The 72,089-nt window shown below is 56.2% G+C and overlaps 1 long non-coding RNA gene across 1 annotated transcript; it reads left to right on the top strand.

Annotated features, from left to right (window-relative positions):
• The first annotated feature begins 26,038 nt into the window (after positions 1-26,038).
• LOC147106540 (uncharacterized) lies at positions 26,039-59,394 on the top strand. Its single transcript, XR_015080947.1, has 3 exons — positions 26,039-26,282; positions 59,022-59,074; positions 59,291-59,394. It is a non-coding gene; the product is annotated as an uncharacterized LOC147106540 (long non-coding RNA).
• Positions 59,395-72,089: the final 12,695 nt, after the last annotated feature.

Below are 72,089 nucleotides of genomic sequence, written 5' to 3'. Positions count from 1 at the left end.
CGAAAAAATGTTAGTTTTCCCCCAGAAATCCACCTTGGGCATATCTCTACCCGCGTGGCTGACGTCTCCGGGGACAGTACTATTGCGGAAGCACGTGAGAGGCCATAAAACGGACCCCCTTGTGGAAAAGGTACAGCTCCTCCATGCAAACCCTCAGTACGCCTATATCGAATACTCTGACGGGCGAGAGGACACTGTTTCCATAAAAGACCTCGCTCCCTCGGGGAGCGGAGAGAACGATGAGAGACTACCCGAGGAAGACCTACACCAAAAAGAGACAGGACGCCCAGAGGTATCAATACCCAACTTTAACCTGGAGGACACTGCAGATAACCTGGAAGACACTGCGGAGACCCGGACAGCGGAAGAACCAGAATCCACTCCCCTAGAGGCACCCCAACCGGCTTTGCGCCGATCACTGAGAAGCGCAAAACCTCCTGACAGACTCACTTATACCAACTTTTAAGAAACATCACCCCGATGGACTAAATCTAAAGAAGGGGTGAATGTAATGAAATCTGCTTGTCGTGCCTGTATTCGTTTTGCACTCATGTATATTACCCTCCCCCACACTGTGTATAGTTTCACTTCCTCTTTCCTGACTAACCTGGAAGGTTCCAGGTCTTGGCTCTTGGCTCCGCCCCTGACTTCTCTTACTTAAAGATCTCAGGATCTGTATGACTCATTCCTGTGAGCCAGTCGGTGTGTTGAGATGTTAGCTCTGATCTTAGTGATTAAAAGCCAACTTGTTAAAGTCTATAACTTCCAGTTTTGTGGTTATTGAAGGCACATCAGACCTTTACTCTGTATCTAACCCGTGCAGTACCTGCCTGGGAGTGTTTGATGGGACAGTTTAGAGGGAGCTTTACTCTGTATCTAATCAGTGCTGGACTGCCCTGGGAGTGTTTGATGGGACAGTGTAGAGGCAGCTTTACTCTGTATCTAACCCGTGCTGTACCTGCCCTGGGAGTGTTTGTGAGGACAGTGTAGAGGGAGCTTTACTCTATATCTAACCTGTGCTGTACCTGCCCTGGGAGTGTCTGATGGGACAGTGTAGAGGGAGCTTTACTCTGTATCTAAGCCGTGCTGTACCTGCCCTGGGAGTGTTTGTGGGGACAGTGTAGAGGGAGCTTTACTCTGTATCTAACCTGTGCTGTACCTGCCCTGGGAGTGTCTGATGGCACAGTGTAGAGGGAGCTTTACTCTGTATCTAAGCCGTGCTGCACCTGCCGTGGGAGTGTTTGTGGGGACAGTGTCGAGGGAGCTTTACTCTGTATCTAAGCCGTGCTGTACCTGCCCTGGGCGTGTTTGTGGGGACAGTGTCGAGGGAGCTTTACTCTGTATCTAACCCATGCTGTACCTGCCTGGGAGTGTTTGATGGGACAGTGTAGAGAGAGCTTTACTGTGTATCTAAGCCGTGCTGTACCTGCCCTGGGAGTGTTTGTGGGGACAGTGTAGAGGGAGCTTTACTCTGTATCTAACCTGTGCTGTACCTGCCCTGGGAGTGTCTGATGGCACAGTGTAGAGGGAGCTTTACTCTGTATCTAAGCCGTGCTGTACCTGCCCTGGGAGTGTTTGTGGGGACAGTGTTGAGGGAGCTTTACTCTGTATCTAACCCATGCTGTACCTGCTCTGGGAGTGTTTGATGGGACAGTGTAGAGGGAGCTTTACTCTGTATCTAACCCATGCTGTATCTGCCCAGGGAGTGTTTGATGGGACAGTATAGAGGGAGATTTACTCTGTATCTAACCCATGCTGTACCCGCCCTGGGAGTGTTTGATGGGACAGTGTAGAGGGAGCTTTACTATGTGACATGAATCTTGTCATTCAGGTGGAAATGACTTATGAAATGATACTGGGCAGCCTACTGGTGGCGCTGTCCAGGGAGAGTATAAATACTCGGGCATGGGCCCAGCTTGCTCAGGACATTCTTTAACAGGAACTAGTGAAGGACACAACTAGACCTCCATGTTGGAAAACAGTTGATTAAACTATTGTTTAATGCTTAGACCAAGTTCCTAGTAGTTTCCTTATGTCACACTGTATCTAACCCATGCTGTACCTGCATTGGGAGTGTTTGATGGGACAGTGTAGAGGGAGCTTTACTCTGTATCTAACCCGTGCTTTACCTGCCCTCGGAGTGTTTGATGGGAGAGTTTAGAGGGAGCTTTACTCTGTATCTAACCCGTGCTGTACCTGCCGTGGGAGTGTTTGATGGGACAGTGTAGAGGGAGCTTTACTCTGTATCTAACCTGTGCTTTACCTGCCCTGGGAGTGTTTGATGGGAGAGTTTAGAGGGAGCTTTACTCTGTATCTAACCCGTGCTGTACCTGTCCTGGGAGTGTTTGATGCGACAGTGTAGAGGGAGCTTTACTCTTTGTCTAACCCGTGCTTTACTTGCTCTGGGAGTGTTTGATGGGACAGTGTAGAGCAAGCTTTACTCTGTATCTAACCCGTGCTGTACCTGCCCTGGGAGTGTTTGATGGGACACTGTCGAGGAAGCTTTACTCTGTATCTAACCCGTGCTGTACCTGCCCTGGGAGTGTTTGATGGGATAGTGTAGAGGGAGCTTTACTCTGTATCTAACCCGTGCTGTACCAGCCCTGGGAATGTTTGATGGGACAGTGTAGAGGGAGCTTTACTCTGTATCTAACCCGTGCTGTACCTGCCCTGGGAGTGTTTGATGGGATAGTGTAGAGGGAGCTTTACTCTGTATCTAACCTGTGCTGTACCTGCTTGGAAGTGTTTGATGGGACAGTGTAGCGGAAGCTTTACTCTGTATCTAACCCTGTGCTGTACCTGCTCTGGGAGTGTTTGATGGGACAGTGTAGAGAGAGCTTTACTTTTTATCTAACGTGTGCTGTACCTGCCATGGGAGTGTTTGATGGGGCAGTGTAGAGGGATCTTTATTCTGTACGAAGCTGTGCTTTACCTGCCCTGAGAGTGTTTGATGGGATAGTGTCGAGGGAGCTTTACTCTGTATCTAAAATGTGCTGTAACTGCTCTGGGAGTGTTTTGATGGGACATTTTAGAGGGAGCTTTACTCTGTATCTAACCCGCGCTTTAACTGCCCTGAGAGTGTTTGATGGGACAGTGTAAAGCGAGCTTTACTCTGTGTCTATCCATGCTGTACCTGACCTGAGGGTGTTTGATGGGACAGTGTAGAGGGAGCTTTATTCTGTATCTAACCTGTGCTGTACCTGCCCTGGGAGTGTTTGATGGGGCAGTTTAGAGGGAGCTTTACTCTGTATCTAACCCGTGTTGTACCTGCCCTGGGATTGTTTGATTCTGACATTGCTAATCAGTGTTCCATTTGCCAGAGCTATCCTTGATGAACAAATATATATGCTATTAAAGGGTTTATCATACATCAGTTACAGAATATATTTGATGTTTTATTTAACAGGGCGTTACCCTCCAAACAAATGCCATCTGCTGGTGGATGTGACGAGCATTTTTGGAAGATGCCATAATTTAGTGGATCCTCTGCCATTTGAAAAGGTGACAACGTTCTTGCTTTTACCAGGACCCAGCACAGTTTTAGAACTCACTGTATTTGTTCATTTATTGATATATTTTTCAGTAATGATTTGAATTCATGGTGCACTTAGATTTTAAGGATAATTTTACAAATTTATAAAATCTGCCCAATAACATGCACCCATTGCCATGGTATTTGCTGTAGCCAATAATGTTTGAAACAAGGAATACAAATCTGTGAACTTCAGTCCATGCAGCTCACGTCTCCCAGCTCTGGCTGCAGATAGAATCTCACCCTGTTGTTCACTGTTCCCAACCTGAGAGCCATATCTCTCTATTTGTGAATGAAGAATTGATGCAGTTCTGAGACAATCCTTCGGGCAGATAATTTGTTAATCCCTCCACTTAGTTCTGCTTGGCACTTTCCTTCGTGTGCAGTGATTGGTCAGGGCTTTCCTTGGAGCTGCTCCCGCTCTGCTGCCATATCAGAGAGGAAATCCCGGATTGTCTTCCATTGTGTTTCTTGGGTGAGCTCTGAGCTAAATTGAATGCAACTGCACGTGCCTTTCAGCACGTGATGAATTGGCAATTTGATCTTGAAAGCAAAATGTAAATAAAACATGTGGTAGAACGGCAGAAATCAGCCTGTTGCTGTGGTTGCAGAGTATTGTGTTGAATGGTCTCACTGGTGCTGGGATGTGTTCATCACTCACTGAGTTCCTGATCCCAGCCTGTTGAAGGCCGGCACTTCCCCACCAGCAGTGGGTTCGGCAGGTCTCTGATGGTCTGTAACAGAGTGGCATTGGTAAAGGGTTGGCAGCACATTGCCAGCCTGCCTGCCCGCCTGCTTTCACATTCAGCCACCCGGCAGTGAATGGTGCAGGAAGGATGGTTGAAACAAAGCGCAGAAAGATTAGAATGAGCAGCTGCTCCGGGCTGCACCGACAGCCACTGAGTGAGACGACTCATTTACATAATAAGGGCTGATGCTCACACACTTTACTCTGAGTATTTGCATTGTGGGCCCATCCCACTCCCAAAAAAACTACCAAATGCCAGCCACCCTGAACGTCAGATCAAACGGACATCAAACAGACCCCAAAATCATAACCCATCTGAAATTCACAGTTCAGTTTCATCTCGCTCGTTCGGTTACTTCAGTTTGAAATCTTCCAGGTCCTCCTGTGTAGATTCAGTCCAGGATTGTGGTGACACCCGGACTGTTCTTCGCATGGTTCATTCACCTCTTGCACTAAACAGGTTCATAAGGCAGTGCTTAAAAATGATCTGTAATTAGAGTTTTCTAGAACTTACTTGAATTTAAATTTTGCTGTTTATATCCTTCTTCAGAAATGTCAGTTTGAGACGTGTAACTATAAATGGACACAGGACTTTCTGTGCCAAGCCCTGGGGTCATATGCTCGGGCATGTGCAGCAAAGGGACTGCTCCTGAATGGATGGAGGAATACTGTACAAGTCTGCAGTAAGTATACAGCAAGATAAACAGTACTTGCAGGTGGCCCGGGAGTGTGTCAGTAATCGTGGGGGGTCCCGGGAGTGTGTCAGTATTCACAGGGGTCGCGGGAGTGTTTCAGTATTCACAGGGGCCCCGGTGTGTGTCAGTAATCGCAGGGGTCCCGGGAGTGTGTCAGTATTCATGGGGGTCGCAGGAGTGTGTCGGTATTCATGGGGGTCCCAGGAGTTTGTCAGCAATTACAGGGCGTCCCGGGAGTGTGTCAGTATTCACAGGGGTGTCCCGGGAGTGTGTCAGTATTCACAGGGGTTGCGGGAGTGTTTCAGTATTCACAGGGGTCCCGGGAGTGTGTCAGTATCCACAGGGGCATCCCGGGAGTGTGTCAGTATTCACAGGGGTATCCCGGGAGTGTATCAGTATTCACAGGAGTCTTGGGAGTGTTTCAGTATTCACAGGGGTTCCCGGGAATATGTCAGTATTCACAGGGGTCCCAGGAGTGTGTCAGTATTCACAGGGGGTCCCGGGAGTGTGTCAGTATTTACAGGCGGTCCCGGGAGTGTGTCAGTATTCACAGGGGGTCCCGGTAGTGTGTCAGTATTCACAGGGAGTCGCGGGAGTGTGTCACTGTTCACAGGGCTCCCATGAGTGTGTCAGTATTCACAGGGGTCCCGGGAGTGTGTCAGTATTCACAGGGGTCTCAGGAGTGTGTCAGTATTCACAGGCGGTCCTGGGAGTGTGTCAGTATTCACAGTGTGTCCCGGGAGTGTGTCGTTATTCACAGGGTATCCCGGGAGTGTGTCACTATTCACAGGGGTCCCGGGTGTGTGTCAGTATTCACAGAGCTCCTGTGAGTGTGTCAGTATTCACAGGGGTCCCAGGAGTGTGTCAGTATTCACAGCGGTCCCAGGAGTGTGTCAGTATTCACAGGGGTCCCGGGAGCGTGTCAGTATTCAAAGTGCGTTCTGGGAGTGTGTCAGTATTCACAGGGGTCCCCTGGAGGGTGTCAGTATTTACAGGTGTTCCCGGGTGTATGTCAGTATTCACAGGGTGTCCTGGGAGTGTGTCAGTATTCACGGACTCCCAGGAGTGTGTCAGTATTCACAGGGAGTCCCAGGAATGTGTCAGTATTCACAGGGAGTCCCAGGAGTCTGTCAGTATTCACAGGGAGTCCCAGGAGTGTGTCAGTATTTAGAGGGAGTCCCAGGAATGTGTCAGTATTCACAGGGAGTCCCAGGAGTCTGTCAGTATTCACAGGGAGTCCCAGGAGTGTGTCAGTATTCACAGGGGGTCCCGGTATTGTGTCAGTATTCACAGGGGGTTTTGGGAGTGTATCAGTATTCACAGGTTTGCCGGATGTTTGTCAGTATTCTAAGGGGACCCGGGAGTGTGTCAGTATTCACAGGGCTCCCGGGAGTGCGTCAGTATTCTCCGGGTTTCCCGGGAGTGTGTCATTATTCACAGAGGGTCCTGGGAGTGCGTCAGTATTCTCCGGGTTTCCTGGGAGTGTGTCAGTATTCACAGGGGTCCTGGGAGTGTGTCAGTATTCACAGCGGTCCTGGGAGTGTGTCAATATTCACAGGGGATTCTGGGAGTATGTCAGTATCCACAGGGGTTCCCGGTGTTATGTCAGTATTCATAGGTGTTGGATCCGTTGTTCAGTGGATATGCTGTTATTAATAATCACACGGATGCTGTACATGAACAATAAACAGGTCTTTACTGGAGGAGGGTAGTCTCAAGACTGGGGGTACAGAGGCATGCGCAAAGCTTATATACCGGTGTGGTCACTGCCGGTACTACAGTATACAGGAGCTGTAAAAGTAGTTCTGACTTAAAGGCACATACACTACAATTCCTCCCCTTTTAGATTAGTAGTACCCCTAATATTCAAATAACAATTAACATTTCAACATGTACATTAAACAACAAAAGTCCATTTATAGATTCAGTCTTTGGGGCGGCTTCCTGACCCTTTCGAGATAGCGCCTTTCCGGAGGTTCTTGTTCTTGGTGCAGAGGCGATTCTGACCCCCTTTCATCGGGTAGTTCATCGGGTTCCACTGCTACTGGGTCTGAAGTAGATGCTACCGGTATGTTGGGTTCATCCCCAGGTCCTCGAGACATGGGGTTGACGCGTTCCTGTGACGCTAAGATCTGATCGACGTGGCGTCTCACAATGTTCTCCCCGACATCCACTGTGTACATTAATGGCCCCTGCCTTGTACATATCGTTCCGGGTTGCCATTTCTCTGTTCGATAGTCACAGGCCAAGACTGGTTGCCCTACATTGAAGCTCCTTGTCGGCTTCTCATTGATGTGCTGGAATTGTTTGTCCTCAACATTTCTTCGCACATTTGGTCTGAGCAAGTCCAGACGAGAGCTCAACCTTCGGTTAAAGAACATCATGGCCGGGGTCTGGTTGGTAACTGCATGTGTCGCATTTCGGTAGGCTAATAAGAAATTGTCCATCTTATGCTGTAGTGGAATTTCATCGTCGCACATGGCCTTTATCGCCTTCTTAAAGGTTTGTACGAACCTCTCAGCCAATCCATTTGTGGCTGGATGATACGGGGCGGATGTGTAATGCCTTACCCCATTCCTTTTCATACATTTTTGGAACTCGTCGGACACAAACTGTGGTCCATTATCAGAGCAGATCTGCTCTGGCAAACCGTTTCTGGCAAATATGGTCCGTAGGACTGCAATCATTTTCTCTGTAGTGGTTGAAGACATTTTTATCACCTCAGGCCACTTTGAATGAGCATCCACTGCTATTAAGAACATTGAGTCCATGAATGGACCAGCGAAATCCATATGCACCCATTGCCATGGAGAGGAGGGCCACTCCCATGGGTGTAGAGGGGCATGTGGTGGTGCATTTTGGACCTTCTGGCATCCTAAGCAGCTCTTAGTTAGGTCTTCGATTTGTTGATCGATTCCCGGCCACCACACATAAGCCCTAGCAAGGCTTTTCATTTTCACTCCCCCCAGATGACCTTCATGTCGCTCATTTAGCACTCTCTCCCTTAACTTGGGTGGAATCACCACTCTGGATCCACACATCACTGTCCCCTGGCATACTGACAGCTGTTCTCTTCTGGATGAGAACGCTGGCAATAGTGAGTCGCCATGTGTTGGCCATCCCCTCACTGTCAATTCATATACCCGCGACAGCGTCGGATCATTGCGGGTCTCCTTCTCTTTATCCGCGTTTGTTACTGGCAATCGTTCAATTATTGATGAATAAAATATCTCGATAGGGTCCACTGCTGGTGCTTCCTCCACAGTAGGCAGTGGCAGGCGCGATAGCCCATCAGCGTTCCCATGCTGTTTCGTGCCTTTATATTCTATTTCATATTGATTCGCCCCTAGAAACAGGGACCATCTTTGTAACCGCTGTGCAGTCATCACTGGAACACCCTTCTTAGGATTAAAGATGGAGACAAGTGGTTGGTGGTCAGTCAGCAAGGTGAACTTCTGCCCATGCAGATAATGGTTGAATTTTTTTACTCCCCATATTAGGCTGAGGGCCTCCCTGTCAATCTGGGCGTAGTTGCGCTCGGCTGAGGTTAGTGACCAAGACGCAAAGGCTACTGGCCTCTCCAACCCGTCTGGGAATTTGTGCGACAGCACCGCTCCAATACCATAGGGTGATGCATCACATGCCAAACGAATTGGTAGTACTGGGTTGAAATGGACCAACACCTCTTTTGATGTGATCAATTCTTTACACTTCTGGAAAGCTCGTCTACGTTCGTCATCCCAGTTCCATGGTACCCCTGTTTGCAGTAGGGTGTTCAGTGGGTGTAATACCGTAGACAAATTTGGTAAGAACTTGTGGTAGTAGTTTACCAGCCCGAGGAACAACCTCAGTTGTGACACATTTTCCGGTGCTGGAGCCTTGACTACTGCCTCAATCTTGTCAGGGGACTTATGTAACCCCTCTTCATCGATGACGTGGCCACAATACGAGATCTGTTTCTGGAAAAACTCACACTTGTGGCGATTAGCTCGTAGCCCATACTCCTTTAATCTGGTGAGCACCTTCTCCAAGTTGGCGAGGTGACCACGGTCATTTTCGCCCATGACCAAGATGTCGTCCAAATAACACTGGGTCCCTGGACTCCCTTGCAGGACCTGATCCATCGCCCTTTTCCAGATAGCCGGAGCCGAGGCTACTCCAAACACCAGCCGGTTGTATTGATAGAGACCTTTATGAGTGTTGGTCGTAAGGTATTGTTTCGAAGCTTCTTCTACCTCCATTTGCAAGTACGCCTGGGCTAGATCAATTTTGGTGAAGCGTTTACCTCCAGATAGCGAGGTGAAAATATCCTCAATTCGTGGAAGTGGGTATTGTACCGTATGGAGGACTGGGTTCACTGTCACCTTAAAATCCCCACAGATGCGGACCTTCTTTGGTTCCCCAGGCGTATTACTCAACGACCTCTTCATTACAGGAATGATGGGTGTAGCCCACTCACTCCAGTCCACTTTGGACAGTACTCCTGAACGTTCCAACCCTTCCAGCTCTGCTTCAACAGCTGGTCTGATCGCATAAGGCACTGGTCTGGCCTTCAGAAACTTTGGGCTTGTATTTTCCTCTCTTTTAATCATTGCTGTTATTCCTTTTAGTGTTCCTAGCACGGTGGCATAGTGGTTAGCACTGTTGCCTCACAGTGCCAGGGACCTGGGTTCAAATCCGGCCTCGGGTGACTGTCTGTGTGGAGCTTGCACATTCTCCGTGGGTTTGCTCCGGTTTCCTCCCACAGTCCAAAGATGTGTGGGTTAGGTTGATTGGCTATGATAAATTGGCCCTTAATTTTAGGGGATTAAATACGTGGGGTTACGGGGATAGGGTGGGATATGTGTTGGTGCAGGGGTTACGGGGATCAGGTGGGAAATTTGGACGATCAGCCATGATCACGTTGAATGGCGGAGCAGGCTCGAAGGGCCGAATGGCCTACTCCTGCTCCTAGTTTCTATGTTTCTATGTTTAGTCCCTCCTGGAACACTTCTTTTGCGTCAGTTAGCATTTTTGACAGTCATCCAGGTGTGAAGTCGTCATCCTTTTTGGCCTCAACCTTCAGTGCCTGTATGGAATGCCAATCTAATTGTATCTTCCGGATCCAGTCACGTCCTAGCAGTGGTGGTCCTCCATCTGGCAATACATATATATCCATTTTAGCTATTTCCTGGCCTTTATATGTCACTTTCACCCTTATTTTTCCTTTGGGGTAGACCTTTTGCCCCGTATACGTCTTCAAGACAATCTCTGTAGCTTTAAAGGGTATGTGTGAAAATAGCCGCTTGTAGTCTCTTTGATTTATGACTGTTAGAGCTGACCCTGTGTCCAATTCCATTTTCACTTGGACTCCGTCTATCTTGAGTGTAACCCAGATAGTCTGGTGATCCTCCATTTCTGTTACCTTATGTAGTTTCAGACAACCCAGCTCCTTGCTTCCGGAGTCTGTGTCACTTTTCTGTTCGTCTGAACCACTGTCCATCACCTGGTGTACCTTTTTGTACTTCTCCTGTGGAGATTTCTTACTGTTGGTTTTCTTCCCAGACCTGCAGACTCTTGCTATGTGTCCTGCTTTCCCACAGTGTCTGCACACTTGGTCCTTGAACCAACAATCTTTCTGGTCATGTGTTGTTCTGCCGCAGCGATAGCACTTCCCTGTTCCATAGGACATTTCATTGGTGCCATATTCTTGCGGTCTCCGTTGTATCTCTGCAGCCCCCCTTGCGGCTGCTTCGTGTGATACTGCCATACTGAAAGCTTTGTCCAGCGTAAGGTCCTTTTCTGATAGAAGCCGTTTCTGGGTTCCTTCACTTTGTAGCGCACACACAAATTTGTCCCTTAACGTATCTGCTAGTCCCGCTCCAAACTGGCAGTGTTTCGATAGATTGCGCAGTTCTGTTAGGTGCTCAGCATTGCTTTCATCTTTGTGTTGGTTCCTTTTATGGAACTTAAATCGTTCTGCTATCAGCAGCGGTGTGGGGTTTAAGTGGTCCTGTAGGATTTCTACTATGCTTTCAAAATTCTTGTTTACCGGCTTCTCTGGGGTTATTAGATTTCGCAGTAACCCATAAGTTTTTGCACACATGGAATTTAACAGAACCAGTGCTTTATTAGCATCTGGCACTTCATTCGCCCGGCAGTACACCTCAATACGTTCCACATATGTCGCCCAATCTTCGACTTCATTGTCGAATGTAGAGATATTGCCACCCTTCGGCATCCTTGGGTGTGAGTTAACTGTCAAAAATGGTGCCTCCCGCACTTCCCCTTCTTCTCCGCTGGCACGAAATGGCGTCTCCCTCGCTTTCCTTCCTTCCCGCGCTCGCCCTTCTTCTCTACTGCGGCTTCTAAAAATGGCGTCTCCCGCGCTCTTCCTTCTTCTCTGCGGCTCAATGGTGTCTCCCGCACTCCCCTTTCTTCGCCCCGCGGACCCTGTTCAGCCCGTGAGCCCTGGCTGTGCTCTGCGCGTTCTTCTTTTATATATATATACAGGGGTCATGGGAGTGTGTCAGTAGTCGAAGTGCATTCTGGGAGTGTATCAGTATTCACAGGGGGTCCATGGTGTGTGTCAGTATTCACGGGGGTCCCGGAAGTGTGTCATTATTCACAGGGAGTTGCTGGAGTGTGTCAGTATTCACGGGATCCCGGGAATGTCAGTATTCACAGAGGTTCCTGGTAGTGTGTCAGTATTCACAGGGGGTCCCCGGGAGTGTGTCAGTATTCACTGGGGTCCCGGGAGTGTGTCAGTATTCACAGAGGGTCCCGGGAGTGTGTCAGTATTCACAGAGGGTCCCGGGATTGTGTCAGTAGTCACAGGGGTCCCAGGAGAGTCCGTATTCACAGGGGGTCCTGGGAATATGTCATTATTCACAGGGGGGTCCCTGGAGTGTGTCATTATTCACGGGGGTTCCAGGAGTGTGTCAGTATTCATAGGGTGTCCCGGGAGTTTGTAATTATTCACAGGGTGTCCCGGGAGTGTGTCGATATTCACAGGGGTCCCGGGAGTGTGTCAGTATTCAAAGTGCGTTCTGGGAGTGTATCAGTATTCACAGGGGGTCCCTGGTGTTTGTCAGTATTCACGGGGGTCCCGGAAGTGTGTCACTCTTCACAGGGAGTTGCGGGAGTGTGCCTGTATTCACAGGGCATTCTGGGAGTATGTCAGTATTCACAGGGGGACCCGGGAGTGTGTCAGTATTCACAGGTGGCCCCTGGAGTGTGTTAGTATTCACAGGGGGTTCCGGGAGTATGTCAGTGTTCACAGTGGGACCCGGGAGTGTGTCAGTATTCGCAGGGGGTCCTGGGAGTGTGTTAGTATCTATAGGGGGTCCTGGGAGTGTGTCAGTATTCACAGGGGGTTCCGGGTGTATGTCAGTATTCACAGGAGGCCGCTGGAGTGTGTCAGTATTCACAGGGGGTCCCGGGAGTTTGTCAGTATCTATAGGGGATCCCGGGAGTGTGTCAGTATTCACAGGGGCCCCGGGAGTGTGTCAGTATTCACTGGGGTCCAGAGAGTGTGTCAGTATTCACAGAGGTCCCGGGAGTGCCTCAATATTCAAAGGGGTCCCGGGAGTGTCCATATACACAGGGGGACCCGGGACTATGTAAGTATTCACAGGGGCTTTCGGGAGTGCATCAGCATTCACAGGGATCCCATGAGTTTGTCAGTATTCACAGGGGGTCCCGGGAGTGTGTCATTATTCACAGGGGGTTCCAGTATTATGTCAGTATTCACAGGGGTTTCTGGGAGTGTGTCAGTATTCACAGGGGTTCCAGGGGTGTGTCAGTATTAACAGGGGGTTCTGGGAGTGTTACCGTATTCACAGGGTTCCAGGAGTGTGTCAGTATTCACAGAGGGATCCCGGGAGTGTGTCAGTATTCACAGAGGGTCCCCGGGAGAGTGTCAGTATTCGCTGGGTCCCGGGAGTGTGTCAGTATTCACAGGGCGTCCCGGGAGTGTGTCAGTATTCACAGAGGGTCCCCGGGAGAGTGTCAGTATTCGCTGGGTCCCGGGAGTGTGTCAGTATTCACAGGGCGTCCCGGGAGTGTGTCAGTATTCACAGGGCGTTCCGGGAGTGTGTCAGTATTCACAGGGCGTTCCGGGAGTGTGTCAGTATTCACAGGGTATCCCTGGAATGTCAGTATTCACAGGGGGTTCTGGGAGTGTCATTATTCACAGGGGTTCCCGGTAGTATGTCAGTATTCACAGGGGGTTCTGGGAGTATGTTAGTATTCATAGGGGTCGCAGGAGTGTCCGTATTCACAGGGGGTCCCGGGAATATGTCAGTATTCACAGGGGCGCTCCGGCAGTGTGTCAGTATTCACAGGGTGTCCCGGGAGTGTGTCACTATTCACAGGGGTCGTGGGAGTGTGTCAGTATTCATAGGGGGTTCCAGGAGTGTGCCGATTTCACGGGGTCCCGAGAGTGTGTCCGTATTCACAGGAGGTTCCGGAAGTGTGTCAGTATTCACAGGGGGTCCCAGGAGTGTGTGAGTATATAGGGAGTGTCCAGGGAGAATGTCAGTATTCACAGGGGGTCCCGGGAGTGTCACTATTCACAGGGGCTCCCGGTAGTGTGTCAGTATTCACAGGGGGTCCCGGGAGTGTCACTATTCACAGGGGCTCCCGGTAGTGTGTCAGTATTCACAGGGGGTTCCGGGTGTGAGTCAGCATTCACATGGGGTCCTGGGAGTGTGTCAGTATTCACAGGTGGTCCCGGGATTGTGTGAGTATTCAAGGGGTCCCGGGAGTGTGTCAGTATTCAAGGGGTCCTGGGAGTGTGTCAGTACTCACAGGGGTTCCAGGGGTGTGTCTGCATTAACAGGGGGGTCCGGGAGTGTGTCAGTATTCACAGGAGGTCCCGATAGTGTGTCAGTATTCACAGGGGGTCCCGGTAGTGTGTCAGTATTCATAAGGGGTTCCGGGAGTGTGTCAGTATTCATAAGGGGTTCCGGGAGTGTGTCAGTATTCACAAGGGGTTCCGGGAGTGTGTCAGTATTCACAGTGGGTCCCGATAGTGTGTCAGTATTCACAGGGGGTTCCGGGAGTGTGTCAGTATTCACAGGGGGTCCCGGTAGTGTGTCAGTATTCACAGGGGATTCCGGTAGTGTGTCAGTATTCACAAGGGGTTCCGGGAGTGTGTCAGTATTCACAGGGGGTCCCGATAGTGTGTCAGTATACACAGGGGGTTCCGGGAGTGTGTCAGTATACACAGGGGGTTCCGGGAGTGTGTCAGTATTCACAGGTAGTCTGGGAGTGTGTCAGTATTCACGGGGGTCCCGGGAGTTTGTCAGTATTCACAGGGGGTCCCGGGAGTGTCACTATTCTCAGGGGGTTCCGAGAGTGTGTCAGTATTCACAGGGGGTTCCGGGAGTGTGTCAGTATTCACAGGGGTTCCAGGGCTGTGTCAGGGGGTTCTGGGAGTGTTACCGTATTCACTGTGGGACCGGGAGTGTGTCAGTATTCATAGGGGAGTACCGGGAGTGTCAGTATTCACAGCGGGTGTCCCAGGATTGTGTCAGTATTCACAAGGGGCTGCCGGGAGTGTCAGTATTCACAGGGGTCCCGGGAATGTGTCAGTATTCACAGGGGTCCCCGGGAGTCTTTCAGTATTCACTGGGGTCCCGGGAGTGTGTCAGTATTCACTGGGGTCCCGGGAGTGTGTCAGTATTCACAGGGGGTCCCGGGAGGGTGTCAGCATTCACAGGGTATCCCTGGAATGTCAGTATTCACAGGAGTCCCGGGAGTATGTCAGTATTCACTGGGGTCCCGGGAGTGTGTCAGTATTCATTGGGGTCCCCGGGAGAGTGTCAGTATTCACAGGTGTCCTAGGAATGTGTCAGTATTCACAGAGGGTCCCCGGTAGTGTGTCAGTATTCACAGGGTGTCCCGGGAGCGTGTCAGTATTCACAGGGGATCCCGGGAATGTGTTAGTATTCACAGGGGGCCCCGGTAGTGTGTCAGTATTCACAGAGGGTCCCCGGGAGTGTGTCAGTATTCACAGGGTTCCCAGGAGTGTGTCAGTATTCACAGGATGTCCCGGTAGTGTGTCAGTATTCACAGGTTATCCCTGGAATGTCAGTATTCACAGGGGGTTCTGGGAGTACATCAGTATGCACAGGGGGACTCGGGCGTGTCACTATTCACAGGGGTTCCCGGTAGTATGTCAGTATTCACAGTGGGTTCTGGGAGTGTGTCAGTATTCACAGAGGGTTCCGGGAGTTGCCAGTATTCGCAGGGGGTCCCGGGAGTGTGTCAGTATTCAAAGGGGTCCCAGGAATGTGTCAGTATTCACAGGGGGTCCCGGGAGTGTGTCAGTATTCACAGGGTGTTCCGGGAGTGTGTCAGTATTCCCAGGGGTCCCAGGAATGTCAGTATTCACAGGGAGTTCTGGGAGTACATCAGTATTCACAGGGGGACTCGGGATTGTCACTATTCACAGGGGTTCCTGGTAGTATGTCAGTATTCACAGTGGGTTCTGGGAGTATGTTAGTATTCACAGGGGTCCCAGGAGTGTCCGTATTCACGGGGTCCCGGGAATATGTCAGTATTCACCGGGGGGTCCCGGCAGTGTGTCAGTATTCATAGGGTGTCCTGGGAGCGTGTCAGTATTCACAGGGTATCCCGGCAGTGTGTCACTATTCACAGGTATGCCGGGAGTGTGTCAGTATTCACAGGGGTCCCGGGAGTGTGTCAGTATTCACAGGGGTCCCGGGAGTGTGTCAGTATTCACAGGGGTCCCGGGAGTGTGTCAGTATTCACAGGGGTCCCGGGAGTGTGTCAGTATTCACAGGGGTCCCGGGAGTGTGTCAGTATTCACAGGGGTTCCCAGGATTGTGCCAGAATTCACAGGGGGTCCCGGGAGTGTGTCAATATTCACAGGGGTCCCGGGAGTGTGTCAGTATTCACAGGGGTCCCGGGAGTGTGTCAGTATTCACAGGGGTCCCGGGAGTGTGTCAGTATTCACAGGGGTCCCGGGAGTGTGTCAGTATTCACAGGGGTTCCCAGGATTGTGCCAGAATTCACAGGGGGTCCCGGGAGTGTGTCAGTATTCACAGGGGTCCCGGGAGTGTGTCAGTATTCACAGGGGTTCCCAGGATTGTGCCAGAATTCACAGGGGGTCCCGGGAGTGCATCAGTATTCATAGGGGGTTCCGGGAGTATGCTAGTATTCACAGGGGTCCCGGGAGTGTGTCAGTATTCATAGGGGGTTCCGGGAGTATGTCAGTATTCATAGGGGGTTCCGGGAGTATGCCAGTATTCACAGGGGGTTCCGGGAGGGTGTGAGTATATAGAGGGTCTCCAGGGAGCATGTCAGTATTCACAGAGGGTCACGGGAGTGTGTCAGTATTCACAGGGGCTTCCAGGAGTTTGTCAGTATTCACAGGGCATCCCTGGAATGTCATTATTCACAGGGGATCCCGGGAGTGTGTCAGTATTCACAGGGTGTTCCGGGAGTGTGTCAGTATTCACAGGGTGTCCTGGGAATCTGTCAGCATTCACAGGGGGTTCTGGGAGTACATCAGTATTCACAGGGGGTCCTGGGAGTGTCTCTATTCACAGGGGTCCCAGGAGTGTGTCAGTATTCACAGGGGATTCCGGGAGTGTGTCCGTATTCACAGGGGGTCCCGATGGTGTGTCAGTATTCACAAGGGGTTCCGGGAGTGTGTCAGTATTCACAGGGGGTCCCGATGGTGTGTCAGTATTCACAAGGGGTTCCGGGAGTGTGTCAGTATTCACAGGGGGTCCCGATGGTGTGTCAGTATTCACAAGGGGTTCCGGGAGTGTGTCAGTATTCACAGGTAGCCCGGGAGTGTGTCAATATTCACGGGGGTTCCGGGAGTGTGTCAGTATTCACAGGGGGTCATGGTAGTTTGTCAGTATCCACAGGGGGTTCCGGGAGTGTCAGTATTAATAGGGGTTCCAGGGCTGTGTCAGGGGGTTCTGGGAGTGTTACCGTATTCACTGTGGGACCGGGAGTGTATCAGTATTCATAGGGGAGTACCGGGAGTGTCAGTATTCACAGCGGGTGTCCCAGGATTGTGTCAGTATTCACAAGGGGCTGCCGGGAGTGTCAGTATTCACAGGGGTCCCGGGAATGTGCCAGTATTCACAGGGGTCCCCGGGAGTCTTTCAGTATTCACTGGGGTCCCGGGAGTGTGTCAGTATTCACAGGGGGTCCCGGGAGGGTGTCAGTATTCACAGGGTATCCCTGGAATGTCAGTATTCACAGGAGTCCCGGGAGTATGTCAGTATTCACTGGGGTCCCGGGAGTGTGTCAGTATTCATTGGGGTCCCCGGGAGAGTGTCAGTATTCACAGGTGTCCTAGGAATGTGTCAGTATTCACAGAGGGTCCCCGGTAGTGTGTCAGTATTCACAGGGTGTCCCGGGAGTGTGTCAGTATTCACAGGGGATCCCAGGAATGTGTTAGTATTCACAGGGGGCCCCGGCAGTGTGTCAGTATTCACAGAGGGTCCCCGGTAGTGTGTCAGTATTCACAGGGTGTCCCGGGAGTGTGTCAGTATTCACAGGGGATCCCAGGAATGTGTCAGTATTCACAGGGTGTCCCGGGAGTGTGTCAGTATTCACAGGGGATCCCGGGAATGTGTTAGTATTCACAGAGGGTCCCCGGGAGTGTGTCAGTATTCACAGGGTTCCCAGGAGTGTGTCAGTATTCACAGGATGTCCCGGTAGTATGTCAGTATTCACAGGTTATCCCTGGAATGTCACTATTCACAGGGGTTCCTGGTAGTATGTCAATATTCACAGTGGGTTCTGGGAGTGTGTCAGTATTCACAGGATGTCCCGGTAGTATGTCAGTATTCACAGGTTATCCCTGGAATGTCACTATTCACAGGGGTTCCTGGTAGTATGTCACTATTCACAGGGGTTCCTGCGAGTACGTCAGTATTCACAGGGTGTTCCGGGAGTGTGTCAGTATTCACAGGGTGTCCTGGGAGTACGTCAGTATTCACAGGGTGTTCCGGGAGTGTGTCAGTATTCACAGGGGTCCCAGGAATGTCAGTATTCACAGGGAGTTCTGGGAGTACATCAGTATTCACAGGGGGACTCGGGAGTGTCACTATTCACAGGGGTTCCTGATAGTATATCAGTATTCACAGTGGGTTCTGGGAGTATGTTAGTATTCACAGGGGTCCCAGGAGTGTCCGTATTCACGGGGTCCCGGGAATATGTCAGTATTCACCGGGGGGTCCCGGCAGTGTGTCAGTATTCATAGGGTGTCCTGGGAGTGTGTCGGTATTCACAGGGTATCCTGGGAGTGTGTCACTATTCACAGGTATCCCGGGAGTGTGTCAGTATTCACAGGGGTCCCGGGAGTGTGTCAGTATTCACAGGGGTCCCGGGAGTGTGTCAGTATTCACAGGGGTCCCGGGAGTGTGTCAGTATTCACAGGGGTCCCGGGAGTGTGTCAGTATTCACAGGGGTTCCCAGGATTGTGCCAGAATTCACAGGGGGTCCCGGGAGTGTGTCAGTATTCACAGGGGGTCCCGGGAATGTCATTATTCACAGGGGATCCCGGGAGTGTGTCAGTATTCACAGGGGTCCCAGGAATGTGTCAGTATTCACAGGGTGTTCCGGGAGTGTGTCAGTATTCACAGGGGTCCCAGGAATGTGTCAGTATTCACAGGGTGTTCCGGGAGTGTGTCAGTATTCACAGGGGTCCCAGGAATGTGTCAGTATTCACAGGGTGTCCTGGGAATCTGTCAGCATTCACAGGGGGTTCTGGGAGTACATCAGTATTCACAGGGGGTCCTGGGAGTGTCTCTATTCACAGGGGTCCCGGGAGTGTGTCAGTATTCACAGGGGATTCCGGGAGTGTGTCAGTATTCACAGGGGGTCCCGGGAGTGTGTCTCTATTCACAGGGTTCCCAGGAATGTGTCAGTATTCACAGGGGGTTCTGGGAGTACTTAATTATTGACAGGGTGTCCTGGGAGTGTCTCTATTCACAGGGGTTCCAGGTAGTATGTCAGTATTCACAGGGGGTTCTGGGAGTATGTTAGTATTCACAGGGGTCCCAGGAGTGTCAGTATTCACAGGGGGGTCCCGGGAGTGTGTCCGTTTTCACAGGGGGGTCCGGGAGTGTGTCGGTATTCACAGGGGGTCCCGGGAGTGTGTCAGTATTCACAGGGGTCCCGGGAGTGTGTCATTATTCACAGGGGATCTCGGTATTGTGTCAGTATTCACAGGGTATCCTTGGAATGTCAGTATTCACAGGGGTCCCCGGAGTACGTCAGTATTCACAGGGTGTCTCGGGAGTGTGTCAGTATTCACAGGGTGTCTCGGGAGTGTGTCAGTATTCACAGGGGTCCTGTGAGTGTGTCAGTATTCACAGAGGGTCCCCGGGAGTGTATCAGTATTCACAGGTGTCCCAGGAGTGTGTCAGTATTCACAAGGGTCCTGGGAGTGTGTCAGTATTCACAGGGGTCCCAGGAATGTGTCAGTATTCACAGAGGATCCCCGGGAGTGTGTCAGTATTCACAGGGTGCCCAGGCATGTGTCAGTATTCAGAGGTCCCGGGAGTGTGTCAGTATTCACAGGGAGTCCGGGGAGTAAGTCAGTATTCACAGGGGTCCCGGGAGTGTGTCAGTGTACACAAGGTGTCCCTATTCCCTCCGTTAATGCTGACACTCTCCCTATTCCCCCGTTAATGCTGACACTCTCCCTATTCCCCCGTTAATGCTGACACTCTCCCTATTCCCCCTTTAATGCTGACACTCTCCCTATTCCCTCCGTTAATGCTGACACTCTCCCTATTCCCCCGTTAATGCTGACACTCTCCCTAGTCCCCCGTTAATGCTGACACTCTCCCTATTCCCCCGTTAATGCTGACACTCTCCCTATTCCCCCGTTAATGCTGACACTCTCCCTATTCCCCCGTTAATGCTGACACTCTCCCTATTCCCCCGTTAATGCTGACACTCTCCCTATTCCCCCGTTAATGCTGACACTCTCCCTATTCCCCCGTTAATGCTGACACTCTCCCTATTCCCCCGTTAATGCTGACACTCTCCCTATCCCCTTCCGTTAATGCTGACACTCTCCCTATTCCCCCGTTAATGCTGACACTCTCCCTATTCCCCCGTTAATACTGACACTCTCCCTATTCCCCCGTTAATGCTGACACTCCCCCTATTCCCCCGTTAATGCTGACACTCTCCCTATTCCCCTTCCGTTAATGCTGACACTCTCCCTATTCCCCCATTAATGCTGACACTCTCCCTATTCCCCCGTTAATGCTGACACTCTCCCTATTCCCCCGTTAATGCTGACACTCTCCCTATTCCCCCGTTAATGCTGACACTCTCCCTATTCCCCTTCCGTTAATGCTGACACTCTCCCTATTCCCCCGTTAATGCTGACACTCTCCCTATTCCCCTTCCGTTAATGCTGACACTCTCCCTATTCCCCCGTTAATGCTGACACTCTCCCTATCCCCCCGTTAATGCTGACACTCTCCCTATTCCCCTTCCGTTAATGCTGACACTCTCCCTATTCCCCTTCCGTTAATGCTGACACTCTCCCTATTCCCCCGTTAATGCTGACACTCTCCCTATTCCCCCGTTAATGCTGACACTCTCCCTATTCCCCCGTTAATGCTGACACTCTCCCTATTCCCCCGTTAATGCTGACACTCTCCCTATTCCCCCGTTAATGCTGACACTCTCCCTATTCCCCCGTTAATGCTGACACTCTCCCTATTCCCCCGTTAATGCTGACACTCTCCCTATTGCCCCGTTAATGCTGACACTCTCCCTATTCCCCTTCCATTAATGCTGACACTCTCCCTATTCCCCCGTTAATGCTGACACTCTCCCTATTCCCCCGTTAATGCTGACACTCTCCCTATTCCCCTTCCGTTAATGCTGACACTCTCCCTATTCCCCCGTTAATGCTGACACTCTCCCTATTCCCCCGTTAATGCTGACACTCTCCCTATTCCCCCGTTAATGCTGACACTCTCCCTATCCCCCCGTTAATGCTGACACTCTCCCTATTCCCCTTCCGTTAATGCTGACACTCTCCCTATTCCCCTTCCGTTAATGCTGACACTCTCCCTATTCCCCCGTTAATGCTGACACTCTCCCTATTCCCCCGTTAATGCTGACACTCTCCCTATTCCCCCGTTAATGCTGACACTCTCCCTATTCCCCCGTTAATGCTGACACTCTCCCTATTCCCCCGTTAATGCTGACACTCTCCCTATTCCCCTTCCGTTAATGCTGACACTCTCCCTATTCCCCCGTTAATGCTGACACTCTCCCTATTCCCCCGTTAATGCTGACACTCTCCCTATCCCCCCGTTAATGCTGACACTCTCCCTATTCCCCTTCCGTTAATGCTGACACTCTCCCTATTCCCCCGTTAATGCTGACACTCTCCCTATTCCCCCGTTAATGCTGACACTCTCCCTATTCCCCCGTTAATGCTGACACTCTCCCTATCCCCCCGTTAATGCTGACACTCTCCCTATTCCCCTTCCGTTAATGCTGACACTCTCCCTATTCCCCCGTTAATGCTGACACTCTCCCTATTCCCCCGTTAATGCTGACACTCTCCCTATTGCCCCGTTAATGCTGACACTCTCCCTATTCCCCCGTTAATGCTAACACTCTCCCTATTCCCCCGTTAATGCTGACACTCTCCCTATTCCCCCGTTAATGCTGACACTCTCCCTATTCCTCCGTTAATGCTGACACTCTCCCTATTCCCCCGTTAATGCTGACACTCTCCCTATTCCCCCGTTAATGCTGACACTCTCCCTATTCCCCCGTTAATGCTGACACTCTCCCTATTCCCCCGTTAATGCTGACACTCTCCCTATCCCCCCGTTAATGCTGACACTCTCCCTATTCCCCTTCCGTTAATGCTGACACTCTCCCTATTCCCCCGTTAATGCTGACACTCTCCCTATTCCCCCGTTAATGCTGACACTCTCCCTATTCCCCCGTTAATGCTAACACTCTCCCTATTCCCCCGTTAATGCTGACACTCTCCCTATTCCCCCGTTAATGCTAACACTCTCCCTATTCCCCCATTAATGCTGACAATCTCCCTATTCCCCCGTTAATGCTGATAATCTCCCTATTCCCCCGTTAATGCTGACACTCTCCCTATTCCTCCGTTAATGCTGACACTCTCCCTATTCCCCCGTTAATGCTGACACTCTCCCTATTCCCCCGTTAATGCTGACACTCTCCCTATTCCCCTTCCGTTAATGCTGACACTCTCCCTAGTCCCCCGTTAATGCTGACACTCTCCCTATTCCCCCATTAATGCTGACACTCTCCCTATTCCCCCGTTAATGCTGACACTCTCCCTATCCCCCCGTTAATGCTGACACTCTCCCTATTCCCCCGTTAATGCTGACACTCTCCCTATTCCCCCGTTAATGCTGACACTCTCCCTATTCCCCCGTTAATGCTGACACTCTCCCTATTCCCCCGTTAATGCTGACACTCTCCCTATTCCCCCGTTAATGCTGACACTCTCCCTATTGCCCCGTTAATGCTGACACTCTCCCTATTCCCCCGTTAATGCTAACACTCTCCCTATTCCCCCGTTAATGCTGACACTCTCCCTATTCCCCCGTTAATGCTGACACTCTCCCTATTCCTCCGTTAATGCTGACACTCTCCCTATTCCCCCGTTAATGCTGACACTCTCCCTAGTCCCCCGTTAATGCTGACACTCTCCCTATTCCCCCGTTAATGCTGACACTCTCCCTATTCCCCCGTTAATGCTGACACTCTCCCTATTCCCCCGTTAATGCTGACACTCTCCCTATCCCCCCGTTAATGCTGACACTCTCCCTATTCCCCTTCCGTTAATGCTGACACTCTCCCTATTCCCCCGTTAATGCTGACACTCTCCCTATTCCCCCGTTAATGCTGACACTCTCCCTATTCCTCCGTTAATGCTGACACTCTCCCTATTCCCCCGTTAATGCTGACACTCTCCCTATTCCCCCGTTAATGCTGACACTCTCCCTATTCCCCCGTTAATGCTGACACTCTCCCTATTCCCCCGTTAATGCTGACACTCTCCCTATCCCCCCGTTAATGCTGACACTCTCCCTATTCCCCTTCCGTTAATGCTGACACTCTCCCTATTCCCCCGTTAATGCTGACACTCTCCCTATTCCCCCGTTAATACTGACACTCTCCCTATTCCCCTTCCGTTAATGCTGACACTCTCCCTATTCCCCCGTTAATGCTGACACTCTCCCTATTCCCCTTCCGTTAATGCTGACACTCTCCCTATTCCCCCGTTAATGCTGACACTCTCCCTATTCCCCCGTTAATACTGACACTCTCCCTATTCCCCCGTTAATGCTGACACTCTCCCTATTCCCTCCGTTAATGCTGACACTCTCCCTATTCCCCCGTTAATGCTGACACTCTCCCTATTCCCCCGTTAATGCTGACACTCTCCCTATTCCCCCGTTAATGCTGACACTCTCCCTATTCCCCCATTAATGCTGACACTCTCCCTATCCCCCCGTTAATGCTGACACTCTCCCTATTCCCCTTCCGTTAATGCTGACACTCTCCCTATTCCCCCGTTAATGCTGACACTCTCCCTATTCCCCCGTTAATGCTGACACTCTCCCTATTCCCCCGTTAATGCTAACACTCTCCCTATTCCCCCGTTAATGCTGACACTCTCCCTATTCCCCCGTTAATGCTAACACTCTCCCTATTCCCCCATTAATGCTGACACTCTCCCTATTCCCCCGTTAATGCTGACACTCTCCCTATTCCCCCGTTAATGCTGACACTCTCCCTACTCCCCCATTAATGCTGACACTCTCCCTATTCCCCCGTTAATGCTGACACTCTCCCTATTCCCCTTCCGTTAATGCTGACACTCTCCCTATTCCCCCGTTAATGCTGACACTCTCCCTATTCCCCCGTTAATGCTGACACTCTCCCTATTCCCCCGTTAATGCTGACACTCTCCCTATTCCCCCGTTAATGCTGACACTCTCCCTACTCCCCCATTAATGCTGACACTCTCCCTATTCCCCCGTTAATGCTGACACTCTCCCTATCCCCCCGTTAATGCTGACACTCTCCCTATTCCCCTTCCATTAATGCTGACACTCTCCCTATCCCCCCGTTAATGCTGACACTCTCCCTATTCCCCCGTTAATGCTGACACTCTCCCTATTCCCCCATTAAGGCTGACACTCTCCCTATTCCCCCGTTAATGCTGACACTCTCCCTATCCCCCCGTTAATGCTGACACTCTCCCTATTCCCCTTCCGTTAATGCTGACACTCTCCCTATTCCCCCGTTAATGCTGACACTCTCCCTATTCCCCCGTTAATGCTGACACTCTCCCTATTCCCCCGTTAATGCTGACACTCTCCCTATTCCCCCATTAATGCTGACACTCTCCCTATTCCCCCGTTAATGCTGACACTCTCCCTATTCCCCTTCCGTTAATGCTGACACTCTCCCTATTCCCCCGTTAATGCTGACACTCTCCCTATTCCCCCGTTAATGCTGACACTCTCCCTATTCCCCCATTAATACTGACACTCTCCCTATTCCCCCGTTAATGCTGACACTCTCCCTATTCCCCCGTTAATGCTGACACTCTCCCTATTCCCCCATTAATGCTGACACTCTCCCTATTCCCCCGTTAATGCTGACACTCTCCCTATTCCCCCGTTAATACTGACACTCTCCCTATTCCCCCGTTAATGCTGACACTCTCCCTATTCCCCCGTTAATGCTGACACTCTCCCTATTCCCCCGTTAATGCTGACACTCTCCCTATTCCCCCATTAATACTGACACTCTCCCTATTCCCCCGTTAATGCTGACACTCTCCCTATTCCCCTTCCATTAATGATGACACTCTCCCTATTCCCCCGTTAATGCTGACACTCTCCCTATTCCCCCATTAATGCTGACACTCTCCCTATTCCCCCGTTAATGCTGACACTCTCCCTATTCCCCCATTAATGCTGACACTCTCCCTATTCCCCCGTTAATGCTGACACTCTCCCTATTCTGTGTGAGTTAATGCTGGTGCTCTCCTTCGCCCCTTCCACAAAGCTCTGCTCCCCACTTCACCCTTCTCCACCACTAGCCCCCCCGCACCCACCACCACCCCAACCCCCCACTACTCCATGTGCTGCTCTCAGTTTTTGCCTTTTCCTTATCACGTTCCATCCATGTCCCTCTTTCATTGCTACCCATCCCTTTTCCACTGCTAGATATTCTTCCACCCTCCTTGTCATGTATTCTGCCCCCACCAGTGAGTTCACCATCCTCTCCCCTTGCCAACCATTTCCCATTTGCTTGCCTACACCGCCCCCTGCTGCCGTGCCGACATGAGTACAGTTGCTTAAGCTCCACCCAGGCCCCGCTCTTCTGATCAGCACATACCCACACTACTGTCTTGTTTTGCTGCCTGTGCCTACTGTAAGTGGGAGTTTCCATGTACAGTATATGTCAAGAAAGACTTGCATTTATATAGCGCATTTCACGAGCAGCAGCACTCCGGGCCGTTCGTGCTCGGAACACATGACAGGAGGAGGGGGAATCTGTCTAGTGCACAGGCTGCTGAACTCAGGAGCAGCAGACAAGTAAGCAGGTAATAGGGTCCTTGCCTGTGCTGAGTTATGTCAGTAAGTGCTCACGCACTGACTGGGCCCCAAAGCGCTGATGTAGCAGAATTGATATAATGGGCTGGTAAATCGGAGTCCTGTCACCATCAAACATCTTCAAATGTACTTCATCTATTAAGAGCCACTAGACAGTGATTGGGACTGAGAGTTCATCTCTGAGCTACTCAGAAATTCGTTCTATGATGGAATGTCTTATGGAAGTGTGCCTGAAATTACCATGGGACTGCTCCACGGAGCAGGAGAAATGGAATGGACGGTTAAAATACGCTATTTGTGTGGGGCTTCCGCTGTGGTGTTTTATATGGTCTCTCTGTTCGAGTGGTGGAGGAGGCTGTAGAACAGAGATGCTCAGAGAGGGGTTTGAATGTATTTGTAATCCATTGTGTATTTCTTTCAGAAATTGCCTGTCCTGATCATCAGGTTTTTAGTTACAATGCCAGAGCATGTGATCGGACCTGTGTGTCGCTGTCTGACCGAGACTTTGAATGCACTGCGATTGATGTCCCAGTCGATGGTTGTATCTGTCCATTGCACACATACCTGGATGTTACTGGTAACTGTGTTAAAGCTTCAAAATGTCACTGCATTCTCAGCAATGGAGACTCTTTAGGCCCAGGCCAGTCGATCACCATTAACTATGAGACCTGGTGAGTGAGCACTGTAGATATTCAGCTATCACAGGAAAAGGGGTAAATATCTACAATATGTCATGCATTTTTATTACCCTCATAACAGCGTGGAATGACTGTTGGTGACAAAGGTTTTCCAGATTTGTATGACGCTGCTGTCTGCTATTTAAATGGAGACGTTTACCGGTTAATGTTACATCAGCGACAGAGGAATGTTGAATATACATATTAAGTATTGGCCTGCTAATATCACAAGCAATCATCTCCGAGCTATACATTATCATTGTTGGCCTCAGGCATCGAAAATTTATGGCTATTCCGGCAGATGGGAGTTGCCAAAATGGTTGGAATTTGATTCAGGACAAGTATGTGTTGGGTTTCAACATGGTGCTAAAATTTCTGGGATGGCCTCATGTGCCAGAACCTCTCCCATCCCTGAAAAGGCCATTGGTGGCAGGTGGGGCAGGTACTGCAGGCGGACACTGCGCGGGGAACAGGGACACTGCGCGGGGAACAGGGACACTGCGCGGGGAACAGGGACACTGCGCGGGGAACAGGGACACTGCGCGGGGAGCAGGGACACTGCGCGGGGAATAGGGACACTGCGCGGGGAACAGGGACAATGCGCGGGGAACAGGGACACTGCGCGGGGAACAGGGACACTGCGCGGGGAACAGGGACACTGCGCGGGGAACAGGGACACTGCGCTGGGAAAAGGGACACTGCGCGGGGAACAGGGACACTGCGCGGGGAAAAGGGACACTGCGCGGGGAAAAGGGACACTGCGCGGGGAACACGGACACTGCGCGGGGAACAGGGACACTGCGCGGGGAACAGGGACACTGCGCGGGGAACAGGGACACTGCGCGGGGAACAGGGACACTGCGCGGGGAACAGGGACACTGCGCGGGGAACAGGGACACTGCTCGGGGAACACGGACACTGCGCGGGGAACACGAACACTGCGCGGGGAACACGGGCAATGCGCGGGGAACAGGGACACTGCGCGGGGAACAGGGACACTGCGCGGGGAACACGGACACTGCGCGGGGAACACGGACACTGCGCGGGGAACACGGGCAATGCGCGGGGAACAGGGACACTGCGCGGGGAACAGGGACACTGCGCGGTGAACAGGGACACTGCGCGGGGAACAGGGACACTGCGCGGGGAACAGGGACACTGCGCGGGGAACACGGACACTGCGCGGGGAACAGGGACACTGCGCGGGGAACAGGGACACTGCGCGGGGAACAGGGACACTGCGCGGGGAACACGGACACTGCGCCGGGAACACGGACACAACCAGGGGAAAACGGACACTGCGCGGGGAACAGGGACACAGCGCTGGGAACAGGGACACTGCGTGGGGAACACGGACAGAGCGAGGGGAAAATGGACACTGCGCGGGGAAAACGGACACTGCGCGGGGAACACGGACACTTCACAAGGAACATGGACGCTGCGCGGGGAAAACAGACGCTGCGCAGGGAACACGTATGCTGCGCGGGGAACACGGACATTGCGCGGGGAACACGGACGCTGCGCGGGGAACACGGACACTGCGCGGGGAACAAGGACACTTCGCGGGGAACAGGGACACTTCGCGGGGAACAGGGGCACTGCGCGGGGAACACGGACACTGCGCGGGGAACACGGACACTGCGCGGGGAACACGGACACTGCGCGGGGAACACGGACACTGCGCGGGGAACACGGACACTGCGCGGGGAACACGGACACTGCGCGGGGAACACGGACACTTCACAAGGAACACGGACACTGTGCGGGGAACACGGACACTGCGCGGGGAACACGGACACTGCGCGGGGAACACGGACACTGCGCGGCGAACAGGGACACCGCGCGGGGAACACGGACACTGCGCGGGGAACAGGGACACTGCGCGGGGAACAGGGACACTGCGCGGGGAACAGGGACACTGCGCGGGGAACACGGACACTGCGGGGGAACACGGACACTGCGCGGCGAACACGGACACTGCGCGGGGAACAGGGACTCTTCGCGGGGAACAGGGACACTGCGCGGGGAACACGGACACTGCGCGGGTAACACGGACACTGCGCGGGGAAGACGGACACTGCGCGGGGAACAGGGACACTGCGCGGGGAACAGGGACACTGCGCGGGGAACAGGGACACTGCGCGGGAAACACGGACACTGCGCGGGGAACACGGACACTGCGCGGGGAACACGGACACTGCGCGGGGAACACGGACACTGCCAGGGGAAAAGAGACACTGCGCGGGGAACACGGGCACTGCGCGGGGAACAGGGACACTGCGTGGGGAACAGGGACACTGAGCGGGGAACACGGACACTTCGCGGGGAACACGGACACTGCGCGGGGAACACGGACACTGCGCGGGGAACACGGACACTGCGCGGGGAACACGGACACTGCGCGGGGAACACGGACACTGCGCGGGGAACACGGACACTTCACAAGGAACACGGACACTGTGCGGCGAACACGGACACTGCGCGGGGAACAGGGACACTTCGCGGGGAACAGGGACACTGCGCGGGGAACACGGACACTGCGCGGGTAACACGGACACTGCGCGGGGAAGACGGACACTGCGCGGGGAACAGGGACACTGCGCGGGGAACAGGGACACTGCGCGGGGAACACGGACACTGCGCGGGAAACACGGACACTGCGCGGGGAACACGGACACTGCACGGGGAACACGGACACTGCGCGGGGAACACGGGCAATGCGCGGGGAACAGGGACACTGCGCGGGGAACAGGGACACTGCGCGGTGAACAGGGACACTGCGCGGGGAACAGGGACACTGCGCGGGGAACAGGGACACTGCGCGGGGAACAGGGACACTGCGCGGGGAACAGGGACACTGCGCGGGGAACAGGGACACTGCGCGGGGAACACGGACACTGCGCCGGGAACACGGACACAACCAGGGGAAAACGGACACTGCGCGGGGAACAGGGACACAGCGCTGGGAACAGGGACACTGCGTGGGGAACACGGACAGAGCGAGGGGAAAATGGACACTGCGCGGGGAAAACGGACACTGCGCGGGGAACACGGACACTTCACAAGGAACATGGACGCTGCGCGGGGAAAACAGACGCTGCGCAGGGAACACGTATGCTGCGCGGGGAACACGGACATTGCGCGGGGAACACGGACGCTGCGCGGGGAACACGGACACTGCGCGGGGAACAAGGACACTTCGCGGGGAACAGGGACACTTCGCGGGGAACAGGGGCACTGCGCGGGGAACACGGACACTGCGCGGGGAACACGGACACTGCGCGGGGAACACGGACACTGCGCGGGGAACACGGACACTGCGCGGGGAACACGGACACTGCGCGGGGAACACGGACACTGCGCGGGGAACACGGACACTTCACAAGGAACACGGACACTGTGCGGGGAACACGGACACTTCGCGGGGAACACGGACACTGCGCGGGGAACACGGACACTGCGCGGCGAACAGGGACACCGCGCGGGGAACACGGACACTGCGCGGGGAACAGGGACACTGCGCGGGGAACAGGGACACTGCGCGGGGAACAGGGACACTGCGCGGGGAACACGGACACTGCGCGGCGAACACGGACACTGCGCGGGGAACAGGGACACTTCGCGGGGAACAGGGACACTGCGCGGGGAACACGGACACTGCGCGGGTAACACGGACACTGCGCGGGGAAGACGGACACTGCGCGGGGAACAGGGAGACTGCGCGGGGAACAGGGACACTGCGCGGGGAACACGGACACTGCGCGGGAAACACGGACACTGCGCGGGGAACACGGACACTGCGCGGGGAACACGGACACTGCGCGGGGAACACGGACACTGCCAGGGGAAAAGAGACACTGCGCGGGGAACACGGGCACTGCGCGGGGAACAGGGACACTGCGTGGGGAACAGGGACACTGAGCGGGGAACACGGACACTTCGCGGGGAACACGGACACTGCGCGGGGAACACGGACACTGCGCGGGGAACACGGACACTGCGCGGGGAACACGGACACTGCGCGGGGAACACGGACACTGCGCGGGGAACACGGACACTTCACAAGGAACACGGACACTGTGCGGCGAACACGGACACTGCGCGGGGAACAGGGACACTTCGCGGGGAACAGGGACACTGCGCGGGGAACACGGACACTGCGCGGGTAACACGGACACTGCGCGGGGAACACGGACACTGCGCGGGGAACACGGACACTGCGCGGCGAACACGGACACTGCGCGGGGAACAGGGACACTGCGCGGGGAACAGGGACACTGCGCGGGGAACACGGACACTGCGCGGGAAACACGGACACTGCGCGGGGAATACGGACACTGCGCGGGGAACACGGACACTGCGCGGGGAACACGGACACTGCCAGGGGAAAAGAGACACTGCGCGGGGAACACGGGCACTGCGCGGGGAACAGGGACACTGCGTGGGGAACAGGGACACTGAGCGGGGAACACGGACACTTCGCAAGGAAAACGGACACTGCGCGGGGAACATGGACGCTGCCAGGGGAAAAGAGACACTGCGCGGGGAACAGGGACACTGCGCGGGGAACAGGGACACTGCGCGGGGAACAGGGACACTGCGCCGGGAACATGGACACTTCACAAGGAACACGGACGCTGCGCGGGAAAACGGACGCTGCGCGGGGAAGACGGACACGGCGCCGGGAACACGGACACTGCAGGGGGAACAGGGACTCTGCGCGGGGAACAGGGACACTGCGCGGGGAACACGGACACTGCGCGGGGAACAGGGACACTGCACAGGGAACACGGACACTGCGCGGGGAACAGGGACACTTCGCGGGGAACAGGGACACTTCGTGGGGAACAAGGACACTGCACGGGGAACACGGACACTGCGCGGGGAACAGGGACACTGCGCGGGGAACACGTACACTGCGCGGGGAACAGGGACACTTCACGGGGAACAGGGACACTTCGTGGGGAACACGGACACTGCGCGGGGAACACGGACACTGCGCGGGGAACACGGACACTGCGTGGGGAACAGGGACACTGCGCGGGGAACACGGACACTTCACAAGGAACACGGACACTGCGCGGGGAACACGGACACTGCGCGGGGAACAGGGACACTGCGCGGGGAACACGGACACTGCGCGGGGAACACGGACACTGCGCGGGGAACACGGACACTGCGTGGGGAACAGGGACACTGCGCGGGGAACACGGACACTTCACAAGGAACACGGACACTGCGCGGGGAACACGGACACTGCGCGGGGAACAGGGATACTGCGCGGGGAACACGGACACTGCGCGGGGAACACGGATACTGCACGGGGAACATGGACACTGCGCGGGGAACACGGACACTTCACAAGGAACACGGACACTGCGCGGGGAAGACAGACACTGCGCGGGGAACAGGGACACTGCGCGGGGAACATGGAGACTGTGCGGGGAACAGGGACACTGCGCGGGGAACACAGACACTGCGCGGGGAACACGGACACTGCGCGGGGAACACGGACACTGCACGGGGAACACGGACACTGCGCGGGGAACATGGACACTGCGCCACGGGGATCACGGCCACGTCGCGGGGATCACGGCCACTTCACAGGGAACACGGACACTTCACGGGGAACACGGACACTTCGCAGGGAACGCGGACACTTCGCGGGGAACGCGGATACTTCGCGGGGAACGCGGACACATCGCGGGGAAGGCGGACACTTCGCGGGGAATGCGGACACTTCGCGGGGAACGCGGACACAGGGAACACTGACACAGGGAACACGGACACTTCACATTGAACATGGACACGGAACAGGGACACTTCGCGGGGAACACGGACATGTCGCGGGGAAAACGGACACGTCGTGGGGAACACGGACACTTCCTGTGGAATAGGGACACATCGCAGGGAACACGGACACTTCACGGATAACGCGGACACTTCGCGGGTAACGCGGACACGTCACGGGGAACGCGGACACTGGGAACACGGACACTTCACATTGAACATGGACACAGGGAACATGGACACGTTGCGGGGAACAAGGTCACGTCGCGGGGAAAATGGACACGTCGCGGGGAACATGGACACATCGCAGAGAAAACGGACACATCGCGGGGAACAGGGACACTTCGCGGGGAACACGGACACTTCACAGGGAACACTGACACTTCACAGGGAACACGGTCACAGGGAACACGGACACAGGGAACACGGACACTTCACAGGGAACACGGACACTTCACGGGGAACACGGACACTTCACAGGGAACACGGACACAGGGATCACGGACACTTCACGGGGAACACGGACACATCACTGGGAACACGGACACTTCGCGGGGAACAGGGACACTGCGCGGGGATCAGGGACACTGCGCGGGGAACACGGACACTGCGCGGGGAACAGGGACACTGCACAGGGAACACGGACACTGCGCGGGGAACAGGGACACTTCGCGGGGAACAGGGACACTTCGCGGGGAACAAGGACACTGCGCGGGGAACACGGACACTGCGCGGGGAACAGGGACACTGCAGGGGAACACGGACACTGCGCGGGGAACAGGGACACTGCGCGGGGAACACGGACACTGCGCGGGGAACAGGGACACTGCACAGGGAACACGGACACTGCGCGGGGAACAGGGACACTTCGCGGGGAACAGGGACACTTCGTGGGGAACAAGGACACTGCGCGGGGAACACGGACACTGCGCGGGGAACAGGGACACTGCGCGGGGAACACGTACACTGCGCGGGGAACAGGGACACTTCACGGGGAACAGGGACACTTCGTGGGGAACACGGACACTGCGCGGGGAACACGGACACTGCGCGGGGAACACGGACACTGCGCGGGGAACAGGGACACTGCGCGGGGAACACGGACACTTCACAAGGAACACGGACACTGCGCGGGGAAGACAGACACTGCGCGGGGAACAGGGACACTGCGCGGGGAACATGGAGACTGCGCGGGGAACAGGGACACTGCGCGGGGAACACAGACACTGCGCGGGGAACACGGACACTGCGCGGGGAACACGGACACTGCGCGGGGAACATGGACACTGCACCACGGGGATCACGGCCACATCGCGGGGAACACGGCCACTTCACAGGGAACACGGACACTTCACGGGGAACACGGACACTTCGCAGGGAACGCGGACACTTCGCGGGGAACGCGGATACTTCGCGGGGAACGCGGACACTTCGCGGGGAAGGCGGACACTTCGCGGGGAAGGCGGACACTTCGCGGGGAACGCGGACACAGGGAACACTGACACAGGGAACACGGACACTTCACATTGAACATGGACACAGGGAACAGGGACACTTCGCGGGGAACACGGACATGTCGCGGGGAAAACGGACACGTCGTGGGGAACACGGACACTTCCTGTGGAATAGGGACACATCGCAGGGAACACGGACACTTCACGGATAACGCGGACACTTCGCGGGTAACGCGGACACGTCACGGGGAATGCGGACACTGGGAACACGGACACTTCACATTGAACATGGACACGTTGCGGGGAACAAGGTCACGTCGCGGGGAAAACGGACACGTCGCGGGGAACATGGACACTTCGCGGGGAACACGGACACTTCACAGGGAACACTGACACTTCACAGGGAACACGGTCACAGGGAACACGGACACAGGGAACACGGACACATCACAGGGAACACGGACACTTCACGGGGAACACGGACACTTCACAGGGAACACGGACACAGGGATCACGGACACTTCACGGGGAACACGGACACTTCACTGGGAACACGGACACTTCACTGGGAACACGGACACTTCGCGGGGAACAGGGACACTGCGCGGGGATCAGGGACACTGCGCGGGGAACAGGGACACTGCGCGGGGAACACGGACACTGCGCGGGGAACAGGGACACTGCGCGGGGAACACGGACACTGTGCAGGGAACAGGGACACTGCGCGGGGAACACGGACACTGCGCGGGGAACAGGGACACTGCGCGGGGAACAGGGACACTGCGCGGGGAACAGGGACACTGCGCGGGGAACAGGGACACTGCGCGGGGAACAGGGACACTGCGCGGGGAACACGGACACTGTGCGGGGAACACGGACACTGCGCGGGGAACAGGGACACTTCGCGGGAAACAGGGACACTGTGCGGGGAGCACGGACACTGCGCGGGGAACACGGACACTGCGCGGGGAACACGGACACTGCGCGGGGAAGACGGACACTGCGCGGGGAACAGGGACACTGCGCGGGGAACAGGGACACTGCGCGGGGAACACGGACACTGCGCGGGGAACACGGAAACTGCGCGGGGAACACGGACACTGCGCGGGGAAAACGGACACGTCGTGGGGAACACGGACTCTTCCTGTGGAATAGGGACACATCGCAGGGAACACGGACACTTCACGGATAACGCGGACACTTCGCGGGTAACGCGGACACGTCACGGGGAATGCGGACACTGGGAACACGGACACTTCACATTGAACATGGACACAGGGAACATGGACACGTTGCGGGGAACAAGGTCACGTCGCGGGGAAAACGGACACGTCGCGGGGAACATGGACACATCGCAGAGAAAACGGACACATCGCGGGGAACAGGGACACTTCGCGGGGAACACGGACACTTCACAGGGAACACTGACACTTCACAGGGAACACGGTCACAGGGAACACGGACATAGGGAACACGGACACTTCACAGGGAACACGGACACTTCACGGGGAACACGGACACTTCACAGGGAACACGGACACAGGGATCACGGACACTTCACGGGGAACACGGACACTTCACTGGGAACACGGACACTTCACTGGGAACACGGACACTTCGCGGGGAACAGGGACACTGCGCGGGGATCAGGGACACTGCGCGGGGAACAGGGACACTGCGCGGGGAACACGGTCACTGCGCGGGGAACAGGGACACTGCGCGGGGAACACGGACACTGCGCAGGGAACAGGGACACTGCGCGGGGAACACGGACACTGCGCGGGGAACAGGGACACTGCGCGGGGAACAGGGACACTGCGCGGGGAACAGGGACACTGCGCGGGGAACAGGGACACTGCGCGGGGAACACGGACACTGTGCGGGGAACACGGACACTGCGCGGGGAACAGGGACACTTCGCGGGAAACAGGGACACTGCGCGGGGAGCACGGACACTGCGCAGGGAACACGGACACTGCGCGGGGAACACGGACACTGCGCGGGGAAGATGGACACTGCGCGGGGAACAGGGACACTGCGCGGGGAACAGGGACACTGCGCGGGGAACACGGACACTGCGCGGGGAACACGGACACTGCGCGGGGAACACGGACACTGCGCGGCGAACACGGACACTGCGCGGGGAACAGGGACACTTCGCGGGGAACAGGGACACTGCGTGGGGAACAGGGACACTGCGCGGGGAACAGGGACACTGCGCGGGGAACAGGGACCCTGCGCGGGGAACAGGGACAATGCGCGGGGAACACGGACACTGCGTGGGGAACACGGACACTGCGCGGGGAAGACGGACACTGCGCGGGGAACAGGGACACTGCGCGGGGAACAGGGACACTGCGCGGGGAACAGGGACCCTGCGCGGGGAACAGGGACACTGCGCGGGGAACACGGACACTGCGCGGGGAACACGGACACTGCGCGGGGAAGACGGACACTGCGCGGGGAACAGGGACACTGCGCGGGGAACAGGGACACTGCGCGGGGAACACGGACACTGCGCGGGAAACACGGACACTGCGCGGGGAACACGGACACTGCGCGGGGAACACGGACACTGCGCGGGGAACAGGGACACTGCGCCGGGAACACGGACACTTCACAAGGAACACGGACACTGCGCGGGGAACACGGACACTGCCAGGGGAAAAGTGACACTGCGCGGGGAACAGGGACACTGCGCGGGGAACACGGACACTGCGCGGGGAACACGGACACTACGCGGGGAACACGGACACTTCACAAGGAACACGGACGCGCGGGAAAACGGACGCTGCGCGGGGAAGACGGACACGGCGCCGGGAACACGGACACTGCAGGGGGAACACGGACACTGCGCGGGGAACAGGGACACTGCGCGGGGAACAGGGACACTGCGCGGGGAACACGGACACTGCGCGGGGAACAGGGACACTGCACAGGGAACACGGACACTGCGCGGGGAACAGGGACACTTCGCGGGGAACAGGGACACTTCGTGGGGAACAAGGACACTGCGCGGGGAACACGGACACTGCGCGGGGAACAGGGACACTGCGCGGGGAACACGTACACTGCGCGGGGAACAGGGACACTTCACGGGGAACAGGGACACTTCGTGGGGAACACGGACACTGCGCGGGGAACACGGACACTGCGCGGGGAACACGGACACTGCGCGGGGAACAGGGACACTGCGCGGGGAACACGGACACTTCACAAGGAACACGGACACTGCGCGGGGAACACGGACACTGCGCGGGGAACAGGGACTCTGCGCGGGGAACACGGACACTGCGCGGGGAACACGGATACTGCACGGGGAACATGGACACTGCGCGGGGAACACGGACACTTCACAAGGAACACGGACACTGCGCGGGGAAGACAGACACTGCGCGGGGAACATGGAGACTGCGCGGGGAACAGGGACACTGCGCGGGGAACACAGACACTGCGCGGGGAACACGGACACTGCGCGGGGAACACGGACACTGCGCGGGGAACACGGACGCGTCGCGGGGAACATGGCCACTTCACAGGGAACACGGACACTTCACGGGGAACACGGACACTTCGCAGTGAACGCGGATACTTCGCGGGGAACGCGGACACTTCGCGGGGAAGGCGGACACTTCGCGAGGAATGTGGACACTTCGCCTGCGCGGGGAACACGGACACTGCGCGGTGATCACGGACACTGCACGGGGAACACGGACACTGCGCGGGGAACACAGACACTGCGCGGGGAACACGGACACTGCGCGGGGAACACGGTCACAGGGAACACGGACACATCACGGGGAACATGGACAATTCACAGGGAACACGGGCACAGGGATCACAGACACTTCACTGGGAACACGGACACTTCACTGGGAACACGGACACTTCACTGGGAACAAGGACACTTCACGGGGAACACGGACACTTCACAGGGAACACGGACACAGGGAACACGGGCACTGTGTGGGGAACACGGACACTTCACGGGGAACAAGGTCACAGGGAACACGGACACAGGTAATGCGGACACTTCACGGGGAACACGGACACTTCACGGGGAACACGGACACTTCACCAGAGCACGGACACTTCACGGGGAACACGGACACTTCACGGGGAACACGGACACATCGCGGGGAACACGGCCACTTCACGGGGAACACGGACACTTCGCGGGGCACGCAGACACGTCGCGGGGAACGCGGACACTTCTCGGGGAACGCGGACACTTCGCGGGGAACGCGGACACTTCGCGGGGAACGCAGACACAGGGAATACTGACACAGGGAACACGGACACTTCACATTGAACATGGACACAGGGAACACGGACACTTCACAGGGAAAATGGACACAGGGATCACGGACACTTCACCTGGAACACGGACACTTCATTGGGAACACGGACACTTCACGGGGAACACGGACACAGTGAACACGGGCACTGCGCGGGGAACACGGACACTTCGCGGGGAACACGGTCACAGGGAACATGGACACAGGTAACACGGACACTTCACGGGGAACACGGACACTTCACGGGGAACACGGACACTTCACCGGAACACGGACACTTCACGGGGATCACGGCCACGTCGCGGGGAACACGGCCACTTCACAGGGAACACGGACACTTCACGGGGAACGCGGACACTTCGCAGGGAACGCGGACACTTCGCGGGGAACGCGGATACTTCGCGGGGAACGCGGATACTTCGCGGGGAACGCAGACACTTCGCGGGGAACGCGGACACTTCGCGGGGAATGCGGACACTTCGCGGGGAACGCGGACACAGGGAACACTGACACAGGGAACACGGACACTTCACATTGAACATGGACACAGGGAACAGGGACACTTCGCGGGGAACACGGACATGTCGCGGGGAAAACGGACACGTTGCGGGGAACACGGACACTTCCTGTGGAATAGGGATACATCGCAGGGAACATGGACACTTCACGGATAACGCGGACACTTCGCGGGTAAGTGGGACACGTCACGGGGAACGCGGACACTGGGAACACGGACACTTCACATTGAACATGGACACAGGGAACATGGACACGTTGCGGGGAACAAGGTCACATCGCGGGGAAAACGGACACGTCGCGGAGGAACATGGACACGTCGTAGAGAAAACGGACACATCGCGGGGAACAGGGACACTTCGCGGGGAACACGGACACTTCACAGGGAACACTGACACTTCACAGGGAACACGGTCACAGGGAACATGGACACAGGGAACACAGACACTTCACAGGGAACACGGACACTTCTCGGGGAACACGGACACTTCACAGGGAACACGGACACAGGGATCACGGACACTTCACGGGGAACACGGACACTTCACAGGGAACACGGACACAGAGATCCCGGGCACTTCACGGGGAACACGGACACTTCACTGGGAACACGGACACTTCACTGGGAACACGGACACTTCGCGGGGAACAGGGACACTGCGCAGGGAACAGGGACACTGCGCGGGGAACAGGGACACTGCGCGGGGAACACGGACACTGCGCGGGGAACAGGGACACTGCGCGGGGAACACGGACACTGCGCAGGGAACAGGGACACTGCGCGGGGAACACGGACACTGCGCGGGGAACACGGACACTGCGCGGGGAACAGGGACACTGCGCGGGGAACACGGACACTGCGCAGGGAACAGGGACACTGCGCGGGGAACACGGACACTGCGCGGGGAACACGGACACTGCGCGGGGAACAGGGACACTGCGCGGGGAACAGGGACACTGCGCGGGGAACAGGGACACTGCGCGGGGAACAGGGACACTGCGCGGGGAACAGGGACACTGCGCGGGGAACACGGACACTGCGCGGGGAACACGGACACTGCGCGGGGAACAGGGACACTGCGCGGGGAACACGGACACTGCGCGGGGAACACGGACACTGCGCGGGGAACAGGGACACTGCGCCGGGAACACGGGCACAGCGAGGGGAAAACGGACACTGCGCGGGGAACACCGACACTGCGCGGGGAACACGAACACTGCGCGGGGAACAGGGACACTGCGCGGGGAACAGGGACACTGCGCCGGGAACAAGGATACTGCACGGGGAACAGGGACACTGCGCGGGGAGCACGGACACTGCGCGGGGAACACGGACACTGCGCGGGGATCAGGCACACTGTGCGGGTTACAGGAACACTGCCCGTGGAAAGGGACACTGCGCGGGGAAAGGGACACTGCGCGGGGAACAGGGACACTGCGCGGGGAGCACGGACACTGCGCGGGGAGCACGGACACTGCGCAGGGAACACGGACACTGCGCGGGGAACACGGACGCTGCGCGGGGAAAACGGACACTGCGCGGGGAACAGGGACACTGCGCAGGGAACAGGGACACTGCGCGGGGAACAGGGACACTGCGCGGGGAACACGGATACTGCGCAGGGAACAGGGACACTGCGCGGGGAACACGGACACTGCGCGGGGAACACGGACACTATGCGGGGAACAGGGATACTGCGCGGGGAACAGGCACACTGCGCGGGGAACAGGGACACTGCGCGGGGAACAGGGACACTGCGCGGGGAACAGGGACACTGCGCGGGGAACAGGGACACTGCGCGGGGAACACGGACACTGCGCGGGGAACACGGACACTGCGCGGGGAACAGGGACACTGCGCGGGGAACACGGACACTGCGCGGGGAACAAGGACACTGCGCGGGGTACAGGGACACTGCGCCGGGAACACGGGCACAGCGAGGGGAAAACGGACACTGCGTGGGGAACACCGACACTGCGCGGGGAACACGAACACTGCGCGGGGAACAGGGACACTGTGCGGGGAACAGGGACACTGCGCAGGGAACAGGGATACTGCGCGGGGAACAGGGACACTGCGCGGGGAGCACGGACACTGCGCGGGGAACACGGACACTGCGCGGGGAACAGGCACACTGTGCGGGTTACAGGAACACTGCCCGTGGAAAGGGACACTGCGCGGGGAAAGGGACACTGTGCGGGGAACAGGGACACTGCGCGGGGAGCACGGACACTGCGCGGGGAGCACGGACACTGCGCAGGGAACACGGACACTGCGCGGGGAACACGGACGCTGCGCGGGGAAAACGGACACTGCGCGGGGAACACGGACACTGCGCAGGGAACACGGACACTGCGCGGGGAACACGGACACTGCGCGGGGAACAGGGACACATCGCGGGGAACAGGGACACTTCACGGGGAACAGGGACACTTCGCGGGGAACACGGACACTGCGCAGGGAACACGGACACTGCGCGGGGAACACGGACACTCCGCGGGAACACGGACACTGCGCGGGGAACAGGGACACTTCGCGGGAAACAGGGACACTGCGCAGGGAACAGGGACACTGCACGGGGAACAGGGACACTGCGCGGTGAACAGGGACACTGCGCGGGGAACAGGGACACTGCGCGGGGAACACGGACACTGCGCGGGGAACAGGGACACTGCGCGGGGAACAGGGACACTTCACGGGGAACGGGGACACTTCGCGGGGAACTGGGACACTTCGCGGGGAACACGGACACTGCGCGGGGAACACGGACACTGCGCGGGGAACACGAACACTGCGCGGGAACACGGATACTGCGCGGGGAACAGGGACACTTCGCGGGAAACAGGGACACTGCGCTGGGAACAGGGACACTGCACGGGGAACAGGGACACTGCGTGGTGAACAGGGACACTGCGCGGGGAACAGGGACACTGCGCGGGGAACAGGGACACTGCGCGGGGAACATGGACAGTGCGCGGGGAACAGGGACACTGCGCGGGGAACAGGGACACTGCGCGGGGAACACGGACCCTTCGCGGGCAACACAGACACTTCCTGTGGAATAGGGACACATCGCAGGGAACATGGACACTTCGCGGGTAACGCAGACACTTCGCGGGTAACGCAGACACGTCGCGGGGAACGCGGACACGTCGCGGGGACCGCGGACACGTCGCGGGGAACGTGGACACGTCGCGGGGAATGCGGACACAGGGAACACGGACACTTCACATTGAACATGGACACAGGGAACACGGACACTTTGCGGGGAACAAGGACACGTCGCGGGGAAAACGGACACGTCGCGGGGAACACGGACACATCGCAAAGAAAACGGACACATCGCGTGGAACAGGGACACTTCGCGGGGAACACGGACACTTCACAGGAAATACGGACACTTCACAAGGAACACAATCACAGGGAACACGGACACAGGGAACACGGACACTTCACAGGGAACACGGACACTTCACGGTGAACACGGACACTTCATGGGGAACACGGACACTTCACGGGGAACACGGACACAGGGAACACGGGCACTGCGTGGGGAACACGGACACTTCACAGGGAACACGGTCACAGGGAACACGGACACAGGTAACACGGACACTTCACGGGGAACACGGACACTTCACGGGGAACACGGACACTTCACCGGAACACGGACACTTCACGGGAATCACGGCCACGTCGCGGGGAACATGGCCACTTCACAGGGAACACGGACACTTCACGGGGAACACGGACACTTCGCGGGGAACGCGGACACTTTGCGGGGAATGCGGACACTTCGCGGGGAACGCGGACAATTCGCGGGGAATGCGGACACTTCGCGGGGAATGCGGACACAGGGAACACTGACACAGGGAACATGGACACTTCACATTGAACATGGACACAGGGAACAGGGCCACTTCGCGGGGAACACGGACATGTCGCGGGGAAAACGGACACGTCGCGGGGAACACGGACACGTCGCGGAGAAAACGAACACGTTGCGGGGAACAGGGACACGTCGCGGGGACCACGGACACTGCGCGGGGACCACGGACACTGCGCGGGGAACACGGACACTGCGCGGGGAACACGGACACTGCGCGGGGAACAGGGACACTGCGCGGGGAACAGGGACACTTCACGGGGAACAGGGACACTTCGCGGGGAACTGGGACACTTCGCGGGGAACACGGACACTGCGCGGGGAACACGGACACTGCGCGGGGAACACGAACACTGCGCGGGAACACGGACACTGCGCGGGGAACAGGGACACTTCGCGGGAAACAGGGACACTGCGCTGGGAACAGGGACACTGCACGGGGAACAGGGACACTGCGTGGTGAACAGGGATACTGCGCGGGGAACAGGGACACTGCGCGGGGAACAGGGACACTGCACGGGGAACAGGGACACTGCGCGGGGAACACGGACCCTTCACGGGCAACACAGACACTTCCTGTGGAATAGGGACACATCGCAGGGAACATGGACACTTCGCGGGTAACGCAGACACTTCGCGGGTAACGCGGACACGTCGCGGGGAACGCGGACACGTCGCGGGGACCGCGGACACGTCGCGGGGAACGTGGACACGTCGCGGGGAACGCGGACACAGGGAACACGGACACTTCACATTGAACATGGACACAGGGAACACGGACACATCGCGTGGAACAGGGACACGTCGCGGGGACCACGGACACTGCGCGGGGACCACGGACACTGCGCGGGGAACGCGGACACTGCGCGGGGAACAGGGACACTTCACGGGGAACAGGGACACTGCGCGGGGAACAGCGACACTGCGCGGGGAACACGACCACGTCGCGGGGAACATGGCAACTTCACGGGGAACACGGACACTTCGGAGGGAACGCGGACACTGCGCGGGGAACATGGACACTGCGCGGGGAACAGGGACACTTCGCGGTGAACAGGGACACTTCGCGGGGAGCAGGGAAACTGCGCGGGGAACACGGACACTGCGCGGGGAACACGGACACTGCGTGGGGAACAGGGAAACTGCGCGGGGAACACGGAAACTGCGCAGGGAACAGGGACACTGCGCGGGGAACACGAACACTGCGCGGGGAACACGGACACTGCGCGGGGAACAGGGATACTGCGCGGGGAACAGGGACACTGCGCGGGGAACAGGGACACATCGCGGGGAACAGGGACACTGCGCGGGGAACAGGGACACTGCGCAGGGAACACGGACACTGCGCGGGGAACACGGACACTGCGCGGGGAACAGGGACACTGCGCGGGGAACACGGACACTGCGCGGGGAACACGGACACTGCGCGGGGAACAGGGACACTGCGCCGGGAACACGGGCACAGCGAGGGGAAAACGGACACTGCGCGGGGAACACCGACACTGCGCGGGGAACACGAACACTGCGCGGGGAACAGGGACACTGCGCGGGGAACAGGGACACTGCGCGGGGAACAGGGGTACTGCGCGGGGAACAGGGACACTGCACGGGGAGCACGGACACTGCGCGGGGAACACGGACACTGCGCGGGGAACAGGCACACTGTGCGGGTTACAGGAACACTGCCCGTGGAAAGGGACACTGCGCGGGGAAAGGGACACTGCGCGGGGAACACGGACACTGCGCGGGGAGCACGGACACTGTGCGGGGAGCACGGACACTGCGCGGGGAACACGGACACTGCGCGGGGAACACGGACGCTGCGCGGGGAAAACGGACACTGCGCGGGGAACACGGACACTGCGCGGGGAACACGGACACTGCGCGGGGAACAGGGACACTTCACGGGGAACAGGGACACTTCGCGGGGAACTGGGACACTTCGCGGGGAACACGGACACTGCGCGGGGAACACGGACACTGCGCGGGGAACACGAACACTGCGCGGGAACACGGACACTGCGCGGGGAACAGGGACACTTCGCGGGAAACAGGGACACTGCGCTGGGAACAGGGACACTGCACGGGGAACAGGGACACTGCGTGGTGAACAGGGATACTGCGCGGGGAACAGGGACACTGCGCGGGGAACAGGGACACTGCACTGGGAACAGGGACACTGCGCGGGGAACACGGACCCTTCGCGGGCAACACAGACACTTCCTGTGGAATAGGGATACATCGCAGGGAACATGGACACTTCGCGGGTAACGCAGACACTTCGCGGGTAACGCGGACACGTCGCGGGGAACGCGGACACGTCGCGGGGACCGCGGACACGTCGCGGGGAACGTGGACACGTCGCGGGGAACGCGGACACAGGGAACACGGACACTTCACATTGAACATGGACACAGGGAACACGGACACAACGCGTGGAACAGGGACACGTCGCGGGGACCACGGACACTGCGCGGGGACCACGGACACTGCGCGGGGAACACGGACACTGCGCGGGGAACGCGGACACTGCGCGGGGAACAGGGACACTTCACGGGGAACAGGGACACTGCGCGGGGAACAGCGACACTGCGCGGGGAACACGACCACGTCACGGGGAACATGGCAACTTCACGGGGAACACGGACACTTCGGAGGGAACGCGGACACTGCGCGGGGAACACGGACACTGCGCGGGGAACAGGGACACTTCGCGGTGAACAGGGACACTTCGCGGGGAGCAGGGAAACTGCGCGGGGAACACGGACACTGCGCGGGGAACACGGACACTGCGTGGGGAACAGGGAAACTGCGCGGGGAACACGGAAACTGCGCAGGGAACAGGGACACTGCGCGGGGAACACGAACACTGCGCGGGGAACACGGACACTGCGCGGGGAACAGGGATACTGCGCGGGGAACAGGGACACTGCGCGGGGAACAGGGACACATCGCGGGGAACAGGGACACTGCGCGGGGAACAGGGACACTGCGCAGGGAACACGGACACTGCGCGGGGAACACGGACACTGCGCGGGGAACAGGGACACTGCGCGGGGAACACGGACACTGCGCGGGGAACACGGACACTGCGCGGGGAACAGGGACACTGCGCCGGGAACACGGGCACAGCGAGGGGAAAACGGACACTGCGCGGGGAACACCGACACTGCGCGGGGAACACGAACACTGCGCGGGGAACAGGGACACTGCGCGGGGAACAGGGACACTGCGCGGGGAACAGGGGTACTGCGCGGGGAACAGGGACACTGCACGGGGAGCACGGACACTGCGCGGGGAACACGGACACTGCGCGGGGAACAGGCACACTGTGCGGGTTACAGGAACACTGCCCGTGGAAAGGGACACTGCGCGGGGAAAGGGACACTGCGCGGGGAACACGGACACTGCGCGGGGAGCACGGACACTGTGCGGGGAGCACGGACACTGCGCGGGGAACACGGACGCTGCGCGGGGAACACGGACGCTGCGCGGGGAAAACGGACACTGCGCGGGGAACACGGACACTGCGCGGGGAACACGGACACTGCGCGGGGAACAGGGACACTTCACAAGGAACACGGAAACTGCGCGGGGAACACGGACACTGCGCGGGGAACAGTGACACTGCGCGGGGAACACGGACACTGCGCGGGGAACACGGACACTGCACGGGGAACAGGGACACTGCGCGGGGAACACAGATACTGCGCGGGCAACAGGGACACTGCGCGGGGAACAGGGACACTGCGCGGGGAACACGGACACTGCACGGGGAACAGGGACACTTCGCGGGGAACATGGACACTGCGCGGGGAAAAGGGACACTGCGTGGGGAACACGGACACTGCACGGTGAACAGGGACACTTCGCGGAGAACATGGACACTGCGCGGGGAACACGGACACTGCGCAGGGAACACGGACACTGCGCGGGGAACACGGACACTGCGCAGGGGAACAGGGACACATCGCGGGGAACAGGGACACTTCGCGGAGAACAGGGACACTTCGCGGGGAACACGGACACTGCGCGGGGAACACGGACACTGCGCGGGGAACACGGACACTGCGCGGGGAACACAGACACTGCACGGGGAACGGGGACACTGCGCGGGGAACACGGACACTGTGCGGGGAACACGAACACTGCGCGGGAACACGGACACTGCGCGGGGAACAGGGACACTTCGCGGGAAACAGGGACACTGCGCGGGGCACAGGGACACTGCGCGGGGAACAAGGACACTGCGCGGTGAACAGGGACACTGCGCGGGGAACAGGGACACTGCGCGGGGAACACGGACGCTGCGCGGTGAACAGGGACGCTGCGCGGGGAACAGGGACACTTCGCGGGGAACAGGGACACTTCGCGGGGAACTGGGACACTTCGCGGGGAACACGGACACTGCGCGGGGAACACGGACACTGCGCGGGGAACACGAACACTGCGCGGGAACACGAACACTGCGCGGGGAACAGGGACACTTCGCGGGAAACAGGGACACTGCGCGAGGAACAGGGACACTGCACGGGGAACAGGGACACTGCGCGGTGAACAGGGACACTGCGCGGGGAACAGGGACACTGCGCGGGGAACAGGGACACTGCGCGGGGAACAGGGACACTGCGCGGGGATCAGGGACACTGCGCGGTGAACAGGGACACTGCGCGGGGAACAGGGACACTGCGCGGGGAACACGGACACTGCGCGGGGAACAGGGACACTGCGCGGGGAACAGGGACACTTCACGGGGAACAGGGACACTTCGCGGGGAACTGGGACACTTCGCGGGGAACACGGACACTGCGCGGGGAACACGGACACTGCGCGGGGAACACGAACACTGCGCGGGAACACGGACACTGCGCGGGGAACAGGGACACTTCGCGGGAAACAGGGACACTGCGCTGGGAACAGGGACACTGCACGGGGAACAGGGACACTGCGTGGTGAACAGGGACACTGCGCGGGGAACAGGGACACTGCGCGGGGAACAGGGACACTGCGCGGGGAACATGGACACTGCGCGGGGAACAGGGACACTGCGCGGGGAACAGGGACACTGCGCGGGGAACACGGACCCTTCGCGGGCAACACAGACACTTCCTGTGGAATAGGGACACATCGCAGGGAACATGGACACTTCGCGGGTAACGCAGACACTTCGCGGGTAACGCAGACATGTCACGGGGAACGCGGACACGTCGCGGGGACCGCGGACACGTCGCGGGGAACGTGGACACGTCGCGGGGAACGCGGACACAGGGAACACGGACACTTCACATTGAACATGGACACAGGGAACACGGACACTTTGCGGGGAACAAGGACACGTCGCGGGGAAAACGGACACGTCGCGGGGAACACGGACACATCGCAAAGAAAACGGACACATCGCGTGGAACAGGGACACTTCGCGGGGAACACGGACACTTCACAGGAAATACGGACACTTCACAAGGAACACAATCACAGGGAACACGGACACAGGGAACACGGACACTTCACAGGGAACACGGACACTTCACGGTGAACACAGACACTTCACAGGGAACATGGACACAGGGATCACGGAAACTTCACGGGGAACACGGACACTTCACTGGGAACACGGACACTTCACGGGGAACACGGACACTTCACGGGGAACACGGACACAGGGTACACGGGCACTGCGTGGGGAACACGGACACTTCACAGGGAACACGGTCACAGGGAACACGGACACAGGTAACACGGACACTTCACGGGGAACACGGACACTTCACGGGGAACACGGACACTTCACCGGAACACGGACACTTCACGGGAATCACGGCCACGTCGCGGGGAACATGGTCACTTCACAGGGAACACGGACACTTCACGGGGAACACGGACACTTCGCGGGGAACGCGGACACTTTGCGGGGAATGCGGACACTTCGCGGGGAACGCAGACAATTCGCGGGGAATGCGGACACTTCGCGGGGAATGCGGACACAGGGAACACTGACACAGGGAACATGGACACTTCACATTGAACATGGACACAGGGAACAGGGCCACTTCGCGGGGAACATGGACATGTCGCGGGGAAAACGGACACGTCGCGGGGAACACGGACACGTCGCGGAGAAAACGAACACGTCGCGGGGAACAGGGACACGTCGCGGGGACCACGGACACTGCGCGGGGACCACGGACACTGCGCGGGGAACACGGACACTGCGCGGGGAACACGGACACTGCGCGGGGAACAGGGACACTGCGCGGGGAACACGGACACTACGCAGGGAACACGGACACTGCGCGGGGAACACGGACACTGCGCGGGGAACACGAACACTGCGCGGGAACACGGACACTGCGCGGGGAACAGGGACACTTCGCGGGAAACAGGGACACTGCGCGGGGCACAGGGACACTGCACGGGGAACAGGGACACTGCGCGGTGAACAGGGACACTGCGCGGGGAACACGGACACTGCGCGGGGAACACGAACACTGCGCGGGAACACGGACACTGCGCGGGGAACAGGGACACTTCGCGGGAAACAGGGACACTGCGCGAGGAACAGGGACACTGCACGGGGAACAGGGACACTGCGCGGGGAACAGGGACACTGCGCGGGGAACACGGACCCTTCGCAGGCAACACAGACACTTCCTGTGGAATAGGGACACATCGCAGGGAACATGGACACTTCGCGGGTAACGCGGACACTTCGCGGGTAACGCAGACACGTCGCGGGGAACGCGGACACGTCGCGGGGACCACGGACACGTCACGGGGAACGCGGACACAGGGAACACGGACACTTCACATTGAACATGGACACAGGGAACACGGACACTTTGCGGGGAACAAGGACACGTCGCGGGGAAAACGGACACGTCGCGGGGAACACGGACACATCGCAAAGAAAATGGACACATCGCGTGGAACAGGGACACTTCGCGGGGAACACGAACACTTCACAGGGAATACGGACACTTCACAAGGAACACGGTCACAGGGAACACGGACACAGGGAACACGGACACTTCACAGGGAACACGAACACTTCACGGTGAACACGGACACTTCACAGGGAATATGGACACAGGGAACACGGAAACTTCACGGGGAACACGGACACTTCACTGGGAACACGGACACTTCACGGGGAACACGGACACTTCACGGGGAACACGGACACAGGGAACACGGGCACTGCGCGGGGAACACGGACACTTCACAGGGAACACGGTCACAGGGAACACAGACACAGGTAACATGGAATCTTCACGGGGAACACGGACACTTCACGGGGAACACGGACACTTCACCAGAACACGGACACTTCACGGGGATCACGGCCACGTCGCGGGGAACATGGCCACTTCACAGGGAACACGGACACTTCACGGGGAACACGGACACTTCGCGGGGAACGTGGACACTTCGCGGGGAACGCGGACAATTCGCGGGGAATGCGGACACTTCGCGGGGAATGCGGACACAGGGAACACTGACACAGGGAACATGGACACTTCACATTGAACATGGACACAGGGAACAGGGACACTTCACAGGGAACACGGACATGTCGCGGGGAAAACGGACACGTCACGGGGAACACGGACACGTCGCGGAGAAAACGAACACGTCGCGGGGAACAGGGACACGTCGCGGGGACCACGGACACTGCGCGGGGACCACGGACACTGCGCGGGGAACACGGACACTGCGCGGGGAACGCGGACACTGCGCGGGGAACAGGGACACTTCACGGGGAACAGGGACACTGCGCGGGGAACAGGGACACTGCGCGGGGAACAGGGACACTGCGCGGGGAACAGCGACACTGCGCGGGGAACACGGACACTGCGCAGGGAACACAGACCCTTCGCGGGGAACACGGACACTTCCTGTGGAATAGGGACACATCGCAGGGAACACGGACACTTCACGGGTAACGCGGACACTTCGCGGGGAACGTGGACACGTCGCGGGGAACGCGGACACGTCGCGGGGAACGTGGGCACAGGGAACACAGACACTTCACATTGAACATGGACACAGGGAACACGGACACTTTGCGGGGAACAAGGACACGTTGCGGGGAAAATGGACACGTCGCGGGGAACACGGACACATCGCAGAGAAAACGGACACATCGCGGGGAACAGGGACACTTCGCGGGGAACACGGACACTTCACAGGGAACACGGACACTTCACAGAGAACACGGTCACAGGGAACATGGACACAGGGAACACGGACACTTCACAGGGAACACGGACACTTCACGGGGAACACGAACACTTCACAGGGAACACAGACACAGGGATCACGGACACTTCACGGGGAACACGGACACTTCACAGGGAACATGGACACAGGGATCACGGACACTTCACGGGGAACACGGACACTTCACTGGGAACACGGACACTTCACTGGGAACACGGACACTTCACAGGGAACCCGGACACTTCACGGGGAACACGGACACTTCACGGGGAACACGGACACTTCACCGGAACACGGACACTTCACGGGGATCACGGCCATGTCGCGGGGAACATGGCCACTTCACAGGGAACACGGACACTTCACGGGGAACGCGGACACTTCGCGGGGAACGCGGACACTTCACGGGGAACGCGGACACTTCGCGGGGAACGCGGACAATTCGCGGGGAATGCGGACACTTCGCGGGGAATGCGGACACAGGGAACACTGACACAGGGAACATGGACACTTCACATTGAACATGGACACAGGGAACAGGGACACTTCGCGGGGAACACGGACATGTCGCGGGGAAAACGGACACGTCACGGGGAACACGGACACGTCGCGGAGAAAACGAACACGTCGCGGGGAACAGGGACACGTCGCGGGGACCACGGACACGTCACAGGGAACGCGGACACAGGGAACACGGACACTTCACATTGAACATGGACACAGGGAACACGGACACTTTGCGGGGAACAAGGACACGTCGCGTGGAAAACGGACACGTCGCGGGGAACACGGACACTTCGCTTAGAAAACGGACACATCGCGTGGAACAGGGACACTTCGCGGGGAACACGGACACTTCACAGGGAATACGGACACTTCACAAGGAACACGGTCACAGGGAACACGGACACAGGGAACACGGACACTTCACAGGGAACACGGACACTTCACGGTGAACACGGACACTTCACAGGGAATATGGACACAGGGAACACGGAAACTTCACGGGGAACACGGACACTTCACTGGGAACACGGACACTTCACGGGGAACACGGACACTTCACGGGGAACACGGACACAGGGAACACGGGCACTGCGCGGGGAACACGGACACTTCACAGGGAACACGGACACTTCACCGGAACACGGACACTTCACGGGGATCACGGCCACGTCGCGGGGAACATGGCCACTTCACAGGGAACACGGACACTTCACGGGGAACACGGACACTTCGCGGGGAACGCGGACACTTCACGGGGAACGCGGACACTTCGCGGGGAACGCGGACAATTCGCGGGGAATGCGGACACTTCGCGGGGAATGCGGACACAGGGAACACTGACACAGGGAACATGGACACTTCACATTGAACATGGACACAGGGAACAGGGACACTTCGCGGGGAACACGGACATGTCGCGGGGAAAACAGACACGTCACGGGGAACACGGACACGTCGCGGAGAAAACGAACACGTCGCGGGGAACAGGGACACGTCGCGGGGACCACGGACACTGCGCGGGGACCACGGACACTGCGCGGGGAACACGGACACTGCGCGGGGAACGCGGACACTGCGCGGGGAACAGGGACACTTCACGGGGAACAGGGACACTGCGCGGGGAACAGGGACACTGCGCGGGGAACAGGGACACTGCGCGGGGAACAGCGACACTGCGCGGGGAACACGGACACTGCGCAGGGAACACAGACCCTTCGCGGGGAACACGGACACTTCCTGTGGAATAGGGACACATCGCAGGGAACACGGACACTTCACGGGTAACGCGGACACGTCGCGGGGAACGCGGACACGTCGCGGGGAACGCAGGCACAGGGAACACAGACACTTCACATTGAACATGGACACAGGGAACACGGACACTTTGCAGGGAACAAGGACACGTTGCGGGGAAAATGGACACGTCGCGGGGAACACGGACACATCGCAGAGAAAACGGACACATCGCGGGGAACAGGGACACTTCGCGGGGAACACGGACACTTCACAGAGAACACGGACACTTCACAGAGAACACGGTCACAGGGAACATGGACACAGGGAACACGGACACTTCACAGGGAACACGGACACTTCACGGGGAACACGGACACTTCACAGGGAACACAGACACAGGGATCACGGACACTTCACGGGGAACACGGACACTTCACAGGGAACATGGACACAGGGATCACGGACACTTCACGGGGAACACGGACACTTCACTGGGAACACGGACACTTCACTGGGAACACGGACACTTCACAGGGAACCCGGACACTTCACGGGGAACACGGACACTTCACGGGGAACACGGACACTTCACCGGAACACGGACACTTCACGGGGAACACGACCACGTCGCGGGGAACATGGCCACTTCACGGGGAACACGGACACTTCGCAGGGAACGCGGACACTTCACAGGGAACGCAATCACTTCGCAGGGAACGCGGACACTTCGCGGGGAACGTGGACACTTCGCGGGGAACGTGGACACTTCACGGGGAACGCGGACACAGGGAATACTGACACAGGGAACACGGACACTTCACATTGAACATGGACACAGGGAACAGGGACACTTCGCGGGGAACACGGACACGTCGCTGGGAAACGGACACGTCACGGGGACAACGGACACATCGCGTAGAAAACGAACACGTCGCGGGGAACACGGACACGTCGCGGAGAAAATGGACACGTCGTGGGGAACAGGGACACTTCACAGGGAACACGGACACTGCGCGGGGAACACGGACACTGCGCGGGGAACACGGACACTGCGCGGGAAGCACAGTCACAGGGAACACGGACACTTCACAGGGAACACGGACACATCACAGGGAACATGGACAATTCACAGGGAACACGGGCACAGGGATCACAGACACTTCACTGGGAACACGGACACTTCACTGGGAACACAGACACTTCACTGGGAACACGGACACTTCACTGGGAACACGAACACTTCACGGGGAACACAGACACTTCACGGGGAACACGGACACTTCACGGGGAACACGGACACTTCACAGGGAACACGGACACAGGGAACACGGGCACTGTGCGGGGAACACGGACACTTCACGGGGAACACGGTCACAGGGAACACGGACACAGGTAATGCGGACACTTCACGGGGAACACGGACACTTCACGGGGAACACGGACACTTCACCAGAACACGGACACTTCACATGGGAACACGGACACTTCACGGAGAACACGGACACATCGCGGGGAACACGGCCACTTCACGGGGAACACGGACACTTCGCGGGGCACGCAGACACGTCGCGGGGAACGCGGACACTTCGCGGGGAATGCGGACACTTCGCGGGGAACGCGGACACTTCGCGGGGAACGCAGACACAGGGAATACTGACACAGGGAACACGGACACTTCACATTGAACATGGACACAGGGAACACGGACACTTCGCGGGGAACACGGACACGTTGCGGGGAAAGCGGACACGTTGCGGGGAACACGGACACGTCGCGGAGAAAATGAACACGTCGCAGGGAACACGGACACGTTGCGCAGAAAATGGACACGTCGCAGGGAACAGGGACACTTCACAGGGAACACAGACACTGCGCGGGGAACACGGACACTGCGCGGGGAACACGGACACTGCGCGGGGAACACGGACACGTTGCGGGGAACGTGGACACCTCCTGGGGAACAGGGACACGTCGCAGGGAACACGGACACTTCACGGGGAACACGGACACATCGTGGGGAACACGGGCACGTCACGGGGAACACGGACACTTCGCAGGGAACACAGACACAGGGATCACGGACACTTCACGGGGAACACGGACACTTCACAGGGAACATGGACACAGGGATCACGGACACTTCACGGGGAACACGGACACTTCACTGGGAACACGGACACTTCACAGGGAACCCGGACACTTCACGGGGAACACGGACACTTCACGGGGAACACGGACACTTCACCGGAACACGGACACTTCACGGGGAACACGACCACGTCGCGGGGAACATGGCCACTTCACGGGGAACACGGACACTTCGCAGGGAACGCGGACACTTCACAGGGAACGCAATCACTTCGCAGGGAACGCGGACACTTCGCGGGGAACGTGGACACTTCGCGGGGAACGCGGACACTTCACGGGGAACGCAGACACAGGGAATACTGACACAGGGAACACGGACACTTCACATTGAACATGGACACAGGGAACAGGGACACTTCGCGGGGAACACGGACACGTCGCAGGGAAAACGGACACGTCACGGGGAACACGACCACATCGCGGGGAACATGGCCACTTCACGGGGAACACGGACACTTCGCAGGGAACGCGGACACTTCACAGGGAACGCAATCACTTCGCAGGGAACGCGGACACTTCGCGGGGAACGTGGACACTTCGCGGGGAACGCGGACACTTCGCGGGGAACGCGGACACAGGGAATACTGACACAGGGAACACGGACACTTCACATTGAACATGGACACAGGGAACACGGACACTGCGCGGGGAACAGGGACACTTCGCGGGAAACAGGGACACTGCGCGGGGCACAGGGACACTGCACGGGGAACACGGACACATCGCAGAGAAAACGGACACATCGCGGGGAACAGGGACACTTCGCGGGGAACACGGACACTTCACAGGGAACACGGACACTTCACAAAGAACACGGTCACAGGGAACATGGACACAGGGAACACGGACACTTCACAGGGAACACGGACACTTCACGGGGAACACGGACACTTCACAGGGAACACAGACACAGGGATCACGGACACTTCACGGGGAACACGGACACTTCACAGGGAACATGGACACAGGGATCACGGACACTTCACGGGGAACACGGACACTTCACTGGGAACACGGACACTTCACTGGGAACACGGACACTTCACAGGGAACCCGGACACTTCACGGGGAACACGGACACTTCACGGGGAACACGGACACTTCACCGGAACACGGACACTTCACGGGGAACACGACCACGTCGCGGGGAACATGGCCACTTCACGGGGAACACGGACACTTCGCAGGGAACGCGGACACTTCACAGGGAACGCAATCACTTCGCAGGGAACGCGGACACTTCGCGGGGAACGTGGACACGTCGCGGGGAACGCGGACACTTCACGGGGAACGCGGACACAGGGAATACTGACACAGGGAACACGGACACTTCACATTGAACATGGACACAGGGAACAGGGACACTTCGCGGGGAACACGGGCACGTCGCGGGGAAAACGGACACGTCACGGGGAACATGGACACATCGCGTAGAAAACAAACACGTCGCGGGGAACACGGACACGTCGCGGAGAAAATGGACACGTCGTGGGGAATAGGGACACTTCACAGGGAACACGGACACTGCGCGGGGAACACGGACACTGCGCGGGGAGCACGGTCACAGGGAACACGGACACTTCACAGGGAACACGGACACATCACAGGGAACATGGACAATTCACAGGGAACACGGGCACAGGGATCACAGACACTTCACTGGGAACACGGACACTTCACTGGGAACACAGACACTTCACTGGGAACACGGACACTTCACTGGGAACACGAACACTTCACGGGGAACACAGACACTTCACGGGGAACACGGACACTTCACGGGGAACACGGGCACTGTGCGGGGAACACGGACACAGGGAACACGGGCACTGTGCGGGGAACACGGACACTTCACGGGGAACACGGTCACAGGGAACACGGACACAGGTAATGCGGACACTTCACGGGGAACACGGACACTTCACGGGGAACACGGACACTTCACCAGAACACGGACACGTCACATGGGAACATGGACACTTCACGGGGAACACGGACACATTGCGGGGAACACGGCCACTTCACGGGGAACACGGACACTTCGCGGGGCACGCAGACACGTCGCGGGGAACGCGGACACTTCGCGGGGAATGCGGACACTTCGCGGGGAACGCGGACACTTCGCGGGGAACGCAGACACAGGGAATACTGACACAGGGAACACGGACACTTCACATTGAACATGGACACAGGGAACACGGACACTTCACGGGGAACACGGACACGTTGCGGGGAAAGCGGACACGTCGCGGGGAACACGGACACGTCGCGGAGAAAATGAACACGTCGCAGGGAACACGGACACGTTGCGCAGAAAATGGACACGTCGCGGGGAACAGGGACACTTCACAGGGAACACAGACACTGCGCGGGGAACACGGACACTGCGCGGGGAACACGGACACTGCGCGGGGAACACGGACACGTTGCGGGGAACATGGACACCTCCTGGGGAACAGGGACATGTCGCAGGGAACACGGACACTTCACGGGGAACACGGACACATCGTGGGGAACACGGACACGTCACGGGGAACACGGACACTTCGCAGGGAACACGGACACTTTGCGGGGAACACGGACACGTCGCGAGGAACAGGGACATGTCGCGGGGAACAGGGACACTTCGCGGGGAACACGAACACTTCACGGGGAACACGGACACTTCACGGGGAACACGGACACTTCGCGGGTAACACGGACACGTCCCGGGGAACATGGATATGTCGCGGGGAACGCGGACAATTCGGGGGGACACGGACACGTCGCGGGGAACACTGACACAGGGAACACGGACACTTCACATTGAACATGGACACAGGGAACACGGACACTTTGCCGGGAACATGGACACGTCGCGGGGAAAACAGACACGTTGCGGGGAACAAGGACACGTCACAGAGATAATGGACACATCGCGGGGAACAGGGACACTTCGCGGGGAACATGGACACTTCACAGGGAACACGGACATAGGGAACATGGACACTGTGCGGGGAACACGGACACTTCAGAGGGAACACGGTCACAGGGAACACAGACACAGGGAACGCAGACACTTCACAGGGAACACGGACACGTCACGGGGAACACGGACACTTCACAGGGAACACGGACACAGGCTTCATGGACACTTCACGGGGAACACGGACACTTCACTGGGAACACGGACACTTCACTGGGAACACGGACACTTCACGGGGAACACAGGCACTTCCCGGGGAACACGGACACTTCACAGGGAACACGGACACTTCACGGATAACACGGACACTTCACGGATAACACGGACACTTCACGGATAACACGGACACTTCACGGGGAACATGGACACTTCACGGGGAACACGGACACAGGGAACACGGACACAGGGATCACGGACTCTTCACGGGGAACACGGACACTTCACGGGGAACACGGACACTTCACGGGGAACACGGACACTTCACGGGGATCACGGACACGTCGTGGGGAATGTGGACACGTCGCGGGGAACGCGGACACTTCGCGGGGAACGCGGACACTTCGCGGGGAACGCGGACACAGGGAACACTGACACAGGGAACACCGACACTTCACATTGAACATGGACACAGGAAACACGGACACTTCGTGGGGAACACGGACACTTCACGGGGAACACGAACACTTCATTGGGAACACGGACACTTCACGGATAACACGGACATAGGGAACACGGACACTTCACCGGGAACTCGGACACAGGGAACACTGACACAGGGAACACAAACACTTCACGGGGAACACGGACACTTCACCGGGAACACGGGCACTTCGCAGGGAACATGGACATGACACGGGGAACACGGACACTTCACTGGGAACATGGACACGTCGCGGGGAACACGGACACTGCGCGGGAAACATGGATGCGTCGCAGAGAACATGGACACTTCATAGGGAACACAGACACGCTGCGGAGAACATGGACACTCCACAGGGAACACGGACACTTCACGGGGAACACGGACACTTCACGGGGAACACGGACACTTCACAGGGAACACGGACACTTCACTGGGAACACGGACTCTTCACGGGGAACACAGACACTTCACAGGGAACACGGACACTTCACTGGGAACACGGACACGTCACAGGGAACACGGACACTTCACGGGGAACACGGACACTTCACGGGGAACACGGACACTTCACGGGAAACACGGACACTTCACGGGGAACACGGACACTTCACAGGGAACACGGACACTTCACTGGGAACACGGACACTTCACAGGGAACACGGACACTTCACTGGGAACACGGACACGTCACAGGGAACACGGACACTTCACAGGGAACACGGACACTTCACGGGGAACACGGACACTTCACGGGGATCACGGACACGTCGCGGGGAACGCGGACACGTCGCGGGGCATGCGGACACTTCGCGGGGAACGCGGACACTTTGTGGGGAACGCGGACACTTCGCGGAGAACACGGACACTTCACAGAGAACACGGACCACAATTTTACAGCATAAATACTGCATGGAATGCGGAAAAGAGACATTAGCTATGGAATACAGATGTATAAAATGTAAGCAGAACCAAGCAACAAATGAGAGTTTGCAAATCCGTGTTGTGCTGTTGGAGGTGCCTGTGCTGTAATTATTAGCGCAGTGTAATGATCTGCCCTGTCTCTCCACAGGTACTGCAGGAACGGGAAAGTGAAACGCACAGGCCTGTCTGAAGTCTGTAAAGGTCAAATTAAATTCCCTTTCATTCTAAATATAAATGTGTAATATATATTTTTTATTCATATATGATATAAATATATATACTTGAAAAGTGATCCTCTGATATGTGATTTCAGACAGATCACTTTGTAATCCTGCTTATTGTGTTCTGCATGGTGCTCAGAATGAAAATGATTCCACATTGCTGGTGATGGAAAATAACTTATTTTGTTCTCTCCAGGAATGTGCAGGCCTCCTAAAGTTTACTTCAGCTGTGCACACGGGCCACAAGGCCAGTATGGGACAACATGTGCACCAACCTGCCAGATGATAGCCACAGAAATTTCATGTGTGAGTAGGAAATGTAACCAACTCTCCTTTCTCAGGATTGTGAATCTAAATGATTTAAGGATTGAATTGCTTATTCTTCACCCCCACCCGTAGACACCAGCCAAGTGCGTCTCTGGCTGTATTTGTCCAGAGAGGATGGTCTTAGATTACAATGCTAGGTGTGTCAACCCTGAAGACTGTCCATGCAAATTCAGTGACCGGACCTATAAAAAAGGAGAGAAAATGATGAAAGACTGCGAGGAGTGGTAAGGAGTTCAAACATTTTACTGAGCTACCATACAGTTAATTCTAAAAATGAGAAACAAGTTTTAAAATAAAATAACTCTGCTCTCCCAATGGCTCGTGGTCAAGCCAGTGATCAACCAAGCCATACAGGACAGGGCAGCAGTACGGGCTCCACATTTGGCGTCCGGGCCTCAAGATGAGGGACACAAAATCATTCAGCCTTCAGGGTAGGACCGCTCAGGGATGAAGAGGGTAATCTATTTGTGGAAGTTAAAGGCACTGTAGAGATTTTACATTAATACTTTTTGTCCAATCCTCCTTAGATATAGGAGTGGTGCCAGAGGACTGGAGGATTGCAAATGTTACTCCCCTGTTCAATAAAGGGGAGACCTAACATCAGTGGTGGGGAAAGTTTTAGAGACAATAATCCGGGACAAAATTAATTGGCACTTGGAAAAATATGAGTTAATAAATGAAAACCAGCATGAATTTGTTAAAGGAAAATCGTGTTTGACTAACATGATCAAGTTCTTTGATGAAAGAAAAGAAAGACTGACTTGCATTTATATATCGCCTTTCACGACCACTGGACGTCTCAAAGCGCTTTACAGCCAATGAAGTACTTTTGAAGTGTAGTCACTGTTGTAATGTGGGAAACGCAGCAGCCAATTTGTGCACAGCGAGGCCCACAAACAGCAATGTGATAATGACCAGATAAACAGGTTTTTTTTGTTATGTTAGATGAGGGATAAATATTGGCCAGGACACCGGGGATAACTCCCCTGCTCTTCTATGAAATAGTGCCTTGGGATCTTTTACGTCCACCTGAGAGAGCAGATGGGGCCTCGGTTTAACATCTCATCCGAAAGACGGCACCCCTGACAGCGCAGCTTTCCCTCAGCACTGCACTGGAGTGTCAGCCTAGCTTTATGTGCTCAAGTCCCTGGAGTTCCTGAAGTAACAAAGAGGGTTGATGAGGGTAGTGTGGTTGATGTGTATATGAACTTTCCAAAGGTGTGGATAATTGCCACTTAATAGACTTGTTAGAAAGATTAAAGCCCATGGGATTGAAGTGGCTGCATGGATATGAAATTGGCTAAGGGACAGAAAGCAGACAGTAGTGGTGAGCAGTTGTTTTTCAGACTGAAGGAAAGCACATAGTGGTGTTCCTCAGGAGTCAGTATTAGGACCATTGCTATTTTTGATATATATTCATGACCTGGACTTGGGTATATAGGGCATAATTTCAAAGTTTGCAGATGACACGACACTCAGAAATGTAGTAAACAATTAGAAGAATAGTAACAGACTTCAGGAGGATATAAACTGGTGAAATGGGCAGACAGATGGCAGATGAAATTTAACACAGGGAAGTGTAGGTCGGAAGAATGAGGAGAGGCAATATAAACTGAAGGGTACAATTTTAAAAGGGGTGCAGGAACAGAGTGACCTGGGGGTGTATGTTCACAAATCTTTGAAGGTGGCAGGACAAGTTGTGAAGACTGTTAAAAAAAAATTGGGATCCTTGGCTTTATTAATAGAGGAATCGAGTACTAAAGCAAGGAGGTTCTGCTAAACCTTTATAAAACACTGGTTTGGCCTCAACTGGAGTATTGTGGCCAATTCTGAGCAGCACATTTTAGAAAGGATGTCAAGGCCTTGGAAAGGGTGCGAAACAGATTTACTGGAATTGGGACCAGGGATGAGCAACTTCAGTTATGTGGAGAGACTGGAGACGCTGGGATTGTTCTCCTTGGAGCAGAGACGGTTAAGAGGAGATTTGATAGAGGTGTTCAAAATCATGAATGGTTTTGACAGAGTAAAGAAGGAGAACCTGTTTCCAGGGGCAGAAGGGTCGGTGACCAGAGGACACAGATTTAAGGTGATTTGTAAAAGAAGCAGAGGCGACATGAGGAAAACATTTTGTTACGCAGCGAGTTGTTGTGATCTGGAATGCACTGCCTGAAAGGGTGGTGGAAGCAGATTTAACAATAACTTTCAAAACAGAATTGGATTCTTGAAGCGAAAAAATGACAAGGCTATGGGGAAAGAGCAGAGGAGTGGGACTAACTGGGTGGGTCTACCAAAGAGTCAGCACAGTCACGGTGGGCCAAATAGCTTCCTTCTGTGCTGTATCATTCTATGGTTCTATGTTTCTAGGACATAGGCAGCAGAGTTTTGGATCAAGCTGAAGTTTGAGAGGACAGGAAGCCAGCAGAGCTTTGCAATAATCAAGTGTAGAGGTGACAAAAGCATATATGAGGTGCTCCGCAGCAGATGGGCTGAGACAAGTTACGGTACAGAGGTGGATGTAGGGACTCTGTGATGTGAAGGATACGAGGCCAGAAGTCCAGCTTGGTGTTAAACCAGATGCTAATGTTGTGAATAGTCTGAGTAGTCACAGCCTGAGATGGAAATGGGAGAGGGATGGAGCTGATAGCTGGGCTACAGGGTTTGTAGGAGGAGACAGAGACGATAGCTCCAGTCTTCTCAATATTTAATTGGAGAAAGTTACAGCTCATGTTGGATGTTGGACAAGTTTGACAACACAGAGACAGCAGAGGGATTGAGAGAGAGGTGGTGCAGAGGTTAAGTTGGGTCTCCTCAGCACATATGTGGAAGCTGACCTCATGTCTACGGAAGATGTTATGAAGAGATAGACGAGGAAGAGGAGAGGGCCAAGGATAGAGCCTTGGGAGACTCGGCAGGTAATTGGTGTGCAGATGGGAAGAGAAACCATTGCTGCAGGTGCTCTGACTAAGATGGGTAAGAATGGAAAGAAGTGAGGGCAGGTTCACTGATTGGGGAACAAAGAAGTGGCGTTGGAGGAGGAAGGTGTGGTGAACTGGATCAAAGGTTAAGGTGGACAAGGAGGAATAATATACTATAGTCTAAGTCATATGAGATGTCATTTGTAACTTTTATTACGGTTGTTTCAGTGCTGTGGAAGGGGTGGAAACCTGAATGGAGAAATTGAAACAGGGAGTTGTGGGAAAGATTGGCATAGAGGTGAGGTGACAACACATTCGGGGATCTTGGAGATGGGGTGGTAATTTGTAGGGATAGAGGGGTTGAGTGTGGGTTTTTGAGGAGGCGTTTGATGACGGCAGTTTTGAAAGGGAGCAGGACAGAACATGAGGAGAGTTGAACCATTTACTATGTCAGGTAGGACGGGGGCCAAGAAGTGAAATTGGGTGATCAACCATGGGATTAGGATCATGGGAGCAGGAGGAGAGTCCCATGGACGCGATGAGCTCAGAGAGGGCATGAGGGGAATGGAAGAGAAACCAGAGAGAGATCCTTGCACTTGTTGGATGTAAATGTGGAGAGTTCAGGGCTAGGGCAGGGGGAGCCTGGGGGAGGTTTGGCTTCGTGGGTGTGGTGATTATTCTTGTTTTATAAGAAGCATTGTAATTGGTTGCCTGTTTTCCTGCCTTGAGATATATGCTGTAAACTTATTGGTTAGTTGATTCCATGTGACCTGTGGTGGCCATCTTAAATTCAGTTTTCTACAGTTTGGTTGAGACTGGGTGCTCAACATGTACTTGCTGGTTTTTTAAGGTTAATAAAGCCTAGCTTTTGAAAGGCAATCTACTCTTTATTTCAGTGGGCAAGGAGAGGTGATGAAGCGGTAGAGGCAGCTGAATGGATGGTATCAATCTTGGTCCATGAACGTTTCACACTTGTTGTGGTGGGTCAGGGATTTAAGGAGATGGCTGGTTGTGGAGAAAAGAAGCCAGGATTTCCTTTACACTCCAGGATGATCCTTATCACTTGATAATATGTGGGTGTATTGAAGGGGAGAGTGAGGCCTGAAAGTTCTTGAGGCGGATGAGCCAGATCGTACAATGGATGTCTAAACCAATTGTTATGCCAGATAGACTCAAGGCTATGGCCCTTGGATTTGAGGGTGTGAAGCTCACTATACCAGGGAGATCAACGAGGAGGACTGCGGTTACCCGTCTTCTCAGAATCGGGATCAACAGAAGGGTGATGATTGCCATCTGCAAGTAGTGTGGAGCATACACACATGCAGGGCCAGTAATGGTCAGCTGTGGTCTGAAACATTGTTCAGCCTTATTGCAGCAGTGCTAGCCTATGGGAAAGATTGAACTGCAGACTGTTTTACACTGGCTCGGACTGCAGACTGTTTTACACTGGCTCGGGCTGCAGACTGTTTTACACTGGCTCGGGCTGCAGACTGTTTTACACTGGCTCGGGCTGCAGACTGTTTTACAATGGATCGGGCTGCAGACTGTTTTACATTGGCTCGGGATGGAGACTGTTTTACACTGGCTCGGGCAGCATACTGTTTTACATTGGCTCGGGCTGCAGACTGTTTTACACTGGATCGGACTGCAGACTGTTTTACACTGGCTCACAGTGGAAACTGTTTTACACTGGCTTGTGATGCAGACTATTTTACTCTGGCTCGGGCTGAAGACTGTATTCAACTGGCTCAGGCTGCAGACTGTTTTACACTGGCCCAGGGTGGAGACTGTTTTAGACTGGCTCGGACTGCAGACTGCTTTACACTGGCCCAGGGTGGAGACTGTTTTACACTGGCTCGGGCTGCAGACGGTTTTACTCTGGCTCGGGCGGCAGACTGTTTTCAACTGGCTCGGACTGCAGACTGTTTTACACTGGCTCGGGCTGCGGGCTGTTTGACACTGGCTCGGGCAGTAGATTGTTTTACACTGGCTCAGGCTGCAGACTGTTTTACTCTGGATCGGACTGCAGATTGTTTTACACTTGCCCAGGGTGGAGACTGTTTTATACTGGCCCAGGTTGGAGACTGTTTTACACTGGCCCAGGGTGGAGACTGTTTTACCTGGCTCAGGGTGGAGACTGTTTTACACTGGCTCAGGGTGGAGACTGTTTTACACTGGCTCAGGGTGGAGACTGTTTTACACTGGCTCAGGGTGGAGACTGTTTTACACTGGCCCAGGGTGGAGACTGTTTTACACTGGCCCAGGGTGGAGACTGTTTTATACTGGCCCAGGGTGGAAACTGTTTTACACTGGCCCAGGGTGGAAACTGTTTTACACTGGCTCAGGATGGAGACTGTTTTACACTGGCCAGGGTGGAAACTGTTTTACACTGGCTCAGGGTGGAGACTGTTTTACACTGGCCAGGGTGGAGACTGTTTTACACTGGCTCAGGGTGGAGACTGTCTTCCACTGGCCCAGGGTGGAAACTGTTTTACACTGGCTCAGGATGGAGACTGTTTTACACTGGCCCAGGGTGGAGACTGTTTTACACTGGACCAGGGTGGAGACTGATTTACACTGGCTCAGGGTGGAGACTGTTTTACACTGGCTCAGGGTGGAGGCTGTTTTACACTGGCTCAGGGTGGAGACTGTTTTACACTGGCCCAGAGTGGAGACTGTTTTACACTGGCTCGGGCTGCAGAATGTTTGACACTGGTTCGGGCTGCAGACTGCTTTACACTGGCTCGGACTACAGACTGCTTTACACTGGCTCAGGGTGGAGACTGTTTTACACTGGTCCAGGGTGGAGACTGTTTTACACTGGCCCAGGGTGGAGACTGTTTTACACTGGCCCAGGGTGGAGACTGTTTTAAACTGGCTCAGGGTGGAGACTGTCTTATACTGGCCCAGTGTGGAGACTGTTTTACACTGGCCCAGGGTGGAGACTGTTTTACACTGGCTCAGGGTGGAGACTGTTTTACACTGGCTCAGGGTGGAGACTGTTTTACACTGGCCCAGGGCGGAGTCTGTTCTACACTGGCTCAGGGTGGAGACTGTTTTACACTGGCTCGGGCTGCAGACTGTTTTACACTGGCTCAGGGTGGAGACTGTTTTACACTGGCTCGGGCTGCAGACTGTTTTACACTGGCTCAGGATGGAGACTGTTTTACACTGGCTCAGGATGGAGACTGTTTTACACTGGCCCAGGGTGGAGACTGTTTTACACTGGCTCGGGCTGCAGACTGTTTTACACTGGCTCAGGGTGGAGACTGTTTTACACTGGCCCAGGGTGGATACTGTTTTACACTGGCCCAGGATGGAGACTGTTTTACACTGGCTCAGGGTGGAGACTGTTTTACACTGGCCCAGGGTGGATACTGTTTTACACTGGCCCAGGGTGGAGACTGTTTTACACTGGCTCAGGGTGGATACTGTTTTACACTGGCTCAGGGTGGAGACTGTTTTACACTGGTCCAGGGTGGAGACTGTTATACACTGGCTCGGGCTGCACACTGTTTACACTGGCTCAGGGTGGAGACTGTTTTACTCTGGCTCGGGCTGCAGACTGCTTTACACTGGCGCGGGCTGCAGACTGTTTTACACTGGCTCATGATGCAGACTGTTTTACTCCAGCTCGTGATGCACACTGGCTCGGATTGCAGACTGTTTTACACTGGCCCAGGGTGGAGACTGTTTTACACTGGCCCAGGGTGGAGACTGTTTTACACTGGCCCAGGGTGGAGACAGTTTTACACTGGCCCAGGGTGGAGACTGTTTTTCACTTGCTCAGGGTGGAGACTGTTTTAAACTGGCCCAGGGTGGAGACTGTTTTACACTGGCTCAGGGTGGAGACTGTTTTACACTGGCCCAGGGTGGAGACTGTTTTACACTGGCCCAGGGTGGAGACGCTTTTACACTGGCCCAGGGTGGAGACTGTTTTACTCTGGCCCAGAGTGGAGACTGTTTTACACTGGCTCAGGGTGGAGACTCTTTTACTCTGGCTCGGGCTGCAGACTGCTTTACACTGGCGCGGGCTGCAGACTGTTTTACACTGGCTCGTGATGCAGACTGTTTTACTGCAGCTCGTGATGCAGACTGTTTTACACTGGCTCGGACTGCAGACTGTTTTACACTGGCTCACAGTGGAAACTGTTTTACACTGGCTTGTGATGCAGACTATTTTACTCTGGCTCGGGCTGAAGACTGTATTCAACTGGCTCAGGCTGCAGACTGTTTTACACTGGCCCAGGGTGGAGACTGTTTTAGACTGGCTCGGACTGCAGACTGTTTTACACTGGCCCAGGGTGGAGACTGTTTTACACTGGCTCGGGCTGCAGACGGTTTTACTCTGGCTCGGGCGGCAGACTGTTTTCAACTGGCTCGGACTGCAGACTGTTTTACACTGGCTCGGGCTGCGGGCTGTTTGACACTGGCTCTGGCAGTAGATTGTTTTACACTGGCTCAGGCTGCAGACTGTTTTACTCTGGATCGGACTGCAGATTGTTTTACACTGGCTCAGGGTGGAGACTGTTTTACACTTGCCCAGGGTGGAGACTGTTTTACACTGGCCCAGGTTGGAGACTGTTTTACACTGGCCCAGGGTGGAGACTGTTTTACCTGGCTCAGGGTGGAGACTGTTTTACACTGGCTCAGGGTGGAGACTGTTTAACACTGGCCCAGGGTGGAGACTGTTTTATACTGGCCCAGGGTGGAAACTGTTTTACACTGGCCCAGGGTGGAAACTGTTTTACACTGGCTCAGGATGGAGACTGTTTTACACTGGCCAGGGTGGAAACTGTTTTACAATGGCTCAGGGTGGAGACTGTCTTCCACTGGCCCAGGGTGGAAACTGTTTTACACTGGCTCAGGATGGAGACTGTTTTACACTGGCCCAGGGTGGAGAATGTTCTACACTGGCCCAGGGTGGGGACTGATTTACACTGGCTCAGGGTGGAGACTGTTTTACACTGGCTCAGGGTGGAGACTGTTTTACACTGGCTCAGGGTGGAGACTGTTTTACACTGGCCCAGAGTGGAGACTGTTTTACACTGGCTCGGGCTGCAGAATGTTTGACACTGGTTCGGGCTGCAGACTGTTTTACACTGGCTCGGACTAGAGACTGCTTTACACTGGCTCAGGGTGGAGACTGTTTTACACTGGTCCAGGGTGGAGACTGTTTTACACTGGCCCAGGGTGGAGACTGTTTTACACTGGCCCAGGGTGGAGACTGTTTTAAACTGGCTCAGGGTGGAGACTGTCTTATACTGGCCCAGTGTGGAGACTGTTTTACACTGGCCCAGTGTGGAGACTGTTTTACACTGGCTCAGGGTGGAGACTGTTTTACACTGGCTCAGGGTGGAGACTGTTTTACACTGGCCCAGGGCAGAGTCTGTTCTACACTGGCTCAGGGTGGAGACTGTTTTACACTGGCTCGGGCTGCAGACTGTTTTACACTGGCTCAGGGTGGAGACTGTTTTACACTGGCTCGGGCTGCAGACTGTTTTACACTGGCTCAGGATGGAGACTGTTTTACACTGGCTCAGGATGGAGACTGTTTTACACTGGCCCAGGGTGGAGACTGTTTTACACTGGCTCGGGCTGCAGACTGTTTTACACTGGCTCAGGGTGGAGACTGTTTTACACTGGCCCAGGGTGGATACTGTTTTACACTGGCCCAGGATGGAGACTGTTTTACACTGGCTCAGGGTGGAGACTGTTTTACACTGGCCCAGGGTGGATACTGTTTTACACTGGCCCAGGGTGGAGACTGTTTTACACTGGCTCAGGGTGGAGACTGTTTTACACTGGTCCAGGGTGGAGACTGTTATACACTGGCTCGGGCTGCACACTGTTTACACTGGCTCAGGGTGGAGACTGTTTAACTCTGGCTCGGGCTGCAGACTGCTTTACACTGGCGCGGGCTGCAGACTGTTTTACACTGGCTCGTGATGCAGACTGTTTTACTCCAGCTCGTGATGCACACTGGCTCGGATTGCAGACTGTTTTACACTGGCCCAGGGTGGAGACTGTTTTACACTGGCCCAGGGTGGAGACTGTTTTACACTGGCCCAGGGTGGAGACTGTTTTAAACTGGCCCAGGGTGGAGACTGTTTTACACTGGCTCAGGGTGGAGACTGTTTTACACTGGCTCAGGATGGAGACTGTTTTACACTGGCTCAGGGTGGAGACTGTTTTACACTGGCCCAGGGTGGAGACTGTTTTAGACTGGCTCGGACTGCAGACTGTTTTACACTGGCCCAGGGTGGAGACTGTTTTACACTGGCTCGGGCTGCAGACGGTTTTACTCTGGCTCGGGCGGCAGACTGTTTTCAATTGGCTCGGACTGCAGACTGTTTTACACTGGCTCGGGCAGCGGGCTGTTTGACACTGGCTCGGGCAGTAGATTGTTTTACACTGGCTCAGGCTGCAGACTGTTTTACTCTGGATCGGACTGCAGATTGTTTTACACTGGCTCAGGGTGGAGACTGTTTTACACTTGCCCAGGGTGGAGACTGTTTTACACTGGCCCAGGTTGGAGACTGTTTTACACTGGCCCAGGGTGGAGAATGTTTTACCTGGCTCAGGGTGGAGACTGTTTTACACTGGCTCAGGGTGGAGACTGTTTTACACTGGCTCGGGCTGCAGACTGCTTTACACTGGCGCGGGCTGCAGACTGTTTTACACTGGCTCATGATGCAGACTGTTTTACTCCAGCTCGTGATGCACACTGGCTCGGATTGCAGACTGTTTTACACTGGCCCAGGGTGGAGACTGTTTTACTCTGGCCCAGAGTGGAGACTGTTTTACACTGGCTCAGGGTGGAGACTCTTTTACTCTGGCTCGGGCTGCAGACTGCTTTACACTGGCGCGGGCTGCAGACTGTTTTACACTGGCTCGTGATGCAGACTGTTTTACTGCAGCTCGTGATGCAGACTGTTTTACACTGGCTCGGACTGCAGACTGTTTTACACTGGCTCACAGTGGAAACTGTTTTACACTGGCTTGTGATGCAGACTATTTTACTCTGGCTCGGGCTGAAGACTGTATTCAACTGGCTCAGGCTGCAGACTGTTTTACACTGGCCCAGGGTGGAGACTGTTTTAGACTGGCTCGGACTGCAGACTGTTTTACACTGGCCCAGGGTGGAGACTGTTTTACACTGGCTCGGGCTGCAGACTGTTTTCAACTGGCTCGGACTGCAGACTGTTTTACACTGGCTCGGGCTGCGGGCTGTTTGACACTGGCTCTGGCAGTAGATTGTTTTACACTGGCTCAGGCTGCAGACTGTTTTACTCTGGATCGGACTGCAGATTGTTTTACACTGGCTCAGGGTGGAGACTGTTTTACACTTGCCCAGGGTGGAGACTGTTTTACACTGGCCCAGGTTGGAGACTGTTTTACACTGGCCCAGGGTGGAGACTGTTTTACCTGGCTCAGGGTGGAGACTGTTTTACACTGGCTCAGGGTGGAGACTGTTTAACACTGGCCCAGGGTGGAGACTGTTTTATACTGGCCCAGGGTGGAAACTGTTTTACACTGGCCCAGGGTGGAAACTGTTTTACACTGGCTCAGGATGGAGACTGTTTTACACTGGCCAGGGTGGAAACTGTTTTACAATGGCTCAGGGTGGAGACTGTCTTCCACTGGCCCAGGGTGGAAACTGTTTTACACTGGCTCAGGATGGAGACTGTTTTACACTGGCCCAGGGTGGAGACTGTTTTACACTGGCCCAGGGTGGGGACTGATTTACACTGGCTCAGGGTGGAGACTGTTTTACACTGGCTCAGGGTGGAGACTGTTTTACACTGGCTCAGGGTGGAGACTGTTTTACACTGGCCCAGAGTGGAGACTGTTTTACACTGGCTCGGGCTGCAGAATGTTTGACACTGGTTCGGGCTGCAGACTGTTTTACACTGGCTCGGACTACAGACTGCTTTACACTGGCTCAGGGTGGAGACTGTTTTACACTGGTCCAGGGTGGAGACTGTTTTACACTGGCCCAGGGTGGAGACTGTTTTACACTGGCCCAGGGTGGAGACTGTTTTAAACTGGCTCAGGGTGGAGACTGTCTTATACTGGCCCAGTGTGGAGACTGTTTTACACTGGCCCAGGGTGGAGACTGTTTTACACTGGCTCAGGGTGGAGACTGTTTTACACTGGCTCAGGGTGGAGACTGTTTTACACTGGCCCAGGGCAGAGTCTGTTCTACACTGGCTCAGGGTGGAGACTGTTTTACACTGGCTCGGGCTGCAGACTGTTTTACACTGGCTCAGGGTGGAGACTGTTTTACACTGGCTCGGGCTGCAGACTGTTTTACACTGGCTCAGGATGGAGACTGTTTTACACTGGCTCAGGATGGAGACTGTTTTACACTGGCCCAGGGTGGAGACTGTTTTACACTGGCTCGGGCTGCAGACTGTTTTACACTGGCTCAGGGTGGAGACTGTTTTACACTGGCCCAGGGTGGATACTGTTTTACACTGGCCCAGGATGGAGACTGTTTTACACTGGCTCAGGGTGGAGACTGTTTTACACTGGCCCAGGGTGGATACTGTTTTACACTGGCCCAGGGTGGAGACTGTTTTACACTGGCTCAGGGTGGAGACTGTTTTACACTGGTCCAGGGTGGAGACTGTTATACACTGGCTCGGGCTGCACACTGTTTACACTGGCTCAGGGTGGAGACTGTTTAACTCTGGCTCGGGCTGCAGACTGCTTTACACTGGCGCGGGCTGCAGACTGTTTTACACTGGCTCGTGATGCAGACTGTTTTACTCCAGCTCGTGATGCACACTGGCTCGGATTGCAGACTGTTTTACACTGGCCCAGGGTGGAGACTGTTTTACACTGGCCCAGGGTGGAGACTGTTTTACACTGGCCCAGGGTGGAGACTGTTTTAAACTGGCCCAGGGTGGAGACTGTTTTACACTGGCTCAGGGTGGAGACTGTTTTACACTGGCTCAGGATGGAGACTGTTTTACACTGGCTCAGGGTGGAGACTGTTTTACACTGGCCCAGGGTGGAGACTGTTTTAGACTGGCTCGGATTGCAGACTGTTTTACACTGGCCCAGGGTGGAGACTGTTTTACACTGGCTCGGGCTGCAGACGGTTTTACTCTGGCTCGGGCGGCAGACTGTTTTCAATTGGCTCGGACTGCAGACTGTTTTACACTGGCTCGGGCAGCGGGCTGTTTGACACTGGCTCGGGCAGTAGATTGTTTTACACTGGCTCAGGCTGCAGACTGTTTTACTCTGGATCGGACTGCAGATTGTTTTACACTGGCTCAGGGTGGAGACTGTTTTACACTTGCCCAGGGTGGAGACTGTTTTACACTGGCCCAGGTTGGAGACTGTTTTACACTGGCCCAGGGTGGAGAATGTTTTACCTGGCTCAGGGTGGAGACTGTTTTACACTGGCTCAGGGTGGAGACTGTTTTACACTGGCTCGGGCTGCAGACTGCTTTACACTGGCGCGGGCTGCAGACTGTTTTACACTGGCTCATGATGCAGACTGTTTTACTCCAGCTCGTGATGCACACTGGCTCGGATTGCAGACTGTTTTACACTGGCCCAGGGTGGAGACAGTTTTACACTGGCCCAGGGTGGAGACTGTTTTTCACTTGCTCAGGGTGGAGACTGTTTTAAACTGGCCCAGAGTGGAGACTGTTTTACACTGGCTCGGGCTGCAGAATGTTTGACACTGGTTCGGGCTGCAGACTGTTTTACACTGGCTCGGACTACAGACTGCTTTAC

The sequence above is a fragment of the Somniosus microcephalus genome, chromosome 15 (genome assembly GCF_052327205.1).
Source record: "Somniosus microcephalus isolate GS21.2 chromosome 15, FLI_Smic_1.0, whole genome shotgun sequence".
Classification (NCBI taxonomy): Eukaryota; Metazoa; Chordata; class Chondrichthyes; order Squaliformes; family Somniosidae; genus Somniosus; species Somniosus microcephalus.
Note: the sequence above shows the minus strand (reverse complement) of the source record. Positions and strands in the feature narration are given on the sequence as shown.